This window comes from Ochotona curzoniae, unplaced genomic scaffold, assembly GCF_017591425.1.
Source record: "Ochotona curzoniae isolate NIBS_2020 unplaced genomic scaffold, NIBS_Ocur_1.0 contig_605, whole genome shotgun sequence".
Taxonomy (NCBI): domain Eukaryota; kingdom Metazoa; phylum Chordata; class Mammalia; order Lagomorpha; family Ochotonidae; genus Ochotona; species Ochotona curzoniae.
Window position 1 is genome coordinate 4298612 of NW_024466491.1, and position 57450 is coordinate 4356061.

The 57450-nt window shown below is 63.9% G+C and overlaps 5 protein-coding genes across 14 annotated transcripts; 3 read left to right on the forward strand and 2 right to left on the reverse strand.

The window, feature by feature from the left end:
* Nucleotides 1-1181: 1181 nt before the first annotated feature.
* Nucleotides 1182-2463, forward strand: NANOS3 (nanos C2HC-type zinc finger 3). The gene is made up of 2 exons (XM_040990234.1): nt 1182-1725; nt 2426-2463. The coding sequence occupies exons 1-2, from the start codon at nt 1182-1184 to the stop codon at nt 2461-2463; spliced, it is 582 nt and encodes a 193-aa protein (XP_040846168.1).
* A 13743-nt stretch (nt 2464-16206) lies between these two features.
* On the forward strand, nt 16207-27636 carry CC2D1A (coiled-coil and C2 domain containing 1A). Of its 2 annotated transcripts, none has more exons than XM_040990717.1 (29): nt 16207-16484; nt 17761-17896; nt 18693-18808; nt 18916-18981; nt 19189-19323; nt 19451-19667; nt 20477-20601; nt 20922-20994; nt 21141-21215; nt 21323-21453; nt 21542-21614; nt 21702-21847; nt 22164-22263; nt 22364-22536; nt 23209-23331; nt 23453-23511; nt 23683-23799; nt 24755-24828; nt 24952-25010; nt 25127-25178; nt 25324-25423; nt 25514-25604; nt 25731-25865; nt 25952-26013; nt 26204-26267; nt 26405-26531; nt 26630-26706; nt 26868-26915; nt 27178-27636. In XM_040990717.1, the coding sequence occupies exons 1-29, from the start codon at nt 16434-16436 to the stop codon at nt 27196-27198; spliced, it is 2826 nt and encodes a 941-aa protein (XP_040846651.1). In that variant the 5' UTR covers nt 16207-16433; the 3' UTR covers nt 27199-27636. The 2 variants fall into 2 exon arrangements, with proteins under 2 accessions (XP_040846651.1, XP_040846652.1); XM_040990718.1 differs by having other exon boundaries at nt 25731-25856; nt 25958-26013.
* Nucleotides 27637-28169: 533 nt separating this feature from the next.
* On the reverse strand, nt 28170-32164 carry PODNL1 (podocan like 1). Of its 2 annotated transcripts, XM_040990797.1 has the most exons (10): nt 32042-32164; nt 31642-31872; nt 31081-31174; nt 30713-30777; nt 30491-30600; nt 30071-30227; nt 29822-29937; nt 28837-29494; nt 28546-28694; nt 28170-28449 (listed from the first exon to the last, which is right to left on the reverse strand). In XM_040990797.1, the coding sequence occupies exons 1-10, from the start codon at nt 32042-32044 to the stop codon at nt 28299-28301; spliced, it is 1734 nt and encodes a 577-aa protein (XP_040846731.1). In that variant the 5' UTR covers nt 32045-32164; the 3' UTR covers nt 28170-28298. The 2 variants fall into 2 exon arrangements, with proteins under 2 accessions (XP_040846731.1, XP_040846732.1); XM_040990798.1 differs by lacking the exon at nt 31642-31872 and having other exon boundaries at nt 32042-32161.
* A 3802-nt stretch (nt 32165-35966) lies between these two features.
* On the forward strand, nt 35967-41139 carry DCAF15 (DDB1 and CUL4 associated factor 15). Of its 8 annotated transcripts, none has more exons than XM_040990784.1 (13): nt 35967-36101; nt 37311-37408; nt 37496-37628; nt 37930-38036; nt 38122-38261; nt 38346-38516; nt 39491-39952; nt 40049-40140; nt 40251-40379; nt 40462-40547; nt 40648-40752; nt 40845-40960; nt 41036-41139. In XM_040990784.1, the coding sequence occupies exons 1-13, from the start codon at nt 35967-35969 to the stop codon at nt 41089-41091; spliced, it is 1830 nt and encodes a 609-aa protein (XP_040846718.1). In that variant the 3' UTR covers nt 41092-41139. The 8 variants fall into 8 exon arrangements, with proteins under 8 accessions (XP_040846718.1, XP_040846719.1, XP_040846720.1 ...); XM_040990785.1 differs by having other exon boundaries at nt 40851-40960; XM_040990786.1 differs by having other exon boundaries at nt 40257-40379.
* A 924-nt stretch (nt 41140-42063) lies between these two features.
* On the reverse strand, nt 42064-57047 carry RFX1 (regulatory factor X1). Its single transcript, XM_040990707.1, has 20 exons — nt 56683-57047; nt 52285-52394; nt 52035-52106; nt 51574-51681; nt 50886-51002; nt 50268-50366; nt 49188-49282; nt 47530-47929; nt 46031-46212; nt 45374-45493; nt 45156-45271; nt 44780-44898; nt 44588-44697; nt 44170-44321; nt 43985-44082; nt 43444-43593; nt 43105-43313; nt 42833-42986; nt 42696-42741; nt 42064-42557 (listed from the first exon to the last, which is right to left on the reverse strand). The coding sequence occupies exons 1-20, from the start codon at nt 56996-56998 to the stop codon at nt 42388-42390; spliced, it is 2943 nt and encodes a 980-aa protein (XP_040846641.1). The 5' UTR covers nt 56999-57047; the 3' UTR covers nt 42064-42387.
* Nucleotides 57048-57450: the final 403 nt, after the last annotated feature.

Below are 57450 nucleotides of genomic sequence, written 5' to 3' on the forward strand. Positions count from 1 at the left end.
GGCCTGAGATGGGGGGCAAGGCTGGGACGGCCCGGGTCCTGCTGGCATGCCATGTGGGTTTAAGGCCTGGCTGCTTCACTTCCGACCCAGCTCGCTGGGAAAGCAGATGTGCCACGTGCTTGGGGCCCTGCCCCAAGTGGGAGACCAGATTGGTCCAGTTTTTTTGTTTTTTAAGATTTATTCTATTTTTATTGGAAAGTAATATACACAGAGAGGAGGAGAGACAGAGAGGAAGATCTTCCACCCATTGATTCACTTTCCAGGTGGCTGCAATGGCTGGAACTGCACTGATGCAAAGCCAGGAGGAGCACAAAGCCTCTTCCGGTCTCCCCCGCGGGTGCAGGGTCCCAAGGCTTTGGGCCGTCCTCCACTGCTTTCCCGGGCCACAGGCAGGGAGCTGGATGGGAAGCGAGGCTGCTGGGATTAGAACCAGCGTCCATATGGGATCCCGGTGTGTTCAAGGCGAGGACTTTAGCCGCTAGGCCACCACACCAGGCCCTAAAAATAAATAAATCTTAAAATATCTATCTATCTGAGGAGTGTTATGCTGCCACCCGGGTCACGTTGCCCTGGAGGTGTCTCCCTCAGCTTCCCCCTCCAGCCAGGGCTGCTCTGCCCTCCCAGCCTCTACCTTTCGGGTCCTGGTCTAGACTTCAGACTTCTCAATTGGCAGCTGGAGTGTGCCTGTGAAAACTCCCCCCATGCAGGGAGGGCCTTGTCCTTACTCTTCCTGCCCCCAGCAGACTCCCCCCCTCCCCAGGAGAGAGCCCGGGGCCACCTTCCTGTCAGAGACAATGAATGTACCCCAGGGGCAGGCACCTGCTCCTTCCGCAGCCCAAGGGGGAGAAGGAAGGGTTACTAAGTTTCAGGGGTCACTCTAAAGGCAGAGTTTCCAAGCCACCTGCTGGTAGATGCCAGAGGGGGTAGGAAGGCCAGGCCCTCCCTAGAGGCTGGGGAGGGCCCCCCACCACAGCCACCCCCCTCAGTCAGGACCCCCCACTTGCCCACCTACCAGGAACCTCCTGTCTGCTCTGCCCTCAGCCCCCTCCCCACACACTCACCCCTTGGAGGTTATAAAGCTCAGGATTGAATGCAAACTGCCCAACTCCAGGGAGAGGCCAAGAGCAAAGAGAGAAAGACACAGGCGGGAGAGAGGCAGGCCTGGGCCTGGCCCAGCCACCATGGGGACCTTCAACTTGTGGACCGATTACCTAGGGCTGGCGCGCCTGGTAGGGGCGCTGCGCGATGAGGAGGGGGACCCCGGGGCCACCCTGGAACCCCAGCCGCAGGCGTCCACGCCCACGCCCAGGCCCGCAGCCCAGGAGGTGGAGGAGGAGGACGCTGAGCAGGCCGCCGCTGCCCTCATGGACACCCCGGAACCCCCCGAGCCCCTGCCAGGGGCCCCCGAACGCCTCTGCTCCTTCTGTAAGCACAACGGCGAGTCGCGGGCCATCTACCAGTCGCACATGCTCAAGGACGAGGAGGGCCGCGTGCTGTGCCCCATCCTGCGTGACTACGTGTGCCCGCAGTGCGGTGCCACGCGGGAGCGCGCCCACACCCGCCGCTTCTGCCCACTCACCGGCCAGGGCTACACCTCCGTGTACAGCTACACCACGCGCAACTCGGCCGGCAGGAAGCTCTTCCGGCCCGACAAGGCCAAGACGCAGGATGGCGGCGGCCATCACCATCACCGCCACCGCCGGGGCGGCGGGGGAGCGGCTGCAGGTGCCTGGCGCGACCCAGGGGGCGTGGGGGGAGTTTGGCCCGCAGGAGGGATGGCTTCCATCGGCCTTTGGTTGGGGCAGGACTTCGCTGTGTGGCCTTGGGTCAGTCACTGACCCGCTCTCCTTGGAGTGGCAGGGAGATGCCAGTTGGACACCCGTGTTGGGGTAGTTTCCGGAACAAGGTGTTGAGGGCGGGTGGGAAGCAAGGCCCAGGCATTGGGATGGTTTTAGGGGGTGCAGGGTGGCGGGAGCAGGGGGAGGTATCCAGGTTTGGGGATCCCCAGTTGGCTGCAGATGGCTGGGGACTGGGCCAGGCTGAAGCCAGGAGCCTGGCATGCCACCCGTGTGGGTGCAGGGACCCCATGCACCCGGGTCACCCCCCACTGCCTTCCCGGGGTGTGCGAGAGGCTGGGACTGGGAGCAGGGTTTGAACTTGGGACCATGCAGGATGTGGGTGTGCGGAGGCCTAAGGGACAGAGTTAGGGTCACAGGAGCATTGCCCCCGCCCCCCGGTAGGGTTTCCCAGGCCTTTGGGTCAAGGAGGAGCCCTCACTGCCAGCCCGAGGTGCCCCCAGGACGATGCTGGGGTGTTTGTGGGGTGGCTCTCTGGCCGGGGTGGCCACTAGGTGCCGCCCGAGCCCTGGCAGCCCCGCGGACTGCAGTCCAAGCTGCCCCCGCTGAGGGTTCCCTTCCACACGCAGGCTCCAGGGGTGCCAGCAAGCAGGGACCTTCGGCCTAGCCCAGACACGGAGGACAGCGCCGCGCCCGCACCGGCTTCGCCGACCTGGCTGCGCTCCTGGGAGACGATGGGCTGCAAGGCTTCAGCCCCACGCCCGCTCTGCCCTGCCCAACCCTCCCCTGCGGGCACCCGGACTGCAGCTGGTGCCCTGTGGTGGGGGAGAGCGGGGAGCTGCTTGGGGCTGCCCAGGGCCAGAGCTGGGCCACAGCATCCTGCACCCCCACACCCCTCTTCCCCACAGGGACCTGCCCAGGAGCTGGGCAAACCCTCGGGGTGCAATAAATGCTTATGAATGGCTCAGCCAGTCGAGGCCCTGCCGCGGGAAGCCTCGCTGGGGTGACCCCTGGCCACCCCGAGGTGCCTCTCTGAACACGCTCTGAGTCCGGGTCACCACACTGACGTGGCTTGCTTCCTGCCAGGGAGGCGGGGGAGACAGTGATGGCCCCTCTGGGTGCCCAGTCACCCCGGGGTGGGGGTGGCAGAGAACAAGGCGGGTCCTGGGCAGGGCTGGGGCACCAGTGGGAGCAGCCTGGAGCCAGCCTGTGGGTCAGCGCCCCCGCCTCCATCCGGGAGGGTGTGTGCTTGCTGTACCCTCCCATGTGGGTGCACACACACGCGTACTTACACACGTGGTGCACGCTCTGAATACGCCCCTCACGCCCCTCACACACATACGCCCCTCACACACATACACACCCTGCCGTGGGGACCCCCTGTGAGTGGGGACCCCCTGTGAGTGGGGACCCCCTGTGAGTGGGGACCCCCTGTGAGTGGGGACCCCCTGTGAGTGGGGACCCCCTGTGAGTGGCCTCAGCCAGGCAGGAAGCCCAGAAGGGCTGGAGGAGGGGACAGGGGGTGCACACAGAAATCACTGGGCCTCTCCACAGTCCTTTATCAAATGGAAGTTTCCAGAACCTTGGGATTCAATCGGCAAACCTGAACAAATGCTGGGGGTGCAGGGCGGTGGAGGTGATCCCAGTGAGCTGGGGGGTGACAGTAGGGGTCCCTCCCACCACCCCCGCCAGCCCTGGATCCAGGGGTGGCATGTGGGGCGTGGGAAAGGGCCCCCTGCAGGCCACAAGGCCACACCCCCTGCTGCTGCTTTGGGAAGGGGCGGGCCTACAGGTCTTTGCGGGGCTGCTGCGGGGGCGCCCCGGCCCTCTGGCGGGCGGAGGGCGCAGGGCCTCGCCCAGCTTCCCCTGTCGCCGGGGCTTTTGGCTTCCGGTGCTGCCCGCGCCTGAAGGCATCCAGGTCACGGTGGGCGCTCATGATCAGGCGGCTGTGTGGGGACACCCGGGGTCAGGTGGGGGGACACGTGGGGCCAGGCGTGGGTGTGCATGCGGGGACACACACAGGGACATGCTTGGTCAGGTACGGGTGCACACAGGGACGTGCGGGGCCAGGCACGGTGCGCACAGGCAACAAGCACGCACACAAAGCCCCCGCCCGCAGGACCCTCACTCACTTGAGATTGGAGAGCTCCAGCACCAGGCCCTGGACCGTGTGGCTGGCGTCCTGCAGCGGGGAGGCCTCGGGGGGCCTGTGGGGCCTGGGGGAGAGGTCCGGGTAGCCCTGCAGCTGGGTCGGGCAGCACCGCGGGCACAGGGTGCCTCCCTAACCCACACAGGATTCTAGAAAGTTCTTTGCCCAATGTCTTCTGCTCCAAGGTGGTGGGGGTGCATCCCTGACCACCAGGGAGACATTTTAACCCCACTCAGCCACCCGGCACACACCCACCCGGCCCCGCAGCTCAGGGCAGCCCCAGGACGGGGCAGGCTCAGCCCGCAGCCCCTCTGCTGTGACGGACACCCAGGCCCCACGCCCCCGTGGGGTGCGGAGGGGGTGGCACAGGCTTTGTCCCAGATGGGATGCCCCCATCACTGTGGGACCGGGACAGGGAGTCAGGCCAGAACTGGAACCAGGGAACTGCTGCCTGGGGACCCCAGGAGGAGGCAAGAGTCACACACACCCGCACCCACACGTACCATCACACACTCTCGTGAGTGCATTGCCATATACGCACACCGTTCTCATGTTGGCTGTCACACCTCCACTCACACGTCACACTCCCACACAGCAGCCCCCATGCGCTCACACGGCTGCCACACTCAGCTCCCCCACTCAGCTCCCCCACTCAGCCACACACAGTCTCACAGACCACACTCCCACAGCCCCCACACTCCCAGGCCGTTTCTCTCTCTCTCTCTCTCACTCACACACACACATACACACACACACACACTTGCACACTGAAGGAGCTGGCAGGCACCTACCTGGGGTGCGGTCAGCTGGGGAGGGCAGGTCAAATCCACTGGCACCCCGGGGGAGCCCAGGGCCAGGGCTGGGAGTGGGCACGGTTCCGCAGTCCCGAGCCCTGCGGGGTCCCTGCCCCGGCACCCCCACAGGTGTGGGGCTCCTTGCAGAGCCAGGGCTTGGCTCCGTTACGAGCCGGGGGACGGCGGCGACCAGAGAGCGGGTGCTGAGGCGCGCCCTGGCCCTCCTGGTTAAGATGGGAACCTGAAGCCTGTGGGCAGAGAGGGGGTCCTGGGTTGCCTCTGCCCACCGCATACCCACCTCTGCGGTGGCTTGGCCGCTGTGACAGCGTCTCCAGGGGCACAGGAGCTGGGGTTAGGCCAGCACGGACTTGGCCTGTTCACTGCAGGGCACCCCTAAGGAGAGAGAGAGGGAGAGAGAGGTCAGTGGATGGATGGCCCGGCCCTGACAGGAAGAAGTCACACGGGGGACCCCGAGTGAGCGGGCCAGGGTCAGCGGGAAAGGAAGTCCAAGACGGGCAGACCTAAGGCCACCAGCCCAGGCGTCTCCCCGTCCTCATGCCGCAAAGGCAATGAAAGGCGCTTGGGGCCCTGCTCCCGCGTGGGAGACCTGGAGGCGGCTCCTGGCTTCGGATGGACCCAGCTCTGTCTGGTTGTGCTGGCCGTTTGGGAAGTGAACCAGCACATGGAAGCTCTTTGTGTCTCTGTTTTTAAGTTAGCCCTCCTAATCAAAATAAATAAAATCTTTACTCTAAATAAATAAAAATGAAAGTTGAGAAGTTAGCTGCAGCTCCGTGTCACACTGCCTGCCGGCCTGTCCTGACCTGCGGGGACCCTGGGGGCTACACAGGCTGGTGGTCAGCGGCCAGTCCCGTGGGGACCCCGAGGTGCACCCCTTGGCGGATCAGGGGAAGGGGTGAAGTCCACAGGGAGGAGCCCCGATCCTGCCATGGTGAGCTGGCCTTTGCCCCGTTCCCCGGTGCCCCTCGCCTTCCCGGCCTCCAGGCCTCAGGGACCTTCCCACGGGAACCCGGCTGCTGGCGGGGTTGCCCTGACTTGTTGGGGAATGTCCGGGCAGGCACTGCCAGCCTTGCCAGGCTGCCAGGCAGGTCTGACGACCCTGGTTGTTTGCACCCAAGAGCCTAGACCAACCTCTGTTGCTTTTCCCAGGAGCAGCAGGAGGGAGCTAGATGGTAAGTGGAGGAGACGGGACTCGAACTGGTGCTCCTGTGAATGCCAGTGTCACAGGAGGCAGCTCCACAGTGTTGGGTTTTTCATCTCTGCACGTAAGGGGAGCTTCACAACGCTCGTGGAGGTAGGAGCGGGCATCTGTCCCCTGCCCCGATTCCAGCAGCCGGGAAGCGAGCCGCGGCTTGGCTCATTGGGCTCTTGCGGGCCACGAAGGGGGCAGAGGTGGAGTTCCAGGTTTCTGGCTCCGCTGGCTCCAGCCCTGTTCTAGGCATGTGGCCACTTGCGGGTGAGCCAGCTGACGTGCGTGCTCTGCCTCTCTAACAAATACCTAAGGACCTGGAGTGGTAGCCTAGTGGCTAAAGTCCTTGCCTTGCATGTGCTGGGATCCCATATGGGCACTGGTTCTAATCCCAGCTGCTCCACTTCCCATCCTGCCCTGGAGCTGCCATCTGCGTCCCCGCACAGTCCCAGGGCTCCTTGTCTTCCCGTCCCTGCGGGCTGCTGGGCCCCTGCCCCTGAAGGCCAGCCTGTGACCTCTCTCACCTGTTCAGGCGGGGCTTGCAAGTCAGGGCTGTCCAAGGCATCCTGGATCAGGCTGTCGGGCAGGAAGTCGAGTTCACCTGCTGAAGATGCCTCCCACGCGGCAGCCGCCTGGACCGCAGCAGCATCAGCAGCATGGGGTAGGCGCTTGGGCCCAGCAGCTGGGGCCAGGGCCGGGGCTGGAGCCAGGGCCGGGGCTGGAGCCAGGGCCGGGGCTGGAGCCAGAACTGGGGCTAGGGCTGGGGCCAGGGCTGGAGCCAGAGCCGGGGCAGGGGATGAAGCTGGGGCAGGGGCTGGAGTTGGAGCCTGGGCCGGGGCAGGGGCTGGAGCAGGGGCCGGGGCAGGGGCTGGAGCAGGGGCCGGAGCTGGGGCCGGAGCCGAAGCTGGTGCTAGAGCCAGGGCCAGGGCTGGAGTTGGAGCCTGGGCCAGGGCAGGGGCAAGGGCTGGGGCTGGGGCTGGCCCCAGAGTTAGAGCAGGGTCTAGGGTTGGAGCTAGGGCTACAGTGGCCGGGGTCAAGGCTGGGACTGGGCTGTCTGGGCAGGACTGGCTCCTTTCCTGGGGGCCATCGGCTACTACAACGCTGCCCCCAGATACAGTGGAGGTGCCAAGGACTAAGCTGAGCCCCTCGGGGTCTTGCTGGCCGCCCTGGCCACTGAACTCTGCCCCTAGGAGGTAGGAGCCTAGCCCTTGTGTCAGAGTCACACCTGAGGCCACATGGCCAGAATCTGCCTGACCTATCAGGGGGTCAACACTGTGGGGCCCCACAAGGATTCCGTCATGGTTATCTTCCTGCCCTGCCTCCCCTGCACCTCCTAGCGTGTCCCTCAGCAGGGCCTGGCTGAGGCCTGCGGCAGGGGCCTCGCTGCTGGGGGAGGCGGGTGACCTGGTGGCAGCTCCAGCCACCCACAGAGCCCTGTGCTCTGGCACGGGGGGCGTCACATTGGGAGCATCTGCAGTGACAGCAGCAGCCTGCGAAGAGCACCCGGGGCTGCCAAGGCCCCTCTCGGCCTCCCCACCTGCCCCACTGGGCGTCTCCTGCGGACTGGTGGGGCCTGAGACAGAAGCTGATGTTAGGGTGCTAGGGACACCGTCTTCTTCCTCTTGAGGCCTCTGGGGCAGCGCAGCCCCTGCCGCAGGCCCTTGGGTGCCTCCCTCAGGAGCGGCTCCTCCCTCAGCCTCACTGCTCGGCGGGGACCCTGGCTGGTTGTGACTGTCTCCCAGGAGCTGGTTGTGACTGTCTCCCAGGAGCTGAGCCCCCTCAGGGTCAGGCCTGCTCCTCTCCAGGCCTTCCCTGCTACCTGGCATGCTGGGCATGGGGTCCTGGGCAGGCCCCGGGGAGAACACAGCCTGGGCATCCTCGCTGCTAGGCACAGGGTCCTGGGCAGGCCCCAGGGAAATCACAGGCTGGGCATCCTCGCTGCTGGGCATGGGGTCCTGGCCAGGCCCCTGGGAGATCAAGGGCCATGGCTCCTCTTGTGGGTTGACCGCGGGCTGGGCATCCTCGCTGCTGGGCATGGGGTCCTGGGCAGGCCCCTGGGAGATCAAGGGCCATGGCTCCTCTTGTGGGTTGACCGTGGGCTGGGCCTCCTCGCTGCTGGGCATGGGGTCCTGGCCAGGCCCCAGGGAAATCACGGGCTGGGCATCCTCGCTGCTGGGCACGGGGTCCTGGCCAGGCCCCAGGGAAATCACGGGCTGGGCATCCTCGCTGCTGGGCACGGGGTCCTGGTCACTCTGTTCAGGGCTGGTGCCATCTGGCTGCGTCTCCTCTCCCTGCGATTCCTGTCCAGACACGGCCAGTTGCTGGCTCCCCGCCTGCTGTGCGCTGGGCTCTGCTGGCTTCTCCTGTGGAGAAAGGACTGGGCATCGGTGCCAGGCATCGCCAGCCTCCCAGGCAGACAGATAGGCACTGGCGCTGGACCTTCCCCATCATCCGGCATGCTGGTCAGAGGGCCACATCTCTGGATGCGTACCGGGGAACATGGCAGTAGCTCCTCTCCCAGCTCCTTCTCCTGGCCAGCACCAGGCACAAGGGCCGGGCAGGGCAGAGCTCTAGGCACTACACGTGGCTGCTGGCCAGCACTGGGAACGCGGGCCAGGCAGGGGCAGAGAACTCCTGGGATGTCAGTCTCACTCCAAACCTCCCGCCATCCCCCTGCACGCGTGTACCCTGGGAGCAGCGGGTGGTGCTACATAAACCCCTGCCACCCACGTGGGAGACCCAGACGGAGCACTTGTCTTGCCCAAAACAGGCATTTTGGGACTGAATCGATGGACGCTAGCCTCTCAGGTAAATACACATTTAAAATATATATATATATATATATATTAATTTTTTTATTACAGGCCCGGTGCAGTAGCCTAGTGGCTGAAGTTCTCACCCAGGTTCCCACAGGGGCACTGGTTCTAATCCCGGCTGCTCCACCTCCCATCCAGCTCCCTGCCTGTGGCATGGGAAAGCAGTGGAGGACGGCCCAAAGCCTTGGGACCCTGCACCCGCGTGGGAGACCCGGAAGAAGCTTCAGACTCCCGGCTTCAGACCAGCTCAACTATGTGGGCCACTTGGGGAGTGAGCTAGAAGATGCAAGATCTCTTTTTTTTTTTTCTCTCTGACTTTGCAATAAAACTAAATAAATCTCTTTTAAAAATACATAAATATGAATTTGAAAAATAAAGCAATACTGCAAGGGGCGGGCCCCAAGGGCCAGCAGGTGGAGGTGTGGCTGGGACCCCCGAAGCCCACACAGCAGTGCTGGCTGGAGGCCCGGCGACTCCACGCTTCCAATCCAGTTCCCTGCCACTTCACCGGGCAAGCTCGGGGTAAAAGCACTGGCGGGAGACCCGGGTGGAGCTCCCGCTCTCGGCTCAGCCAGGCCCAGCCCTGGCTGTGTGGCCATCTGGGGAGCGAACCACCCCTCCCAGCCTATTTAAATCTAGAAATATCTCTGCTTTCTACCCAGGTCCCGCCTGGAGTGTGACTGAAGCCCAGCGTGGCCAGCAGCACGCACGCACACACACACGCACATGCTGACTCCGCCAGCGGACAGGCAGGAACTTAAGCCAAACGTGCTGGGGTGTGGGCGGCTCTCTGACCCACAGACGACCTGCGGACCCCCGAATGCCGATGACGTCACAGGAAGCCCCCCCCCCAGCAGCTTCTCCCCACCCCTTCGGTGCCTGCCCACCCTGTCTCCCATCCCTGCTCTGTAATAACGTGGACACGCGTGGCCCTTGACCCTGGAGTCCCAAAGAGCTGACCCCCGCCAGGCAGACCTGCGCCCCAGGGAGGGTGAGCGGCCGGCACGCACCAGGCTGGCTGGGATGGTGCCAGGCACCAGGCCCTAGGTTCCGTATCCAGTGAAGCAGCGAGTGTGGTTCCCCTTCCTGGCAGAGTCTGTCGTCCGGCTCCACCCACCCCCTCCAGCCACATTGGGGTGGCCACAGACATAGTGACCACCCGAGAACTCAACCGTGGTAAGATAAGAACAAGAGGGATGCAAGAGACTCCCACCCCACCCTGACGCACATGGGGCCCCCGAGGGACAGAGGGGCTGGGGGTCCCCGAGGGACAGAGGGGCTGCCCTTGTGGCGCTGGCCTCCACTATCAGGGCGCAAGCGCAGGTCCCACCGAGCCGCCCCCATTCCCCCCCGAGATAGAAGGCTGGCTCCAGGAGGCCGCCCTGTGTGTGCCTTACAGGGCTGAGTGTCGAGCTGTCCCCCGGGGCCTCCAACTCGCCCTCCGGCCTTCTCGGCGCCATGGCCGCTGCTGTCCCAGTCTTCCTGGACTTGGCAAACTGGGGGACGAACCTCCCAGCTCCCTTCTGGTCTCGGACGGCGACAGCCTGCAATCAGAGTTCCATTCCTTGTAGCCTCCCCCAAGCCTAGACCTTGAGCTGGGGGGTGCTGGCAGAGGCTGGGGTCCCCCCACCCTCCACAGGCTCACCTGAGATAGGGGACAAGATGCTGGTGCGTGCTCCTGGTCCGCTGGCCCCTGGTGGCCCCTGGAGGTAGCTGCTCTGTCCCCAACCAGGAAGCTGAGGGGACAAAATCAAAGATGACATCCGCTGGAGCCTTCTGCACGGGGATTGAGACAAACTGGGGGAGATGACACCCCCAGTGCAGGAGGGTCTCTGATAGGTGGTCGCAGGTGTGCTGTTCCCAGAGCTGGGCCCAGCGGGCTCCAAGGACCGAGCCGGAAAGGGCCGTCGCTGCAAGGAGCTGGTTTGCGGCCCAGAAGGAGAGCAAGGCCCTCTCTGGCCAGGGACCCCCACTGCCCGGCCATCTTCCACGTCAGAGGGTGGGAAATGAGTGTGTGGGAGGGGGGCTCTCGTTGACATGCGTGGCATCGAGCATCGTTGATGCAGGCAGACCTGAGGAACACCCACGACCCACATGGCTGTGGGTTCAAGTCCCGGCCGCTCCACTTGCCCTCCAGGGAAGGCAGTGAAGGCTGGCCCAGGGGCTTGGGGCCCGGCAGCCAGGGGGAAGGCCCACATGAAGCTCCTGGCTCCTGATTTCCATCTGGCCCAGCGGCGGGAGCTGCAGCCACTTGCAGAGGGAAGTCTGTCTAGATCCCCAAGTCGGTTTTCTTGTTTGGCTTATGTCTTATTTCCCAGAGAAGCAACTTCTTTGGTCCGTTTTCTTCTTTTTCTTTTTTTTTTTTAAGAGTTATTTATTTATTATTTTTGGAAAGGTAGATTTATGAAGAGAAGAGACAGAGAGAAAGATCTTTCTAACTCACTCTGGCTACAGTGGCTGGAGCTGAGCCAATCTGAAGGCAGGAGCCAGGAGCCTGTTCCGGGTCTCCCACGCGGGTGCAGGGTCCCCAGGCTCTGGGCCGTCCTCCACTGCTTTCCCAGGCCACAGGCAGGGAGCTGGATGGGAAGTGGAGCAGCCAGGACACGAACCAGTGTCCATATGGGATGTTGGCGCTTGCAAGGTGAGGATTCAGCCTACTGAGCCACTGCACTGGTCTTTTGGTCCAGGTCGCAAGAAATTCGAGTTTGAGCAGCACTGAGTCACACTGAGTGACCCTCGCTGTCCGTGGATGTGACAGGGAGAGTTCTCACGCACAACGAAGCAGTCAGGGCCCTGGGCGAAGGTGTGGGAGGCAGAGCAGGGGGCCAGCCTCGGGCCCCTCTCGCAGTGCCACGTCCCCTGGCTGCTGAGGCCCCGCCAGCAGGATGCCCCTGGAGCCATCACCTACCTGCCTGGTCCTGGCTGCTCCTGGCTCTGCGCTGCGGCTGGAGCGGGTCTGCACTCCGCCTCTTCCAGGTGATGCAAACCAGGCGGCGTGGGGCTCCGAGAGCCCCCAGCGGAGTCCCCCAGCCTCGGGGTCTTGGGGGCTTTAGGAGGACAGACGCCTTCACCTGGTTAGAGACAGAGATGGTGGCGGCACACCCCGCCTTGGCCCATTAGCAGAGCATGCCGGCTCATGGACTCCTGCCCTGGTGAGTGAGAGGTGGGCACGGGCCCCATCAAAATGTGGGTGCCCACACGCTCCCACACCACGGGAGTCCAGAGCTTTCAAAAATAAATAACCAAAGAGAAGCCTGTGTGGTGGTGTGACAGGCAGCAGCTGCCGTCCATATGGGCACCGGGGTGTGTGTCCCGGCTCTTCCTTTTCCCATCCAACTCCCAGCTAATTCTCCTTGGGAGAGCAGTCCAGGATGGCCAGGTGCTGAGGTGCAGCCGCAGGGAGACCTGAAGAAGCCCGTGGCTCCTGGCTTCAGCCAGGCCCGGCTGGCAGCTGTGGGTGACTGGGAAGTGAACCAGCAGCTAAGAGACACATTTCTGTGTCTACTTCTCTCGCTGTACCCCTTTCAATACACACTTAAAAATATACATATTATTTCCACCTTTTAGAAAGGCAGTCAGAGAGACAAGAAGAGAGGGAATTAGAGAAAGGCCTTCCATTTGCTGGCTCACTCCCCAAACGGCCGCAAAGGTCAAAGTCAGGGGCCAGGAGCTTCCTGGGGCTCCCTTGTGGCAGCAGGGGCCCGAGCACCATCGGCTGCCTTCCCAGGTGCATCCACAGGAAGCCCGATGGGAAGTGGGGCAGCCGGGACTCGGACGGGCACTCCACCGTGGGATGCCAGTGTCCTGGACAGCACCTTGCCCGGCTGTGCCACCACATGGGGGGGGGGGTGCCCAGGAGAGGTGAGGTTCTTATCCGCCTCTGCTGTTGCCGGGAGCCAGCACCCTCACAAAGCAAGCAGCAGCTGTGAGCTGGCCCCAAGCCTCATCAAGTACCCCATGGGGAAAGAGTCAAGACTACCCCACGTCGGGGTGCTGCCCCCCAGCCCCAGCCCCGTAGATGCCCCCTCCGGAGAGCCCCCTGCTGGGTGTCCCTCAACAAACCCACCCCCACCCTTGGGCTCCTCACGGCGGCTTGGTGCATCCGGTTTCTCGCAATCCCCAAATCCCAGGCCGCCAGGCTGACTCAATGGGCTCTTTGTAAAGTTTAAAACAACAAATGCTCGGGTACAAAGAGCCTCCCGTTTGCTTCCTGTGCTCTGTCCCCACCCCACTCCCACGGGGGACTTCACCAAAGACAACACCAGGGGGCAGAAACCGCCATGTGTGGTGCCAGAACCTGCCAGAACTTTCCTCCTCAGCCCTCCTTCTCCCTGTGTGTGGCCGGGCAGACAGATGGAGCTGGTGGAGTGGGGCAGGGGGATCAGCAGCCAGGAGACGTCCCCAAATGAGCTGCCACAGCCAGTGAGAGCAATCCCGCTAACGCCGCCTGGCATGTGTTCACCAGTTCGGTTCTGCCAAGAAGTCACTTCTGAGGGTTCGGTTTGGACTAAGTGGGGTGGGAGTCCCCAGCTTTGCTTCGGAGGAAGCCAGCTCCCTGCAGACACGGGGGTCAACAGGAGACTGGGGTCCCGCTGCCACCCACCGCACTCTCCCAGATAGAGTCACTGGCTCCCAGCTTCGGGACCTGGCCTGGGAGTAGGGCTGGCATTCGCAGAATGAACCAACGGATGGAAGATCTTCGTCTCTCCTTCTCTCTCTGTATATCTGGTTTTCCAATTCAAGATTTATTAATTTTGTTATCAAAAAAGCAGATGTATGTCAGCCAACCGACATTGGGAAGGTTGCCTCACCCTTGGATGGGCAAAATCGACAGCATTTCAGAACTCTCCAAACCACGTGGTCATCGGGACCCTGGGCTGCCATCAGGTGGCAGTGCCCCATCCCTGGGTACTGGGACACTTGGGAGGCTGGGTGTGGCTTTCCCTTTATCTCTCCCCTTCCCCCAGAGACTAGAATAGAGAATTTAGCAGCAATGACTCCATCCACTTTTCCCTAAACCTCAATCCTTCCCTCTCTGGTCAATCATGAAATCATCATCAAAAATAAAAATGAAAAAAAAAAAAAGAAAAAAGAAAAAAAGCAGATGTAAAGAGAGAGAAGAGAAAAAGATCTTTTGTTCACAGATTCACTCTTCCAAGGCCCTAACAGCAGGAGCTGCGCCAATCTGAGACCAGGAGCCAGGAGCCTCTTCCGGATCCCCCACGCAGGTGCAGGGTCCCAAGACTTTAGGCCATCAAATCGGCTCAGCTCTGGCTGTTGGGGCATTTGGGGAGTGAACCTGAGGATGGAAAATCTTTCTTTCCATTCCTCCTTGTCTCTGTAAATTTGCCTTTCAAATAAAAGTAAGTAAATGTTTTTTAACAGAAAAATTTAAAAATAATAATAAAGTTCAAACAATGTGTGGGATGGCATAGTGGCACGGTAGGTTAAGCTGCCACGTGCCATCTGTGCACTGTTCTGACCCAGCGTCATTAGGCCTTGGGGCGCTCGCTGGGTTCCTGCCAGCCACGTGAGAGGCCTGGCCACGCTCCCGGCTCCTGGCACCAGGCTGGCCCAGCTGCAGTCACAGCAACCACATGGGGCACTGAACCAGGAATGGAAAAAATCATTCCCTGTGATTCTTCCTTCTGAAATAAAACAAATAAACCTCAAAAAAAATTGATTTGCTGCAAAACATTTTGCAACTTTGCCCACAGTTGTGTCAAACACTCATTGTCCATGAGGGCTGGGACGCGCCCTGCTGTCCGACGCTGGATTCCTTCCAAGGAGACTAAGATGTGTCACGTGTCAGCAACTCTGCGGTAAGTCCACCCCACTCCTCCCAGCAGCGCCGAAGCAGGCGAGCCAGCTGGCAGAGCCGGTTAAGCCGCTGCTGCCCACGCCCACAGGGCCCGCCAGAGTCCCAGCGTGAGTCCCCACCCCCACCGCTCTGCTTCTGGTCCAACCCGGCAAAGCATCCTGGGAAAGTGGCGATGATGACCCAAATGCTTGGGAGAGACCCAGATGGGGCGCCTCCTGCCTTGGACTCGGCCAGCGCTGGCAGTGGCCGGCATTCGGGGTATGAGCCAGCAAAAGGAAGATTCCTCTCTGTCTTTCTGCCTATTTTCTGCTATTTAAAAAATAATAATAATTTGGGGCCTAGCACAGTAGCCTAGCGGTTAAACCCTTGCCTTGCATGCCTCTAGATCCCTTATGGGCACTGCTTCATGTCCCAGCTGCTCCACTTCCCACCCAGCTCCCTGCCTGCGGCCTGGGAAAGCAGTGGAGGACGGCCCACAGCCTTGGGACCCTGCACCCGCGGGGGAGACCCGGAAGAGGCTCCTGGCTCCTGGCTTGGGATGGGCTCAGCTCCGGCTGTTGTGGCCATTTGGGGAGTGAACCAGCACACAGAAAACATTTCTCTCCGTTCCTTCTTGTCTCTGTAAATCTTTCTAATAATAATAAGTCTTTCAAAAAAGAGTAATAAACGGTTCAACTGAACAGATGAGATACCTGAAGTTGGTGATTGCTTCCTCTTCGTCATTTTATGTCTCCCCTGGGAAATTTGAGAACAACTCATTTTTAGCAGGTGCGGGGTCCACCCCAAGGGGACAGCGCCCCGCCAGCCCGGGCCCCCGCAGGCCATGGAGTGGACCCTGCGCTCACAGGGGGCTCCCCTTGTCTGCCCAGGGCCGCCTGGTGGGGACGGGGGTCTCACTCGCAGGGGTCCCCATCCAGGTCGGGGGCTCGGGGCACTTCCGGGGGGCGGGCAGCTGACGACTCCCGCAGGGACACGCAGCCCTCCCAGGGACACGCAGCCCTCCCAGGGACACAGGATGCTTTCTGAGCGGCCACTTCCAGTCACTGGGGCGACTGCTGGGGTTCTCCCAGGCCCAGGGAGCGGGGGACCAGCCGCAACCGACCTGGGCCACGGAAGCCAACGAGGTCCCGGCAGGAACGAGGCCTGCCCGGCTCCGGGGCCCGACAAATCAGAGTTATCTGCGTTTTCTCGTCTCCTGAGAAAGCAAACAGGCCAAGCGGCCCCTCAGCCACGGCCGGCCGCTGCCTGCCCCGCCTCACGGCGACCACCTCCCCGACACGCACGAACGCCAAGCAGGTTCCGCGAAAGCCAGGCCGCCCCAGTCCCAGACCCCAGGAGAGGCTGGAGCCCGGGACAGGACACCACAGACGCCTCGAACCCGCACGGCCCTCGCCGTGTCCCTCACACTTTCTCGAACGCCGCCTTTTTCCCGCGTACGGCCGGGCCCCGCCTCCGCGCATGCGCGACACGAGACCCGCCGCGCTTGCTCCGCCCCTTCTCCGCGCGTAGCGTCCTCCGGCGCTCCCGCTCTCCTGCCTCCAGGCGCATGCGCCTCTGCGCACTGCCTGCCGGGAGTTGTAGTTTCCGTGAAGCTGGCCCGGTTTAATCCAGTGGCCACGCTCCGGTGCCGCGGCGCCCAAGGGCCGAGGCGGAAGTAGGGCAGCTACCTGGCGGTGGGCAGAGTTGGGGGAGACGAGGACGCGGGGTTGGCGATCGCGAGGCGGGGGCGGGCCACCGACGAGAACTGCGATACTCGCCAAGGGGGCGTGCACGGCGACAGGCCCCTGGGGAGGAGGCCGGGCAAGGCCGGGCGCAGGGAGACTCGGTGGTCCGGGCACCCAGTCTGGACGATGCACAAGAGGAAGGGACCCCCGGGCCGAGGCGCTGCAGCTGCTCGCCAGGTGAGTCTGGGGGATCTCGCCGGGGGATCCCTCCTCAGCCCTGCCCTGTCGCTCGCCTCGTTGAGCGCCCTGCCTTCCCTCTGCGGAAGCCTGCTGCCCTTAGGTGAGTCGCTGCTCCCCGCCCTCCAGGTGAGGCTCCACGCTCCCTCACCCTCATCCTGCCCGTATCCCCGAAATGCGGCCTGTTGGCATTAGCTCCCCAGCTCCTGGCGCCCCGCCCTGGACTCGGAAGGCGCCACCTGTTGCTGCATTAGCTCCAGCTGGGGAAGGGCAGACCCCGGGCCTGGCACCCTCCGACCCTTAGGACCACCCCCTGGGCTCTGTAGATTCCCGTGGCAGAGAGATGTACCCCTACTGAGGCCCAGACAGGTGAAGGCAGCCAGCCAAGGTCACAGGGATGACTGGAGTACACACCCACACTTACTGCCATCCATGGGTGCACCTGTGCCAGCGTCTCTCCTCCTCCACCACACACCGCTGCCGCGGGTGCTCGGGGGGCGGGAGCCGGCTGGAGCCCAGTTGTCAGGTGCTAGCATCAGACCGACTCTCCACGCCTCTGCCGATCGGCCCAGGACTTCATGGCTGGAAGACCCTCAGTTTTCTCGTTCCTGAAATGGACACACACACGCACACCCCAAGAGTCCCTCTGATCACAGATGTCGAGATTGTACGGAGGATGGTTTATGGCATTTGCGAACCTCAGTGACAGGGGGCAAAATGTGTGAGTGGCTTCTTGTTTTCAAAGAGTGACAGATCTTTCGCTCTCCAATTGGCGGCAGTGGTCAGGACCGGAGCCAGGCCGAAGCCAGGAGCTTAACCTGAGTCTCCCACATGGGTGAAGGGGCCCAAGGCCTTGGGCCTTTCTCTCCTGTGCTCCTAGGTGCATGAGCAGAGGACTGGATCGCAAGGGGAACAGCTGGGACTCGAACCAGCAAAAGTCTGGGATGCCGGTGCAACAGGCCTCAGCTGAACCTGCTGTGCCACAGTGCCAGGCCCCGCTGGCAGAGCTCCCAGTGGATGCCTCCACTTTCCTGCCTGAGCGGCTTTGCCAAGGACAGGATGCCTTCACCCTCGAGCCTTGGACCTGGCTAGCTGCCCATCCCGGGCCAGGAGCTGGCTGCCCTTTGCCCCCAGAGAGCCAGGCCCATCTGGTTCCACCTGTTGTTGCCTTGTTTCGCCAGGAGGCCTTGGTCTCTTCCTCAGAGTCCATCCCGGCTCCCTCTGGCCACCCCCATGTGCACCCCGAAGTCTGACCAGGCTGTTGCTCTCCCTGCAGATGGGCCTGCTGGTCGATCTCTCCCCGGACGGCCTGGTGATCCCCCAGGACGGAGTGAATGACGAGGAGCTGGAGGCCGAGTTCTTGGCCTTGGTGGGAGGTCAGCCCCCGGCCCTGGAAAAGCTGAAAGGCCAAGGTGAGATGCTGAGTATGCTGAGTACAGGCTGGGAGCCAGAAGGGAGGGTCAGCACCCTGCTAATGGTCGCCACTGGGCAATAATCCCCTAGCTGCCTTCTTTACTCCTCTTCTTCATAAAGTCCCTGATTGAAAGGGACAGGGAGAGAATCTTCCATCCACTGGTTCACTCTCTTAATGGCCACAATGGCCAGAGCTTAGCCAATCCCAAGCCAGGAGCCAGGAGCATCTTCTGGTCTCCCTCGTGGGTGCAGGGTCCCAAGGCCTTGGGCTGTCCTCCACTGCTTTCCCAGGCCACAGGCAGGGAGCTGGATGGGAAGCGGGGCCGCCGGGATTAGAACCGGTGCCCATATGGAATCCCAATGCATATAAGGAAAGGACTTCAGTCACTAGGCTACCGTGCCAGGTCTGTGTATGTCCGTGTCTGTGTCTCCGTGTGTGCATGTATGTCTCTGTGTACATGTGTCAGTATGTGTTCTGTGTGCCATGTTCACTGTCAGCCCCCTCAGCCAGCCTACCTCTGGCCCATGGGACACTTGCAGATACCGCCACCCAGAACGATGAGGAGGCTGGCCCAGGTGCCCACAGGCACACAGCCATGGGGCTGGAGCGCCAGGGACCTTGACCGGGCCTCAGGCTACAGAACAGCCAAGGCGCTGGGCTCCTGGGGAGGGCCTGAGGGCCTGGGCGGCCGGCTGTCCACCGCCCTGTTCCTTGGGGCTGTGAATACGTGAGTCAGGAAGCTCGGGGCTCTTGGCAGATTCCTGTCCTTAGCTGGAGCCTCTCTTTGCTGCCAGGTCCCTTACCCATGGAAACCATCGAGAAGATGGCCAGACTGTGCATGAGGGACCCGGATGAGGACGAAGAGGAGGGGACGGATGAGAAGGACGTAGAGGAGGACGATGAGCTGCTGGTGAGAGCCCAAAGGCCAGGGGAGATGGGGCAGGGCAGCCGGCTCTCCTGCCGGTGCCCGCCCCCGGCTGCCCTCACGCCCCGCCCATGGCTGTGCACCTACTGCAGGCGGAACTGAATGAGGTCCTGGGAGAGGACCAGAAGGCTTCGCAGCCCCCGCCGTCTGCAGCCCAGGTACAGGCAATCACGCCCCACCGACGGCCTTGGTGGTCAAGGGCTGCCCTGGCCCTCTCAGCCCAGGGACCGTGGCGGCCAAGGGTGTGGCAGGCGTTAGTGCCGGGGGAGGGGCAGGCCCAGGCTGACATGGGGGTGACTGTATTGTCAACTCAGATCTGTGTCCTTCGCCCCCCACCTCACCCCACCCGGGGACACTTCCCACAGCCCAAGCCCGCAGCCCTCAGCCCAGGTGTGGGCACCACCTTGCACGAGAGACTACGACTCTACCAGGCAGCCCTGGAAAGCGCCAGACAGGCGGGGGACAGTGCCAAGATGCGACGCTACGACCGAGGCCTTAAGGTGAGCCAGTAAGGCAGAGGTCAGGACATGGGGACTCCACCGACCTCAAACACCTGCATCCCCAGCCTCCCAGTTCCCCCCAAAACCTTCTCTCTCTCTCTCTCTCTCTCTCTCGTCTGCACTGCAGACCCTGGAAAACTTGCTGGCCTCCTTCCGGAAAGGCGAGGCCATCGACGAAGGGGACATCCCGCCGCCGGTGGCCATTGGCAGAGGCCCAGCAGTGGCCCCTAGCCACACCCCTGTGCCCACCCAGGCAGAGCCCAGGCTCACCCTAGAGGTACTACCCCCGACTGCTCCAGCCACCTCCTCCAGCGGCAGCTCAGCCAAGCCTCAACTCCCCCCAGGTAGGCTGACGCGGTCCGAGCAGCTTGCTCAGTAGATAAAAAGTGTGTGTGTGTGTGCGCACACATGAGCCAGGGACTAGGGAGTGCATGTCCAAACACCTTGAAAGTTAAAACAGCACTTTAAAAAAAAAAACCAACATTGATGTGTTTATTGGGAAGCCACAGTGAGGGAGAAAAAGGAGATCTAGCAGCCGCTGGTTCACTCCCCAAATTGTTGTAACAGCCAGAGCTGGGCTGGTCCTGAGCCAGGAACCAGGACCCTCTGCTGGTCTCCCACGCGGATACAGGGACCCAAGCACTTGGGCCGTCCTCCACTGCTTTCCCAGGCCACAGGCAGGGAGCTGGATGGGAAGTGGGGCAGCAGGGACACGAAGCAGCACCCATACAAAATGCTGGTGCTACAGACTTCGGAATGAATCTGACATGCCACCATGCTGGCCCCTGCCCCATTTGTGATCCAGATCCCTGCCAATCTCCTGGGAGACCCGGATGGCGTTCTAGGCTCCTGGCATCACCCTGATCCAGCCCGGCCACCATGGCCATTTGTAAAAACGAACAAGGCAAGAATTCGCCAGAGTCTCCCACGTTCTGCAGGGCCCCTGGGGCCTGCGTGCACATCATCACCGGCTTCAGGCCCCTCTGCCATGCTGTGGAACCAGCGTTCTTCTCTCCCACCTGCCTCCCCGTCCCCCTCTGGGCCTCAGTCTTTCCATCCATGCAATGGACCTGAAGAAACAGCCCAGTTGTAGCAGAGGTGATGTGCAGGAGGCTTTCCCAGGCATTGTTCGCACCCCCCCTTTGCATTCCAGGTCCCTGCAGCCCCAGCCCCCTGGGCCAGTTACAGAGCCGCCAGCGTGAGTATAAGGTGGCCGCCCTTCACGCCAAGCAGCAAGGCGACCTGGCCGCCGCCACCAGATACTTCCGCGTGGCCAAGGTGCGTGTCAATTGGACCCTCAGCCAGAGGGGGTGCCAGGGTGGCACGGGCAAGGGACCTCCCACCTGCCCCGAGCCTACCCAGCAGTCTCAAACCTGAATCCCATGGGCCATGGTCGCCAGGCAACCTGCTAGCTCTGTCATTCACCCTCACCTCTTGGCAGCTCGGCGGAGCCCCTCTGTGTAAGGGGCACAAAGAGAAATTGAACAAGGGACAGAGCCAGGGAGCCTGTGGGTCATCAGGGTGCGGGGGAATTCTCCCGCCCACAGGAGGTCAGCCCCCACCTGCAGCCCGTCCCCCAATCTTCTTCCTTCTCCTAGAGCTTTGACGCCGTCCTGGAAGCCCTGAGCCAGGGGGAGCCGGTGGACCTGTCCCGCCTGCCCCCTCCACCTGGTAAGGGTCCCTCCACTTCCTTTTGATCAGATTCAGGACCCCCCAACCCCTGGCCCCATTCAGGCAACAGTAGCCTGGACTGGACTGTTGGTCGGGGGTGCAGCGGGGCACTTGGCCTCACTGTACTGTCCCCCCTCTGTCCCCAGACCAGCTGCCTGCAGAGCCACCATCGCCGCCACCTCAGGCCCAACCCCCTGCGCCGGCAGCCCCTACCTCCCCAGGTAGGCTGGGCAGGCAGTGGCAACACGGTCTAACCCTGGCCCCCTGCCAGCTGCCCTGGACTCCTAACCCTGCCTGTGCTTTTCCCCTGCGCCCCCATACTGGCCAGAATTGCCCCCGCCCCCTCGGACCCTGCTGGAGGCTCTAGAGCAGCGGATGGAACGGTATCAAGTGGCTGCGGCCCAGGCCAAGGCCAAGGGCGATCAGCGGAAGGCTCGCATGCATGAGCGGATCGTCAAGGTAAGCAGCTGCCGGAAGCTGGAGAGAGTGCTGGGCGGCCTGTCCTCCTAAACCCGGGGCTCACCCCAGTGCATATGTCTCCCCGTAGCAATACCAGGAGGCCATCCGAGCCCACAAGGCCGGCCGAGCCGTGGATGTGGCTGAGCTGCCTGTACCCCCAGGTAGGCCCTGGACTGGTTGGGGTGAAGGGGTGAGAGTTGGGTCCCCTCCTGACCAGACCTCTCTCTTCCCCCAACCGGCCACCACAGGGTTCCCCCCTATCCAGGGCCTGGAGGCCACCGAACCTGCCACACAGAGCCTGGTGGGGGTACTGGAGACCGCCATGAAGCTGGCCAGCCAGGAAGAGGGCCCAGAGGAGGAGGACGATGAGAAGGAGGAGGTGGTGCCCAGGAAGGTGTGGGGGCGGGACGGGGGTGGGCAGGGCCTGAGGCCAGACTTCAGGGTCAAGTGCAGTAAGGAGCTGCCTCTTGGAGCTGCAACCCGCCCAGCCCCATCCTGGCTTAGTGTCCACCCTGCTTCCCTGGTCCCTGTCTGTCTAGTGGGCCGTGGGAGCAGTCCTGGGCCTGTAGTGGTAAAGGGGTCACTCAAACCAGCAAACCAGACCCACAGCGTCTTCCAGGGGGAGCTGCGGTGGCCGGCGTCCCCAGCCTGGTGGCCCTGACCCTCGGAGCAGCTCACTTCTGTCCTCCCTCCTGCCTCTCTCTTCACAGCAAAACAGCTCCGCGGCCCCCACCGCCCCCCAGCCCCGAGCCCCACAGCCAGGATCGGCCCCAGCCCCCAAAGCAGCCACGAAAGGCACATCCGCCAGAGGTAGGCAGCCCCTTCTCTCTCCTCCCCGCCTCTGCCTGGCTGGGGGTGGGTGGTCCCAGGCCCAGCACCCCCCAGCTGAGGCCTCTCCGTGCCCCCTCAGCCCAGCAGCAGCTGGCCTTCCTGGAGGGTCGCAAGAAGCAGCTCCTGCAGGCCGCGCTGCGAGCCAAGCAGAAGAACGACGTGGAAGGTGCCAAGATGCACCTGCGCCAGGCCAAGGGGCTGGAGCCCATGCTGGAGGCCTCGCGCAACGGGCTGCCCGTGGACATTGCCAAGGTGAAGCGCCCGTCGATCGGCTCCAGAGCACCTCTGCGTGCACACACACACACACACACACACACACACACAGCAGCTCCAGCGAGAAACACACTGCAACACCAGACAGGCTGCATGGGACCCTGGGGCGAGGGGAGGGCATCCTTACCCATGGGATGCAGGTGCATCAGTGGTCCCTGTTTGCAGCTGGGCACTGGAAGAGGGGACATCACCCCTTCTGGCCGCCTATTGGCCAGCATGAGTCATGCGGCCACCTCCTTGCTGCAAAGGCCCCTGGGACTTGTCTTTCCACGGACCACTGTATTTCTCAGCTAGAAGGAAGAGGGATTCCCCCTGGGGAAGACAGTGACTGGAGTGTGCCCCACGGGACCTGGAAAGCCACGTCTCTCGATCTGCATTTCTCTGCTCCAGACACTGATAGTGTCTCAAGCCATGGTTTGACCCACAGCGCCACAGTTGCAGGGCAGGAACTTTGGGTCATGTATTCACTGCAGCATCCCCAGCTCCAGGGACAGACACCTGACTTACACTAGGAGCTCCAGGAACCGGTGTGTGTGTGAAGGGGGCTGGAGGGGTGTCTCAGATGACACAGGGCACCAGGGACCAAGAGGAAAGGCCAGGGGCAGGTGCCAGGGCCCCCAGCAGCCTCCCCTTCCTCCTCACCCCCCCCAGGTGCCACCTGCCCCCCTCAACAAGGACGACTTTGCCCTGGTCCAGCGGCCTGGCCCGGGCCTGTCACAGGAGGCCGCCCGGCGCTACGGCGAGCTCACCAAGCTGATACGGCAGCAGCACGAGGTGAGGGGTCCACCCCTCCCCGACAGCTCCCCAGGACCCAGGCCAGCACCCCCGACGGTCACAACCTCGCTAACTTGTGTCTGCTCCGCGCCATCCCCCCTTGTCTGTCCCCCTCCCCCAGATGTGCCTGAACCATTCCAACCAATTCACCCAGCTGGGCAACATCGTGGAAACCACCAAGTAAGTGGCCTCAGGTCCCAGGGCAATGCCCACAGGCGTTTGAACGCGTCCCCCCCCCCAACCCTGCACTGCACAGCGTCCTGGGCGGGGGGGTGGCTGTGGCCCCTGCATGTGCGGAGCGGTCCCGCCAACCCCCGGCCCGGCGTCCTGAGTCGGGCCCTGTGGCCGCAGGTTCGAGAAGCTGGCGGAAGACTGTAAACGGAGCATGGAGACGCTCAAGCAGGCCTTCGCCCGCGGCCTGCCCACACCCGGAGCCCGCTTTGAGCAGAGGACCTTTAGTGTCATCAAGTGAGGTCCCCCACTCCCCCCAAGAAGCTAGCACAGGACTGACCTTCTCGGAGGAACCTTTGGCCCGGGGATGGGAGCGCAGCAGGGGGCGGACAAGTGTGTGCAAAGGTCCTGGGGCAGTCGTGACCGGCGGCGTGCGCACTGCATTTGAAAGCAAGTCTCACACCCGGGGCTGGCGCGTACCCTAGGTCTTCGTGTGGCAGCTCCTCCCACACCCACAGTGTCCCCTCCCCGATAGGTCCTCCCAGATCAGCACACTGCCCCACCCCCAGAAAAGCCTCTGCTCTACAAGTCCCTGGGCCTGGCCCACAAGCCCCCCCACCCTGCCAGGACACTCTGTTTGTTTTGACCTCCATCCCCAGCAGCCAGGGCACTTGCTGGCACACAGTAGGACCCCCAAAGCAGTAGCGAAAAGGAGAAACCCATGGGGCCTGGGGAGGTCACCGCTGACAGGCACTGCAGATGCTAAACAAATGCCGCTACATGAGAACGCCCCCCCAACCCTTGGCAGCGGCCGGTCCTCTGCAGGACTTGGGGCTTGAGCCAAAGGAAGCTTCCGGGGCCCCTAAGGGCATCGGCTGGCACGAGGAGCAGCAGCCAGGGTCAGCTGAAGGATGCATGAATGAAAGTCAAGGGCCTGCGACAAACAAGGGGCCACCTAGGGCGGTCATAGCAGGGACCCCAGAAACACAGGACTGTGCGAGCAGAGGGGGGCCCCAGCCCACCCCACCAGCAGCTAGGTTACGGGCTGGCAGGTAGCAGCTGCTCACTTAAGCTAGAGGAAAACCAAGTCCCCTTGCCCATCGACCCCCACTCCCAGCCAGGCAGAAATGCCCCCCATGAGAAAGGGAGGCCCCGGCTGGCCCCTGGTACGTCCCCCGCGGACAGGGACAGGCTGCAGGCAGGGGGACACACGGCCTGACCGCCCTGGCTTCCCCTCCCACCCCCACACCAGGATCTTCCCAGAACTCAGCGGGAACGACATGCTGCTGTTCATTGTGAAGGCCAGCAGCCTGCCCACGCCCCCAGGTGAGCCCCCCGGGGCCTGGCAGAGGTCAAGGCCATGGTCTGGGGGGAGGGCGGAGGGGTGGCCGGGAGCAGGCTCCAGCCCTGAGGAGCCTCATTCGGCATGCCATTCCCCCGCGCCCGCAGGGCTGTCCCCCGGCGACCTGGACGTCTTCGTCCGCTTCGATTTCCCTTACCCCAATGTGGTAGGTGGGGAGCAGGGCAGTGGGCAGGGGGGACCTTGCAATGGGGTGGTGAGGGGGGATATCCCCAGGTCCCCTGACCGGCCCCGCCTCCCGTCCCCTCTCCTGTCCCATCCCAGGAGGAGGCCCAGAAAGACAAGACCTCCGTGGCCAGGAACACCGACTCCCCTGGTAAGGCCGAGTCCAAGCCGCCTGCGCCCCTGCCCAGTGTCTCCCCCCAATACCCCCAAAATGCCCCCAGCCCCAGCAGAAGGAAGGAAGGAGAGCCAGACCCTGCCCCCTTCCTCCCCCTCGGCCTTGCCCTCCCCCCCGGCAGAGTTCAAGGAGCAGTTCAAACTGTGCATCAACCGCAGCCACCGCGGCTTCCGGAGGGCCGTCCAGACCAAGGGCATCAAGTTCGAAGTGGTCCACAAGGGGTGAGCAGGGTGGGGGGCATCGCCAGGGCAGGGAGGGATGGGGGCGATGGGGGCGGGGCCTCGACCCAAGCCGCACCCACTCCCACCCAGGGGACTCTTCAAGACTGACCGGGTGCTGGGGACGGCGCAGCTCAAGCTGGACGCCCTGGAGACAGCGTGCGAGGTCCGGGACGTGCTGGAGGTGAGCTAGAGCTGCGTCCGCCCCTGCCCCCTGCCCCTCGTCCCCGTCCCCTGCCCCTCATCCCCTGCCCCCTGCCTCCTGTCCCCTGCTTGCTCTCTGTCACTGACCCCGGGGCTTCCCATCCAGGTGCTGGACGGGCGGCGACCCACAGGGGGACGGCTGGAGGTGATGGTCCGCATCCGGGAACCGCTGACCTCCCAGCAGTTGGAGACCACGACAGAGAGGTGGCTGGTCATCGACCCCGTGCCCACGGTGAGCAGGGTGGGGTGTGTCCAGGGGAAGGGGTGGGGACATAGCCCCGGAGGGCCGGGACTCACAGGCCGACCCCGTCCTCTGTCGCCCTGCAGCACCAGGTGACTGCAACCAAAGGCAAGGCCCCTCCGGGACCGACGCGGGAGCCAGCCAACAGGTGGGTCCTCTCCTCTCTCCCCCTGCACACGCACCCCTCCTCAGGAGTGGCCACCTGCTGCTTGCGGGTCCACAGCCACCACCTGCCAGTGCCCACCTGCAGCGTCTGATCCCCCTCACCCATCATCTCCGCTCGCCGTGTGTCCCTCCCGTCCCTGCTCAACTCCCTCCGCCCTGTCCCCTTGCAGCAGGTCAGCCCGGCCCATGCACAGTCTCAGCGTGCTGGCCTTCGACCAGGAGCGCCTGGAGAGGAAGGTGAGCGGCCAGCACCCCGCTCCTCCCCGCACCCTGTCCCACCCTCGGGGGTCCCCAGGGCCTGGGGGTGCGGGCAGGAGGCGGTGTGGGCGATGGCCGTGTCTGTAAGGCCCTCCTGGCTCCTCCCCGCTCCCCAGATGTTGGCCCTCAGGCAGGCACGGCGCCCCGTGCCGCCCGACGTGGCCCAGCAGTACCAGGACATCGTGCAGCGCAGCCAGTGGCAGAGGGCGCAGCTGGAGCAGGGCGGCACCAGCCTCCGGCGGGGTGAGGGGCTCCTCGGGGCTCGGGGCTCGGGGCTCGGGGCTGGGGAGACCGGGAGGCAGGGGAGGGCAGGCCGAGGCCTGATGCCCGTCCGCCCGCAGAGTACGCGGCCCAGCTGGAGCGCCAGCTGCAGTTCTACACCGAAGCCGCCCGGCGCCTGGGCAACGAGGGCAACAGGGTGAGTGCGCGTGCGCGGCGGCGGGGGGGCACGCAGGGAGTGGGCGGGGCCTCGCAGGGAGTGGGCGGGCTTGGTTGGTTATGGGGCGGGGCCGTGCTGGCCGCGGGGCGGGGTGTGGCCGTGTCTCTGTGGGCGTGTCCCTGATGCTCCGCCCCCTGCAGGAGGCGGCCAAGGAGGCGCTGTACCGGCGGAACCTGGTGGAGAACGAGGTGAGTGGGGTGCAGGCCGTGCTGGGTGCAGGGCCGTGCTGGGTGCAGGCCGCGCTGGGTGCAGGCAGTGCTGAGTGTAGGGCTGTGCTGGGTGCAGGGCCGTGCTGGGGCCAGGGCTGCGCTGGGTGCAGGGCCGTGCTGGGTGCAGGCCGCGCTGGGTGCAGGCCGTGCTGGGTGCAGGGCTGTGCTGGGTGCAGGCCGCGCTGGGTCTCCAGGCCTGCCCTCCCCTGACTCCCCCACCTCTTGTCCTTACCCCGCACAGCTGCAGCGGCTCCGGAGGTGAGGGCCCCGCAGTGCCCAGACAGCAGACAATCATCTGACAATCGCTTCTGGACTCCTCCCGCCCCAACCCTACCACCACCACCACCACCACCACCACGCAGGCCCCCAGCACCCAGCTGGGTCCCTTGGGCTGCTGCCCGCAGCAGAGACCCAGGAGGCGTTGGACCCAAGCCCGGCTGGCTGTACTCCTGGAGCGAGTACCTCCCGCCCCATCCAACACTCCCCCTCCGACCCCTCAGTTTGCACAGCCCCAGGTGGTGGCCGGGGCTCTGGCCTGTCCCCGAAGCCAGGAGGGCACCTGGCACCAAAGCCCCAAAGGCCCCAGCAAGCACTTTATTCCCTATCCCTGCCCGGGCGCCTCTCCCAGCCCTCCCGGATACCCAAAGAAGCTGCTGGAGGATGGCTGGGTCCCCCCCAACACACACACACACACACACACACACACACACACACACACACACACACAGAGGCTGCGGGGCTTGGGAGTTGCCGGGTTGCCCTGATCCAGGCAACCCTACACAGAATAAACAGGCCTGGGCCCACCCACCGAACTCAGCTCTCCAGTCTCTTTCTTGCTGTGGCTCTCGGCAGCCAGGCTGGGGCCTCATTAGAGTGAGATGGGGGCGCAGGGCACGTGGCAAGGTACCTACCAGGGCAGCAAGCTAGGGAGGGGTGGGCAGCGAGCCGGGCAAGAGTGCCCTTGACTCACGCTTGCTGCTTGGGAACCCTCGCGTGCCCTTGGCGGTTGTAGGCTGTGGGTGTGACCCGGCGGGGAAGGCGGTAGGTGTCATGAGAGGGGACCTGTGTGTGTCAGGACTTTGGGGAGAATACCCAACCCTTTACCGACCAAGGGACCCTGAGCCTCGGCTCCCCCAGCTGGACTTAGGGACCCTGGGAGCGCCCAGAAGGCAGGCTGGTGCTTGGTCAGACTTTATTGTTCCGCCTTGGAGGAGGCCTGCTCCCTGGTCCCTCCCTCCCCTGCACGTCCCTGCGTGGACACTCCCCTGTGCCCCACAACCACCCCGACCCAGCCACAGCCAGCACAGCAACCCGACACCTCGCCCCAGGCCAGAGGAGGGGGTTGGTCTTGGCCTGCCCATCTCAGGAGCCCCCAGCCCTCGGGGCGCGTGTAGTCTTGGGCGGCAGTCGGACCAGCACCTGCTCGGGATTGCCCGCCGTGTCCACCACGCGCAGGTGTGGGAGGCCCAGGAAGGCCTCGGCCGAGATGCTGGTCAGATGCAACCTGTTGGCCCTGCACGTAGGGGGAAAGGGCGCGCGTGCGTGAGGGCAGCTGGCAGAGAGCGCCCACCCCGCCACCATACACCATGCCCCGACCCGCGGCGCACACCTGAGGAAGAGGGCGCGCAGGCGGGGCGTGCTGAGGAAGGCCTCGGAACCTATGTGGCCAATGCGGTTGCCCTGCAGGTGCAGTTCCTCCAAGGTCTCGGGCAGGTCAGGGGGCACGAAGGACAGCTGGTTGTGGCTGAGGTCCAACACCTGAGCAGATGCAGCACAGCGCAGGTGGCAGACCCGCCCCCTCTCCGTGCGCAGGCTCCGTTCTCAGGCTCTCCAGAGGGAACAGGGGCGCGGGGGTGTGGGAAGGGGACAGTGGACCGAGGCTAAAACAGCTCTCCCTGACCTGGAGCGCCTGCAGCTCATGCCACGTGCCGGGCCCGATGTCGCCTACGCGGAGTCCGTTGTGCGCCACGCTGAACTCCCGCAGCTGGACCAGGCCGGCCAGCGGCTCAGGCTCCAGGGCCCGCAGCCGGTTCCGCTGCAGCCGCAGACTGTGCAGAGTGACAGGCAGACCACTGGGCAGCTGGGTCAGCTGGTTGCCGGCTAGATCCAGGCTGCGCAGGGCCCGCAGGCGCCGGAAGGCGCGGCGATGCACGCGGGCGCTGGTTAAGAGATTGTAGGCCAGATTGAGCTCCAGGAGGCGCGGCGTGGCAGCCAGGTCTCGGGCGCCCAGCGCGGCCACGCGGTTGTGAGGCAGTACCAGTGCCCGCAGACGGCGGGGCAGCGCCTGCGGCACGCGGTCCAGCCCGTTGCCGTACAGGTGCAGCGTGTGCAGGCCCCGCAGCGGCCGCAGCGCCCCTGCCGGCAGCCCCGAAGGCCCCAGCTCATTGTGCTGCAACAGCAGGTAGCGCAGGCCCCGGGCGCCCCGCAGCCGCGCCCCCTCCACCTGACGGATGCGGTTCCTCCCCAGGTGTAGGACAGCCAGGTTCCCAGGCAAGCCCGCGGGCACCGAGCCCAGCTGATTGTGCGACAGATCCAGGTACTCCAAGCTGTGCAGTTTGCTGGAGAGAGACAGTGAATGGGCGCTCAGAGCCCGGGATGGATTTAAAGTTACACATTGCATGCACCTTGGGGAGGTCTGGGTGGGAGGGCCTAGCACAGATGTTAGTCACAGATGAGTGGCCAGACCCAAGTTCACAGATAAAGCACCCGTGCCTCCCCCAACAGCAGATCAACAAGCCCCCTGTCCTGGTAGGTGTTCTGTGGAGACTGGCATGCAACAGGCGCTTAATAAGTGAGGAGTCAGAAGGGATGGACTGAAAAGCTAGGAAGCCCGAGGCGCCTTGACTGCCCCCACCCCGCAAGGCCCGGCTGCCACAGGCCAGCACCTAAAGGTGCTGTTGTCCACGCCGCTGTCTGTCAGCTTGTTGTGCTGCAGGTAGAGCTCGCGGAGGTGTCTGTGACGGCCCAGGGCCCCCCGCGGCACCTTGGAGATGAAGTTGTTCTGGAAGAAGAAAATGAGAGACTGGGCAGGGAGGGAGCCAGGAAAGGCTCTGGCGGGAGGGGGTTTGGAATGGGGTTCAGCAGCGAGATTGGGAGGTTTGGTGGAAGGAGGGGTGGGACAGGACGGCGCGCACCTGCAGGTGCAGGCGCTCCAGCGAGGGCGGCAGGCTAGGCGGCAGATAGCGCAGGCGGTTGCTGGAGAGGCTGAGCGTGGCCACAGCCTCGGAGCCGCGGAAGGCGTCCAGGGGCAGGCCGGTGTTGGCCAGCTGGTTGTTGTGGAGGTACACAGACCTGAGGGGGAGCCAGGCTCCGGCCACCAGCGCGCCGCCCCCAGCGCCCACCCATGCCAGGAACCCTGGACCAGCGGGGCGCATGTATGCAGGGGGCGCGTGCGTGCCACCACCGGTCGGACCCAGAATCCTGGGCATGGTTATCTCCTGTCCCTTTCTCACACACACACATACACCAGCGTGCGCGCAGTCCCCCTCAGCTCCCCCAATCCGAGGCCTGGGAAGGAGGGGTCCATGGCCGGACGGGGGTGAGGGTGGGGCTACCTGAGTGCCGGCTTCTCCCCAAAAGTAAGTGGGAAGATCTCCATCACTTGATTGGCTGCCAGGTCCACGACGCGGATGGAGCGGGGCAGGAACTGCGGCGCCACCGACAGCTGTGGGAGGTGTGTGGTGTGTGTGTGCGTGTAAGGGGACGGACAGGCACCCTGACCCTCTAAGGGGGCAAGGGCTGGGCCAGAGGAGCGAGGGTTCGAGAAGGGGCCTTACCTTGTTATTGGCCACATAAAAATGTTCCAGTTCAGTGAGGGACTCGAAGGCTTCATCCGGGAGGCCTGGGTAGGGAGGGGATCCCAGGCCTGGCTTGGCGGTGCACCTCTGTTCCCCGTTACACTGCCCCCACCCCCCAAAAAAACACACAACCCTGTCCTTGGGGCCTCCCACCCCATGCCCTACCACTAGTCCCTCCTCAAAAGCCACAAACGCCCCCCCACACACACACATTACCTTTCCTCCCCCCCAACCCCCTGAATTTCCACCAGGCTCAGCAAACATTTCCAGGAACAACCACAGGCGCTGCCCACAGCCGCCCCACAGGGCAGGAAGGGGGCGGAGGGCACACACCAGGGGAGACTCACCCTCCGAGGACAGCACATTGTGGTGGAGGTTCAGGGTCCGCAGGCCCCGGAGACGAGACAGCTCATTGTAGGGGAGTTCCTGGAGCTGGTTGTTCTGGGGGGCAGAGGGGGGTGCCAGGGGGCATGCAGAGTGAGGGTGACCCTAAGGCCTGACTCTCAATATCCCAGGATACATCACCATTGCCACAGTGACCCCGAGGGGCATCCTTCCAACCCCATAAACCCACAGTGCAGCCGGAGCTCTCTCCATGCTGACCCCCAAACCAAGGCATCCCCACATGAGCAGCCATTGCCGGGACCTTATACCTCCATGGCCCCCCAAAGCTCCACCCCTTTGACCTCCAGCAACCCCTAAATCTCAGAGACCCCCATGGCCCATTACCCCATAATCACCCCCATCATCGTGCCCCCCAGATAACCCTGGATCTCAGCCCTGCACAGTGCAGTGTCCACCCGGACACTGTTACCGTGGCTCCTGTCCCTGCCAGCTCCTCTGTCCTACATCTGCCCACTCCACACCCCTGAGAGACCCTGGGCCTCCCCTCCCTCCTCCCCATGCACCTGCAGGGAGAGGTGCTGAGTGGCCCTGGTGATATTGTCTGGGAACACCCGTAGGTCCAGGCCAGCGCAGTCCACTGTGTCCGCACGGGGACAGGAACAGCGCGAGGGACAGGCCCGGGGCGGGGGCTGTGAGCTCTCCCCCAGGTGGGGAAAAGTGGGGTCCTCCTCCATGGCGGGGATGGGCCGGAGCCCCGACAGCAGCAGCAGCAGCAGCAGCAGGCGGCTCCCAGGCTGGGAGGGGAGACAGAGTCATCAATGAGAACCAAAACAGCCCCTCATTAGGGAGGGCCTAGATGGGGGTGGGCGGCAGGCATGGACCCAGCAGCCAGTGACCAGAGCCCATGTGTGTGTGAGAGAGAGGGGGCGGCCACATCCTCAGCCCTCCCCTGCCCCACCTCACCATAGTCAGTCTCTCGCCAGCACTGCCAGCCGTTCAGGGGCTCCCTAATAAAATCCAGGCGGCCACCTCCTGGTGAGACTGCTGGGGCCACCCTCCCATCCCCATCTCAAAGAACAAAACACAGCCGCAACCCCCCCTCGCCCCCCCAACACACACACACCAGTTTCCTCCCAGGGGCTGTGGGGTGGGAGGGGAAGCTGGCCCATCCCCTTCTCCGCCCTTGGGGAAGGTCTGTCTGGAGGAGGAGGCGGGATGAGCTGGTAAGAGAACTGTTCCCCCTTCTCTGTCCACCCCCCCAATTCACTCCCCACCTCTGTCTCAACCACTGGGACTGTTATAACCTCAGCCAGCCTGGGCTGGGCCAAAGGAACCAGGAATGCTTGGGGGAAAAAAAAAGCTGAGATTTGCCTGGTCTGGTATTTGGGCCAACCACAGCAAGTAGGGGTGGGGCCGCGGAACAGGAAGAAGCTTGGGGGGGGGGGGAGGCGGCACGGCATAAGACAGTGCCCAGCAGTGGCAGCCAGGGGTTCCCCGGAGACCCAAGGGCCACACTGGGAACCCTGATTTCTGCTCTGTATCATGGTCCCTCTGCCCTCGGCCTTCTCAACAGCCAGCCAGCCAGCCAGCCTGCCAGCTGACATCCCTCCCCACATGGGCACAGGTGTCCTGGACAGAAATGATATGATGACATGTGTCCCCAGAGCCCTGGTCCTATAGAGTAAGCATGAGATGGGTGCCCCCCCAAACAAACCTAGGGCCCCAACTAATCTAGTAGGTGGGATCAAAGTTTTAAGATGACAGACAAAAATGTCCACGCTACTGCAGCTGGCACGGCAGACCCTCCCTCCACAGGGAAGCTGGCCTGAGTTTCTTTGCATGGGTTCAAGGTCAGGTTCCCCTCAGCCTCGGCCACAGAGAACCCTCTCGAAGCCCAACCTTCTCCTTTTGCTGATTCAGCCCCCAGATGGCCACAGCAACCAGGGCTGGGCCAGGTTGAAGCCAGGGGTGCAGGGGCCCAAACACCTGGCCGTGTCCTGCTGCTTTCCCACGTGCTTTAGCAGGGAGCTGGAGTGGAAGCAGAGCAGCTGCGTCTCCTGCTGGCAGCCACCCATAGGGGACGCGCATACCCCAGAGAGGGGCTTAGCTGGCTAGGCCACCATGCTGGCCCAGACAGGACAATTTCCAATGAGAGATCCAAGGGCCTTAACCGCCCCAGTTCATGCAAACAAAGTCAGGGATTAGAAAATGGGAGGGGAAAAAGACGGGGAGGATGGAGCCTTCAGGCATCGCTGGATCCAGGGGCACATTCTGTCCACCAGCTGGCAGCCTGTCTAAGAGGTGGAGTTATCTCTGGATTAATTAGGCCGGGGATTTGATTCGTGGAGATTGGGGGGGCCATTGACACTAAAATAAAGGTTGCACAGGCCATGAGGCCTGCAAGCTCACAGTCTCTTAGCTAAACAAGTAAAGCAGAAGTATTGCAGCCAGCCATGAGCCGTATTTACTGTTTTGGTTTCAACTCAACACTCCCCTGCACGGCAGCAAGGCAGAGGAGAAGCAGGGAGCTACAGAAGTGAGACAAGCCAGGAGCAGGTATGCAAGCGAGTTTTAAACTGCCCTTGACATGAAAGCTGGAAGGGGGGTTGTTTTGCCTTTATTTGGTGGGTGACACCGGGTCATGTCCATCACTGGTGCTTACAGTGAGGCACCGGGCTCAATGCAAACTCCACTCTCCTCCGGCAACTTTGGCAACCATCAGGGAGTCCCCATTTTTCCACATAAACAGAATCTCCTCTTTTTCTCTGATTTATGTTGTTTTATTTGTAAAACAGAGAGAGCTCCTTCATCCGTTGGCTCATCCCCCTCCCCACAATTGACTACAACTACAGGGAGCTGGATGGGAAGTGGAGCTGCCAGGATTAGAACCGGCATCCATATGGGATCCCGACGCGTTCAAGGCAAGGATTTTAGCTTCTAGGCCACGCCGACGGGCCCAGCATCCTCAATTCTTGTCTCGCAGGAAAGAAGAATTTTCATGCGGACACAGTTTAGTTTTAAAACAAGATTTACTAGTAAAGTTGAGAAGAGAGGCTCCCGTCCTAGCAATGGGAGGGGCCTCTGAGATAGGAAGGACCCTTACCCCCAGCCATAGTGGCAGAAGGAAAAGTGAAAAAGAAGACCCTAGTCTGGACGCGGCGGCGTGGCCATCCAGCTCCCTGCCTGTGGCCTGGGAAAGCAGTGGAGGACGGCCTAAAACCTTGGGACCTGCACCCGCATGGGAGACCTGGAAGAAGCCACATGGCTTTTGACTTTGAATCAACTTTGCTCTGGCCAATGTGGCCATTTGGGGGGTGAACCAGCGAATACAAGATCTTTCTGTCTCTCCTCTGTATAAATCTGCCTTTCTAATAAAAATAAATAAATCTAAGAAAGAAAGAATGAATGAACCAACAAACCAGCCCTATGGGACCTACATATCCCCCTAGACTCTTTCTGGCGAAGGTAGTTGCAGTGTAGCCGAGCCTCTAAGACGGATTTCTTTGCAAGGCAGTGTCACAAGCATAGAGATAAAGATCGCTTCTATCTTCCCCATACAGGAAAAAGAAAAAAAATCAACGTGAAAACAATGGTCTTACCCACTTTCCTGTAACCCTTGACCTTTTTGCCCTAACCAGCTATGTAAAGGTTACCAAAACAAAATATATTAAAAAAAAAAAAAAGATCTCTTCTATCTCGAGTTCACTCACCATGCGGTCGCAATAGCCGAAGTCGGGACAGGTCCCACGTGGGTAGCAGGGACCTAGGGACTCAGAAGGACTCAGGTCACACAAATAGCATCTTAAATGTTAAGTTCAATCCTGTCCCTGGGCCACCCCTTTAACACAGAGCCTCGGGGATCACCTTGCGGAATATTCCAGATCATCAGAGGAAGAAGACAACGCTTGAGGCAGAAATTCCCCCTCTGCATAATGGGCACAACATTGACCCAATTACTTGGGGGTAACTGTGAGGTCACAATTCTGTGTGAACCCCTATTTGTCACCAACATCACCCAATCAAACTAGTGCTTCTTTATTATCCTTTTCTTCTAAAAAAAAAAAAGTTTGTTTCTATTCGAATGGCAGATTTCTGGAGGAGAAGGGTAGAAAAAAAAAGATCTTCCAGCCGTTGGGTCACTCCCCAAATGACCATAGCAGTGGGAGCTTAGCTGATCCTAAGCCAGGAGCCAGGAGCTTCTTCCGGGTCTCCCACGTGGGTGCAGGGTCCCAAGGCTTGGGGCCGTCCTCCACTGCTTTCCCAGGCCACAAGCAGGGAGTTGGGTGGGAAGTGGGGCCGCCCATATAGGATGCCAGCGTTTGCAGGTGGAGGATTGACCTGTTGAACCAAGGCGCCAGATCCGTCACAGATCTTTTAATTTTTGTTTGTTTTGCAAATCCTTGCCCTTGACCCAGGCCGGCGGCGCAGGGATGGATGCGCGCCAGTCGCTGCTCACGCGGGTTGGACGCAAACAGCCTTGGGTTCTGGGATTCAGACGCTTCTGGACCACAGAGGCTGTCATCACCCAGCCTGGAGGTCTATGGTCTCCATGGAAACCCACCGGCCACAGCAGGGCGTGACGCCGCCCAGACGGACAAGTGCCTTCTCCTATCCGGATCAGGCCTTCTGGGCGGGGCGAGCAGACGGAGCTTGTGACTGGGGCATCCTACCGGGAGGGCGGGACTAGGGAACGGCGCCGCGGGGGCTGTTACCATCGCTTCCAATCGGGAGCCGAAACAGCTTTGACGGACAGGCGTAGCGGGAAGAGGCCCTGAGTGTGGCCTTTCACCCAATCGTCGGGCCGCCGTCCGGAGCGCAGGCCAATCCGGAGGCGGCAGGGGTGGGGCGAAGGGACCGGTTGCTCCGGAAGTGGAGGGAGGGGGTGAAAATGGCGCCCAGCTCGAAATCGGAGCGGAACAGCGGGGCCGGGAGCGGCGGCGGCGGCGGCCCTGGGGCAGCCGGGGGCAAGCGGGCGGCGGGGCGACGGCGGGAGCACGTCCTCAAGCAGCTGGAGCGGGTCAAGGTGAGGCCCGCAGCCCCGGGAGGCGGACGCCAAGGGGCCGACGAGGGCGGCGGAGGGGAGGGAGGGCGCTCGCGGGGCTGAGGGCTGGGGGCGGGGCCCCGAGGAGGGGGCGCGCGGGGATGGGGTGCCGAGGGCGGCAGGGGACTTGGGGTGCGGCCGGGGTGGGGCTCCGGGCCTGCGAGGGCGTGCTGTGAGCATGCGCGTGGGGGCGGCCGGGGACCCCGGCCCCGACGTGGGGGGGCTGAAGGAGGAAGCCGGGCCGGGGTCTCCCGGGGGAAGGGGCCGGCCGCGGCCGCGGCGGGCGAGCGGATGGAGGCTGGGGCCGGGGCTCGGGGCGTCAGGAGGCAGCCCCCTGAGGCGATGGCTCCGGAAGCAATCCTTCCGGGACCCGAGTGGCAGCCGGCGCACCTTGGCCTTGACCTTTCTGAAGAGGCTGCGGGGCGGGGGGCGTTTCCTCGCCGCTCCCCGGGGAGGGCAGAGCTGGGAGTGTCCTGGCCACGGGGCCTGCGGCTGGGGTCAGCCTCTTAGCAAGCTCTGGACACCCCGGCCGGGATGACGCCCCGACCCCACACCCCACCCTGAGCTGCTGCTCTCCAACCCCACTCCGTAGGACTCTGAGACTCCCGGGGTGCTTGGGGGGGTGTTCCCTACCACCACACCCCACCCTGAGCTGCTGCTCCCCCACCCCGTCCCACTTGACACTGCGCTTCCTGGGGTGCATGGGGGATGGTCCCTACCCCCACCCCACTCTGGCCTGCTGGGACCTCACCTTTGGCTTGTAAGTGCCCTGGTCCTCGGCCTCTCCCGTCAGGCTGCGGTCTCCTTGAGGGCAGAGCTGGCCGTCCCAGCCGTCCGCCTTGACATGAGTGCCAGCAGCTTGGGATCTCCCGGTGGCAGGCCATGGGACTGGGCAGCAGGACACCCTGGCCAGCTGAGCCCAGGCCCCCACAGCTCTGCTCTCCCCATGCCCTTCCTTGGTGACGTTTTGGGGATGAGGGGTTCTGCCTTCTGTGTGCCAGGGCTGTCCCCAGGGGCATGGAAAAAGGGGGCCCCGGGCAGGCAGTGAAGCAGCCAGGTTGGCATGGCCAGGGGACCAGACGTTGGCACCTGCCAGAGCCTGGCACCTACCCTGGGCTGGCCTTTCCGGGAGTGGGTGGTCTGGAGGGGCGGGGCCAAGCCGGTGCCTGAGGAGCCCCTGCCGCCCCCTAGATCAGCGGGCAGCTCTCCCCTCGCCTCTTCCGGAAGCTGCCGCCCAGGGTGTGCGTGTCCCTCAAGAACATCGTGGACGAAGATTTCCTCTATGCCGGGTGAGCTGGCAGTGGGTGGCACGCGTGCGGGGCCGGGGAGCGGGGCTGGCGCTCACCCCTCTACTCCTGCCCTCCCGCCGACCGCAGGCACATCTTCCTGGGCTTCTCCAAGTGCGGCCGCTACGTGCTGTCCTACACCAGCAGCAGCGGCGACGACTTCTCCTTCTATATCTACCACCTGTACTGGTGGGAGTTCAACGTGCACAGCAAACTCAAGCTGGTAGGGCCTGCCCCGCCTGCCATGCCCCCGCCCGGGCCCCGCTGCCATGCCCCCGCCTGCCATGCCCCCGCCTGGGCCCCGCTGCCATGCCCCCACCCGGGCCCCGCTGCCATGCCCCCACCCGGGCCCGGCTGCGTGTTCCTAGTGGACACAGCTGGTGGGCCTTCCCTCCCCGCCTCCCTGGCGCTGGGTGCAGTCCCTTGAGCGTACACAGGCACCTGGGGGGAGCTGGGTGCACCCCCGCTGCAGGGTGCCGGCTGCCCTGAGCCCTGGCCTTGCCTGTCCACCCCCCATCACTCAGGTCCGGCAGGTGCGGCTATTCCAGGATGAAGAGATCTACAGCGACCTGTATCTCACCGTGTGCGAGTGGCCCAGTGATGCCTCCAAGGTCATTGTCTTCGGCTTCAAGTGAGTCTAGGGGGTAGGGGTGGGGTAAGAGGGGCAGTGGGGCCTGGGCAGGGGGCACGCGGCTGAGCTGTGGCCCCGCCCCCAGCACGCGCTCTGCCAACGGGATGCTCATGAACATGATGATGATGAGCGACGAGAATCATCGCGACATCTATATCAGCACGGTGGCCGTGCCGCCGCCTGGCCGCTGCGCCGCCTGCCAGGACGCCAGCCGGGCACACCCAGGTGAGGGCGCCTCCTGTGGGCACCCTGGCGCCCACTCGGCCGCTCCGCTCTGCCTCTCACCACGCCCGGCGTGTGTGTTGGCAGGTGACCCGAGCGCGCAGTGCCTGCGGCACGGCTTCATGCTGCACACCAAGTACCAGGTGGTGTACCCCTTCCCCACCTTCCAGCCGGCCTTCCAGCTCAAGAAGGACGACGTGGTGCTGCTAAACACCAGCTACTCCCTGGTGGCCTGCGCCGTCTCCGTGCACGCGCCGGGTAGGCCCGCCCCGCCCCGCCCCACGTACAGCCGACTGGGCAGGTGCCTGCGTGGGATGATGCTTGTCCGAGGCCACAGAGGCTAGCAGGCCCCGCACTGCCCCCACCACGCACCCGGGACAGGATGGAGCCAGGCCTCCGTCGTAGCTACAGGAATCTCTGGGCCCAGGGAGCGAGCTCTGCATTATAGTTTTTTCTTTTTCTCTAAGTACTGATTTATTTACTTGAAAGGCACTTAGCTGTCCTGGTTCACTCCCCAGCGGCCACAGGGCTGGAGCCAGGCCTAAGGCAGGAGTTTCCGCTGGGTCTCCCATGTGGGTGGCAGGGCCTCAAGCACTTGGGCCATCCTTCGCTGTTTTCCCAGGCACGTCAGTAGGGAGTGGAGCCGCAGGACTTGAGACGGTACCCATGGGGGGGGTGCTGGCACTGCAGGCGAAGGCTTAACCTACTGTGCCACAGTGCTGGACCTGAAAGGAGAGGTGATGGGGCAGCACCTAACAGGACTGGCTCCTGGAGATGCCCGTTGGTGGTGCTGGTGGGAGGCCTGCAGGGTACTTAGCACATTGCCCCATGGTCTCGGTTGGTGGCAAAGGGTGGACGCTTGTGACCATGGAGGCCTTGGATGTGAATGAAGACAGAGTTAGCCAGTGTGACAGGGACCTGCCCTCGGGCTGGAGGCCTCGGGTTGTCTCTGAGCCCTGCAACACCAATGCACTGCCCCTCGCTTCAGCGCCTGACCCACAGTGCCCCTCCGGGTTCACAGGGACAGGGCCTCAGCTCCCGTTCACTGGCATGGGGAGGCAGGGCAGTGCCACGGCCACGCCCCGCCCCGTGGGCACCAGCATCCTCTCCCAGGGTGTGACCCTGGAGGAGTTCCTTCTCTGGGAGGCCCGGGTCATGTCCGCTGGTCCTTTCACTGTCTACCCTGCCCCTGTCTCCTGACCCTGCCTTCCCTCTGGCTCTTCCCGCTCTAGGTGACAGCAACTTCTGCCAAATCCTCTACGACCACACAGCCTGCCCCCCAGCCCCACCCAGCCCCCCGGGACCCCAGAGCCCAGAGGCACCCCCGACCCTCCCCGGCCTCTGCCCCGAGGCGGCCTTGGCATCCCCAGCCCAGTCCCCCGGGCTCCCCGAGTCCTCGCCGGCCATGGCCATGGCCAAGGAGTTCGTGGCCGACATCTTCCGCAGGGCCCGGGAGGCCAAGGGGGCCCCCCCTGAGGAGGCCCGGCCGCCTGCCTGTCCGGAACCCTCTAGCAGCCAAGGCCGAACCCCCTCCGAGCCCCTGACCCCGTGTGGAGGTGGGGAGGTGGCACCCCAGGACAGCCCCGTTGCTGCCACCACTGCCGCTCCCACGGAGGCCCCGGAGCCGGGCTACGTCAACTACACCAAGCTGTACTACGTGCTGGGCTCCAGCGAGGGGTCAGAGCCGGAGGATGGTGAGGCATGGGGGGTCTGGGGCCACATGCCGGTGGGGGGCATTGTGGGGGCGGTGGCCGGGCCCCCCCCCATGCCCCCTCTGCCTTCCTCCCCAGAGTTTGAAGATGACAAGATCTCCCTGCCGTTTGTGGTCACGGACTTGCGAGGCCGCAACCTGCGGCCCATGCGGGAGAGGACAGCGGTCCAGGTGGGCTGCAGGGGGGCTTCTGTGCGGACAGTGGTCCAGGTGGCCGGGGCCTGCGTGGACAGTGGTCCAGGTGGGCTGCACTGTGAGCGGGGCCCCTTCGCTGTGACCAGGGTCAGTACCTGACGGTGGAACAACTCACACTGGACTTCGAGTACGTCATCAATGAGGTCATCCGTCATGACGCCACCTGGGGTCACCAGTTCTGCTCCTTCAGCGACTATGACATAGTTATCCTAGAGGTGAGCCCCCCGGGGCAGATGGGCAGCCACAGCCGCCCCCAGGGGCGCCCTCCGCATCCGGAACCCTGCCCCTGTCCCCCAGGTCTGCCCGGAGACGAGCCAGGTACTCATTAACATCGGCCTGCTGCTCCTGGCCTTCCCCTCGCCCACCGAGGAGGGCCAGCTCCGGTGAGTGTACAGGGCCGGGCCAGCAGGCGCCCCCAAGACCGGAAGCCCCCAGGGCTCGCCTGGACCCCCACCCACCACCCCTCCGTCTGTCACACTGCAGACCAAAGACCTACCACACCAGCCTCAAGGTGGCCTGGGACCTCAACACGGGCATCTTCGAGACCGTGAGCGTGGGCGACCTCACGGAGGTCAAAGGGCAGACCAGGTGAGGCCGGCCGGGCCTGGGGGAGGGCTGGTGGAGGCTGGTCCCCCCAGGGGACCCGCGGTCACTCCCGCCCCGCGTCATCCATCCCGCAGTGGCAGCGTGTGGAGCTCCTACCGCAAGAGCTGCGTGGACATGGTCATGAAGTGGCTGGTGCCGGAAAGCAGCGGCCGCTACGTGAACCGGATGACCAACGAGGCGCTGCACCGAGGTGGGCAGGGCGGGTGCGGGCACAGGGTGCGGGCCGACCGGCGGGCAGGTGCGGTCATCGTCCCCTGCCCCGCAGGCTGCTCCCTCAAGGTGCTGGCGGACAGCGAGCGCTACACGTGGATCGTGCTGTGAGGGCCACCAGCCTGGGACACTGCCGCCAACTACCTCCGCGGCCGGGTCGCCTCCTCCCGGCCGGCCACAGGCCGCCACTGCCCGGCACCAGTGCGAGCCCGCGGGCAGGGCCGGCGGGGCAGACCCCCAGCCCCTGGGGGCCGCGTCTGGACCTTTCTTATTTATGCCTATTTAAGTCGGGGAGGGACACCCCAGCCTGCCTCCCGGAGCTCGGCGCACTGCCCCTCAGCCGCCCCCCGTAATAAATGCGTTCCTTGGAGAAATAGATAATGGAAGGGAAAAAGAAAGGATTGAAAATTTAATTGGGATAGTATGTTGGGTGTGTTTGTTTGTATTATTTTGGTTTTTAAGGAGAGGATATAGTTAGTATTATAGAGGGGAATAGGAAATAAGATGATGGGAGAGATAAGTGGGGTGGATAGAAGTGGGGGGATTAGATATGGGATGATTATAAGTTAAGGGTTAGGAGTTGGGGAAATGTTTGGTGGTTATATTTTTTTATATTTATGTTGTGAAAATAAAAAGAGGTGGAGGATATATATTTGAGATAATGTATAGATTGGGTGGGGTGGGGAGATGGTATGGGAAGGGTGGAGTCAAAAAGAAGGGAGGGGTGTATTGGGGTGGGGAAATGATATGGGGGGAGGGAAGGAAAAGGAAAGATGGGTTGGGTGAGAGTGGGGGGGTAGAAAAAAATAAAAAAATAAACGGTGGGGAGAGGGGAGAGGGTGGGAGGGGGTGATGTAATAAAAAAAGGTTGGGATGGGTTGGGGTTATGATGAGGAAGAAGGGAGGGGGGGGAGGGTAAAGATATGTAAAAGAATGGAACTAAGGAAAATTATTTGGAAGAAAAGGGGTAATGGGGGGGAATAAAGGTAAAATGAATAAGATGTAAAATTAAATATGGAAGGGAAAGGAAATGGGGTAAAGGAGAAAAAATAAGCTTTAATTGCACTTATGCCAGAGGGGGAAGCAGTGGGAAGGGGGTGCGGGGGCGGCTGCTGCTGCTCCTGGCGGGGGTCTCCAAGATGCCCACCTACACTCGCCCCCGCAGGGGCTAGGGCCCGGCCCGGGACAGGGTGTGCAAAGCCAGCGAGCAGAATAAGTTAATGGGGTCCGCAGGGGAGGGGGCCTGCCTGCCCCCCCGGGCTGGCCCCCCATGGGGCGCAGGGCACTGGGCACGGCGGCGGTTCCTTAAGGCACTCTGTGTCAGTTCGCAGCTGCGGCCCCGCCCCAGCCCTGGGGTGGGGGGTGCGCGGCGACGGAGGGGCGGCAGGGTCGGTGCCGGGGTGCGGCTTAGCTGGTGGGCAGCGCGGGCACGAAGAGCCCCCGCGCGTCAGTCCGCGCCAGCTTGGCCGGCGGCTGCAGGCTCTCGGGGCCCAGCGCGGGCGACTGGCCGCCGGCTGCCAGCGCCATGTCCTGCGGCAGGTCGTCCTCGCTGTCCTCCTCCTCCTCCTCCTCCTCGTCTGGGGCACAGGGAGCAACCGCGGCTGAGTGCGGGGAGGGCGCCCCGCACCCCCAGCTCCCCGCACCCCCGGCTCCCCACAGCCCCAGCGCCCCGCACCCCCAGCTCCCCGCACCCCCAGCTCCCCGCACCCGCCCACCTTTGTCGGGGTCCAGCGGGTTCAGCGACGTGGTCAGGTTGGCGAACTGCAAGGGGGTTGGGGAGAGGCCGGGAGATGAGGGGCTCCGCCGCCCCCCGCCCGCCGCGGCCCCGCCGCCCCGGCCCCACCGCGCGCACCTCGCCCATGACGGCGATGGGCGTCTCGCCCTTGGCCTGCGCCACGCGGTGCTCGATCAGGTAGTACATGTATTCGTCGTAGAGCAGCCGGATGAGGTGGAAGGAGCCGAAGCTGGCAGCGCTGCGCAGGGTCAGGTCCCGGATCACCATGGAGCTGGGGGCCGGAGGAGGCGGGGCGGCCGTCAGAGGCGCCAGGGGACGGGGCGCGGAGCCCCCGGCCCGGGGAGGGGCTGTCCTCCGGCTCGGCCCCCCTTCCTGCCGCCGCCGCGCACCTGTAGAAGGACCACTTGAGGAGGAAGAGCTTGGCGGCCTTGGGGAAGCCGGCGCTGCCCTGGTACGGCCTGAGCACCTGCGTGACCACGCCGTCCAGCCAGGCGGCCCACTGCTCCAGGGAGTTCTGCTGCTGCAGCGTCAGCTTGAAGTCCTGCTCCAGCCGCTGCACCACGCGGTCCTCGCAGCGACATACCCACGACGCCTGCTCCTGGGGGCGCAGGGGGCAGGCGTGGCGGTGGGCGGGGGGGCTCCACAGCGCCCTGCGACCCCAGGGACTCCGGCTGCGCTGCCACAAACCCGTCCCGGGGGCTCCCGGACCCCCGCCCTGAGCCGCGCACCTGCACGTTGGCGAAGTCCACGCGGTTGAGGTCGCTGAGCATCTGGTTGATCTGCGCCGTGTTCTGCAGCACAGCGCGCGCCGCCTGCGCCAGGTGGTTGAGGGACGTGTAGCGCCGCAGGGTCTGCGCGAAGGCACCGGCGGCTGCCACCTGGGTGCGGGGGTGTGCGGACACGGCTGGCGGCTTCCACGCAGCCTACGTGCTGCGGGCCCTCCAGTGTCTGTGTCCACACCCCCCGCCCCTGCTCAGGAACTCTGCCTCCTTCTCTGAGAGGTTTTGCTGGCAGCAGGGCAGGAGGGTCCAGCCCACTCCGCAGGGGATACAGCATCCCACATAGGGGTGCCCTGGGAGGTGGCGGGTGATGTTGGCTCAGGGATCAGGGTCCCTACCACCCACGTGGCAGGAATTAAGACTCTGGCTCCTGGACACCCCCTCCCCAGCCAGCACCCCCATCCCGCAGGGGTAAGGCGTTTGGGTAGACAAGCCACCGCTGTGCCAGCCCGGGGTGCGGGGTGGGCGCACTGCTCAGACCAGCCCTCACCTTCACCCGCAGCATCTCCTCGGGGATGTTGACCATGGCGTGGGTGAGCCAGCTCTCCAGGCTCTTGGCGAAGTTGCGGATGGCTTGGGTCAAGGCACCTGCGGGCGGGGACGGGGGGGGGCACACTGAGTGTAGGGGCTGGCCGAGGGGCGAGCAGGGCCGGGCAGCGCGCGGGTGCCACTCACTGGGGATGGGCCGCAGCACGTCGGGGATGAGGATCTCCACCAGGCCCTGGTAGAGCACGTTGTCACAGCGCTTGGTCCACTGCAGCACGGGCTCGAACTTGGACAGCAGCACCAGGCTGGCTTTGGGCAGCCGCTTCTCAGCTTCGTCGTGCCTGCAGGCGCCCCCCCACCCCCGGCCCAGGGGTCACATGGGGCCACAGGCCCGGGGAGCATGTGGGCTGGCACCCCCTACACGCACAGGGTAGTATCCTCCACCCAGGATGCCAGGAGGACACAAGGGGCGCGGACCACCAGCCTCAGGGCCAGCAAGAGGTGGATGCAGAGATGCACAATGGACAGATGCGGGGCAGGCGCCTGGGAGGCCGTGCGTGCGCAGGGGCCTAGCCCCGTCCTCCCTCCAGTCCGACGCGGGACTCACACGGCCAGCGGAGGCGCCTCGCTGGGCTGGCTGAGGTTGTACCTCCAAAAGGTCTTCCACAGGGTCTCGACCAGTGTGAACTGCAGGTTCACCATGACGTCCACGATGGCCTTAGGGGAGGCCAGACACTCAGGGCGTGGCCCCTCCTGCGCGTCCAGCCCCGCACCCACCAGCTGGCCCGAGCCGTCCTACCTCGCAGTGCTCCCGGTACAGGAGCTGGAAGGCCTTCACGTCGCCTGGCCCCACACCCTCGGGGAGCGCTTTGCCCTGCAGCTCCAGCTCTGCGAAGTCAGGGAGGGTCCTCGACGCATCTAGAGGTGCGGGGAGCAGCATGAGGGCCTGCCCCCCGCGCCTTGCCAGGGGATCCTGCTCAGGGAGGGGGGACCCCTCGAGGTGGTGGGACGGCAGCGAGGGGCGGCGTGGTCCTGCCGAGTGGGAGGGGCACGGGAGGCCCAACTCACGGAAGCCTTGGACTTCAAGACAATGAGGCAAGGGTCTGGGTCACCCCTTCCCTCGCCATACACCGCGCCTGCCACACTGCGCATGCCCCTGCCCCAGCGGCGCTCACCCAGGAACTGCTGGTACTGTTGCACCTGCGCACTGATGTCCGCCAGCCCCGGGGCCTGCTGCTGGCCCGCGGCCACGCCATTGGTCATGCCCTCCATCTTCTGGATGGGCTTGAGCCTGCAGGAGGGGCGCGGGGTGGTGGCGGTGAGGATGCGGTGTTGGCTGGGGGCGGGGCTAGGCTGGGGGGGCCCGGGGCTGCGGCCCTCACCCCTCTCTCACCTCTGCTTCTGGGAGAAGGGCTGGCCGCGCATGGCCATGTGCTGTTGGTCTTCCATGAGCCGCAGCAGTGGGGAGCTGGCCTTGATGCGCAGGCCGTAGTAGTGGTACTTGGAGTTGCCCCTGGGAGGGAGATGCAGGGTAAGTGACAAGGGGCAGCCTATTCTACCTAGCTGGAGGTGGGGAGGGAGGCCTGAAGGGTGCCAGGAGAGCCCCCCACACACACATACACGGGGGTCTCCCTCCGTGATAGGAAGGGCAGGGGCAGTCTGCCTCCCTCAACAATCACAAGGGACAGGGAGGATTCCTAACAGCCCTGAGGGAGATGAGGAACTCTGCTGGAGGCGGGGAATGAACCAGGTGGCACCTAAGCTGGCACCTGGAGGATGGGCGGGCTGAGCCTCGAGGAGGCACAGGGCCTGGGGGAGGACAAGGGCAGGGTGCGGGGCCAAGTCCTAGTCACCGAAGCACCTGCTGTGTGTGGGGGGCAGCCCTGCACAGTCAGGGCAGATGGGAGACAAATGAAGCCACAGAAAAACACATACAAAAGTGAAACAACATCCCCAAAGAGGCACGCTGAAGGGCGCTAGCCAGGCCAGGGCAGGGCGGGCACAGCCAGGGCCACAGGCCCGGGGCAGGAGCGGGGCAGGGGTGCCCCACCTAGTGCCCAGCCGCCGGGTCCGCAGGCCCATGAACACGGAGCGGATGAGCTTGCCAAAGGAGGCGGCGTTGACCGGCTCGAGTTTCTGCTCCTGGCAGTGGAGCAGGTAGTGGCAGTAGAGCGTGCTGCGCGGCAGACTCACGCCCTCGGCCGTCTCGTAGTTGTCCAAGAGCCACTGAACCTGGGCCGGGGAGAGGAGAGAGCGAGCCGCTCAGAGCGAATCCCGCTTCCTTGGGCATGCCCCGGCTCTGCCCATCCTCCTCCAGGCAGGACGAGAACCCGTCAGAAGCAGCGTGGCATCTCCATCCCCCCTGACTTTCGAGAACCCAGCACTGCCCCATCCAGGTGCCACTCCCCCTGTGCGGCTATCAACACGACAAGCCAAGTTCATGCATTACTGCCACACCCACTTCTCTTAGGAGAGCTCTGCTTGGCAGTGTCCCGGCTGCTCCACTTCCCACCCAGCGCCCTGCCTGTGGCCTGGGAAAGCAGTGGAGGACGGCCTTAAGCCCTGGATCCACATATGAGACCCGGAGGAGGCTCCTGGCTCCTGGCTTTGACCTGGCCATCCTGGGAGCAAGCCTCTTTCCCTGCCTCTTGGCAGGCAGGTTAACATCCTGGGAATGAAGAGTCCCACGTCTTCCCGCAGCCCACACATGTGACAGTGGGCAAGAGAACACACAGGCTGTGCCGACGCCCCTCTCCTGGGGCCTGGCTACCCCCACGGGGGACCCGGATGGCGTGCCGGTTCTGCAGTGGCCCCGTGGGCAGGGCGGAGTGAATCAGTGGGTGGGCGCTCTGCCCCCTCTCTCCTACTAAAACAACGCAAAGCAGCGCCATCCACCAGAAGGGTCCCCGGACAGCGAGACACCTGCTTCCTCAGCCCCCTCCCAGCAGCCGCACATCTGTTCTCCATCTACGCCATGTCATCATTTCCAGAATGTTCTACACACGGTGCTCATCCACCATGTCACCTTCAGAACCTGGCTTTTTAAACTTTTTTTTTTCCAAGATCTGTTTATCTGAGAGGGAGAGGGAGATACAGAGCTTTCATTGCCGGATTCCTTCCCCTCATCCCCCAGATGGCCGGGCCGAAGCCAGGAAGGGTCTCCCACAGGGGCGCAAGAACACAAACACTTCTGCCACCCTCCTCTTCCTTTCCAACGACTCAGCAGGGAGCCAGACGCGTGGGAAGTGGAGCAGCCGGCACTGGAACCCATGCTCCAATGTGGGAGGAGTGGCTTGACCCACGGCACCAGCTTGCCTGTCCCCAGCCCAGGGGTCTTCCCTGTGGCTTCCTGCAGGCACAGCGATGGTGCCTGCTTTATGGGCAGCCTCCCGACCCCTGCTGCCCGTTGGTGACCCCCACAATGGAGGCCACACCCCCCTGGGCAAGGCCAGCCGGGGCCCCTGCTTGCCCAGCCAGGTAGCCGTATCAGAGGCCACACAGTGGACCCCCTCCTGCGCCCTTTCTGCCCCGCCCCCCACGCACACTCACCGTGGCTGGCGAGGCACGGGTGGTGTGGGAGTAAGACTGGCTGGCGTTGCCCAGCATGTAGCCGCCTTGGATCACGTAGGTGCCCGCTCCGCTGCTGCCGCTGCCCCCGCCGCTGCCACCCCCACCACCTCCTCCTCCCGCGCCGCCGCCACCGCCGCTGCTGCCACTGCTGGCGACGCCGCCACCGCCACTGCCACTGCTGGCAACGCCGCCGCTGCTGGTGGAACTGGCAACCACCTGGCTGCCAGAGACATACATGGGCACGGAACTGCTGGGGGCCACGGCCTGCGAGGTGGCGGGGGTGCTGACCTGGGCGGCCGGGCCGGCCGCCTCGTAGTAGCCGGTGCCCGGCGTCTGCGTGTAGAGCGGCGCCTCGGGGTACGGGTAGGTGCTGGAGCGGCTGGGAAGAGAAACAGAGGGGTCGGGTGGGTACGGGTGCAGAGTGAGAACTGTGGGGTGAGGGGGTGGGGAGCAGGGAGCACTCTGCGAGGGTGCACCTCCTTGGAGCCGGGGCGCACCCTAGGTGCTCGTGGGGGTGGAAGTGAGGTTTGAGGGCATGGGAATTTAGGGACAGGTTGCGTGGCCTCGCTGAAGAAGCTGGCACGCCCCCACGCGTGCTGGCATATCACACGCTGCAGACCCGTGGGGATGCTCCCAGTTCCAGCACCTGCTGGAGGCGCTCCCCACTAAAACTCCTTGGGGGAGTCAGGGCTTGGGAGATAGCCCAAGGACGTGAACCCCTTGATACCCCCGTGGTGACCTGGCCAGCCGGGGGGATGCGCTGAGAGAACCGGCTGGGCGCAGGACGGTTTGTGGACAGAGCGAGGGATGTGGCGTCTCTAACTGCCCGGGTGCCTCCGGGCTGCTGAACCATCAGGCCACGACGGCAGAGAGATCGTCCCTCCACATCTACCACTCCCTGTTGCTTTCTTTCTCTTATAATTTATTTTTTTATTGGAAAGGCAGATTTGCAGAGAGAAAGATCTTCCATCCACTGATTCACTCCCCAAGTGGCCGCAATGGCTGGAGTTGAGCCAATCTGAAGCCAGGAACCAGGAGCCTCCTCCAGGTCTCCCACATGGGTGCAGGGCCCCAAGGCTTTGGGCCGTCCTCCACTGCTTTCCCTCCACTGCTCGCCTTGCACGCCCGGGATCCCATATGGGCGCCGGTTCTAATTCCGGCAGCTCCACTTCCCATCCAGCTCCCTGCCTGTGGCCTGGGAAAGCAGTGGAGGACGGCCCAAAGCCTTGGGACCCTGCACCCGCGTGGGAGACCTGGAAGAGGCTCCTGGCTTCGGATCAGCATAGTATCGGCCCGTTGCGCTCACTTGGGGAGTGAATCATCGGACGGAAGATCTTCCTCTCTGTCTCTCCTCTCTGTATATCCGCCTTTCCAATGAAAAAATAATAAAAATAAATCTTTAAAAAAAACATGTAGCAGGCCCACAGTCCTAACCACTGCTGGGACATCCTTCCTGTACCAGGCCCACAGTCCTAAGTGATGCCAGAGTGCCCTTCCTGAGTTTTGTTCCTTTCCCGGGGATGGCCAGCTGACCCTGGGGGAGCGTCCTACCTGCTTAGCTTGCTCTCCAGGGGACCAAGGAGGTCCCATACGGGCCCTCGCCACAGCCCTCTCCCCCTCCCAGCAGGCCCACTCACATGGCACTGGCCGTGTAGCTGGCATCGCCGCCCTCCACATATTGCACCTGGCTGGGGTACACGTGCGGTACAGGGACCTGCTGCAGTGGCTGCACCTGGGGCAGGAGAGGGCGGGTGACAGCGTCAGCAGCTGGCCGGCTCCTCCACCTGCTTGGCAAGGCTGGCAGCTGTTCAAGTCCTCCCCATCTGGTGGCTGCCAGCGCCCGCCCGGCTCTGAGTCACATGCCCTGCCCTGGGCTGGGTGTATGCGGGGTCAGCAGGCACTCTGCAAAGGAGCCTGGGAACGCAGCGGGTCCCCAGAGTCCCACAGTGGGCGTGAAGGTTGCACAAGGTGACAGGGGTGGAGTCTGGGTTGGCAAGGGTGGGGCCTCAAATGAATGCTAGGGCCCTAAGGACAGGGCCTGGGAATGGGGTGGGGGGCATATAGGGGCACAGCCTCAAGCCACTGACAGGACCTCTGGGGCGGGAAGGGGGGCCCTATTCCCACCACTCAATCCCCCGTCTGCAGGGTGAAAACGGCCTGGCACAGGGGTTGGTAGTCAGAGCCAGGACCCCCAGACCCATGGGCCAGGCAGAGGGAGGGGCGGTTCCATGGGTCTGGGGGGCCTGGTGCCCCACCCCTTCTCCCACCCTCCCCCTCTCGTCCGCCATCCTATTTTGAAGCCCGTGGTGGCACCTGAGGGTCTCTCGGGTATGCTGACCCTTTGGTTGGGGCTGAGCTGGGCCGGGAGGCCAGACGGTGGCTCCAAGACCACCGGCTTTGGGAGCAGGAGAGGGGCAGCACGCCCACCAGCTCTACCCACTGCTCAGTGCCCGGTGCCCAGCTTGGAGTGGGGCCGGGCCTCTCACTGCTCTAAGTTCCTAGCAGGAAACTGCCTGAACGCTGGGCGACAGAGACACCTGGCAGCCGGCCCCGCCCCGCCCTGCAGGTGGCTCCTCGGGGAAGGGCAGGGGGAACTGCTTCTCCCCCAGGGTAAGGTGAGAACGGGGAGGGGGCCCTGGAGATTCAACTCCCAAGCTCTCCGGTTCCTCTCCCTCCCGCTGCCCCCAGCCCCCCGCTGGGGACCCCGCTGCACACACCTCCTGCGCCACGTGGACCGGCTGCAGCCCCTGCACCGTCAGCTGCTGTACGGGGGCCGCTTTGGGCGCCTGCGGAGTAGCCTGGACGACGGCGGATCTCTGCCGAGGGAAAAGCGAGTGGTGATGGGGGTAGCGGTGCCCACGCGCGGGTCATGCCCTTGGCGCACAGACGCCTCTGTGGGCAGTGGGCATCTCTCAGCATGGCCCAGGACTACACCGGGCACCTTCCAACTGCATGACTGTGTTACTTGTCCCTCTGCCACCAGAACCTAGACGAGGCCTCGCCTCCATGCTCCCACAGGCGTGCCAAGGCGCAGCAGACCATGCCAAGGGCTATGTTTCGGCTGTCACACCCTGGATCCCCTGGACTTCCGGGGGGCTCCACTGCTGAGGTGAGGGACTCCTGCGCTGGGCAAGCACCCCCAACCCCGAGCTGGAGCTCCTATTCTCCGAGGACAGATCAGGGCCGCATCTGCTTCCTCCGCCATGTGCAGTTATCCTCAGACAGTCCTCGCCTCCCAACACCCTGCACCGGGCTCAGACCCTGCACAGCCCCACCGCCCCGGCACCTCGCCCGGGACCCTCCCCCCCCAGCTGCTGTGTGCCCCAGCCAGGCACCTCGGGGGCGACGGGGACGCTCTGCTGGACGCCGTGCACCTGCAGCTGTTGGGGCACCGTGCCCGCGGGGGGCCCCGCTGCCTTGCCAGAGGAGCTGTTGGCCTGAACTGCTGTCCTCTGTGGGGAGAGGGGGGCACGGGAGCGCTTGCTGGTGGATGGGGGGCAGGCACGGGCCAGCAAGGACCCATCCCGCTCCCCAAGCATATGCAGTTCCCATGTGCAAATCCGGACTCCCCTGGACAAGGCGGGGGCTCAGCCTGCAGCCTGGGAGTGCTGTAGAGGGGTGGTCGTGCCTCATCCTCCCCCATACCTCCTCGGCATCTCTGCAGCTGTCCTGGGGCTGGAGCCCCACGGGATGGCTGCCCAGGTGCTGAGCCCACGGCCAGTGCCCTGCCCCAGGACCAGCTGCACCTGCCAGCCAGCCTTCCACTGCTAGGATCCCCAGAGTCCCCCTGTGGTATGAGGTGCCCAGGCTCTGTCCACCCTGGGGGGAATTAGTGGGGTGCTGGCTGGGGTAGAGATCCTTGCTGGGGGGAGGGGCATGTCTGGTCAGCGGAAGCCTGGCGGGAGGGAAGGGGAGTTCCTGGGGGGGAATTAGTGGGAAGGGAAGGGAGGGCTCTGGGGCAGGTACTGGGACAGGAGCCCCGGGGGGACGATGGAAGGAAAGGGCAACCGGGGCCGCCCCTACCTCCGGAGGCGAGTGCACCTGCTGCGTGCCGTGGGCCGCCAAGGAGACCTGGCCAGCTTTACTGGCCGACGCTGCACTCTGCACCACCAGCCGCTGCGTGGGCAGGGCCTAGGGCCGGGGGTGGAGGGACACACAGGACAGCTCCTTCACGCAGGGGCAGCAGGCCGTGCACCTGGGCAGTGCCAGGGCCCCCGCCCAAGCTGATCAGCCTGTAGAAGCTCCCCGCCCCCCCCGAGGCTCAGGATGGAGGCAGTGCTTGCCACCTGGGGTCTGGGCAGCCGGTTAGATGTACGGGATGTGGGCATGAGCCTGGATCTCATCTGTGGCCTTCTGGGGCACGGGAGACACGCCCTCCGCCCGTCCTGGCTGGGGGATCCCGCCACGGTCACTTCTCCCTGCCCCACGGGTCCCTCCGAGCCCACAGCAGGTTCATGTCCTAGATCCCGGCTCGGGGCCCTTACCTGCTGGGGCACCTGGATGCTGGTCAGCTGCAGAGGCGACACGTGGCCTGGCTTGGTCTGCACCAGCAGCCGCTGCAGGGGGAGAGGGAGGGGGACCTGAGCCAGACTGGCTTCCCCAGGGGAGGGGGAGGCCCGGGCCCTGGCCCCTGTGGGCTCAGATGGAGCATCTTGATAAATAAGCAGATGGCCCTCGCAGGAAGGCCCACACAGCGCCCCCGTGTGGGCCCTTGCAGCCACCACCCTGGCTTACCTGCTGGGCGCCCTGCCCCTGCTGCACCACCTGGGTGGGGACGCCTGTCTGGCTGGCCGTGGAGCCTGGGCTGGCCTCCGACACCGTCTCGCTGGCCCGCATGGCACCTTCTGTGGGGGGGGGGGAGGAGACGCCGAGTCAGCTCTGCCTGCGCCCCTCCATCCTGAGCCAGCCTGGGATGGTGGAACCCTGCCAGCACAGGAGACAGGGGGCAGGGCTGGAGCAGCGGGGAAGGGGGCAGCCCTGACGACACGACCAGGAGGCCCACATGGTAGAGGGAGCGGGCCAGCCTGGCAGACAGAGGTCAGACCCTTCCTTTGCCTACTGGCGCCGGGGCTACTGTTGCTGGGTCAGGAAAGCAACTGGTGGTGAACACAGGGGTGGGATGGCGCGGGGCGGCCTTGGAGGGGTTGCCAAGGGTACCCCCCTCCACCCACCAGCACCAGTCAGCGCGGTGGGGGTGGGGCGACAGCCAGAGGGCTGACATTGGGAGGCGGGGGTACTCACGCCGATGGGCCACAGAACATGGCACCCGGCGGCCACTGCCCCCCCAATCTCTGTAGGAACAGGGCATGGGTGCCTTTATACCCACAGCCTTTGGGAGCTAAGCCTCCTCCCGGCAGCCCTGCCAGTGGCAGCAGCCTGGGGCAGCGGCAGGTGGGAGATGCTATCAAATCCCGGCAGGTCAGATTTCATGCACATCTTTCCTGTGCGATGAGCAGGGGTGGGGCCGCCCAGGGCCCCGGTGGTGCTGGCTGGGGCCAGGGGCCGGGTCCTGGGAACCCTGTGCCAGCCCTGACGCTTCCACTCCACAGCTTCCATCACCCCCTTTTCTGATACAGCAATGGGAATAGGTACCTGTCCCAAGTCATGTGACCGGGGCCCTGGCAGCCAGGACCCAGCACACACACAGCACAGCAGGGCCAGGGCTGGGGCTGATGGTCCACAGGGGATGGGGCCAAGGAGGGGCAGTGAGGCCCACAGGAAGATGGGGTTCCTCATGCAGGTTCCCGGGGCTGTCAAATGTTGTGGAGCAGGGTTTGGGTGAGTAGGGGACAGAGCGGGAGGGCTGCCCTGGGTGGACATGACTACCCCCAGGCCCACAGGGCTGAGCCCACAGGTGTGTGTGTGTGCTGGGGAGGCTGCTGTGCCGGGGGGCCCTGGACCTGCCTGGCCAGCTGCCCACACACAGGTGGCGCCGACCCCTCAGTTTTGCTGGAAGCTTTCTCCCTCACATCTGCTTCAGGCTGCTCTGGGGCTGGGAGGAAGGGGCCCTCTCCTCTCCAGGGAGATAGCCCCCACACACAGTGACCCTGAATCGCCAGAGGGGCGCTGCTCACTTGAGCGTCTGAGCAGGAGGAAGCGGCTGGGCTGGCCTCAGCTACCTGCCGCCTTCCCGTCTCCCTCACCCCTGCACCTGCCAGGCTGGGCAGACACACAGCACGGGTCACGTGCCAGGAGGAGAAGGAAAGTCTCTGGGAGCCCCCGTCTGCTGCTGGCAGGTGCGCGCGGCCCGCGCAGGGAGGAGAGGCCCCGCTGCAGGTCAGCGAGTCTGTCCTTCTGGCTGCCTGCCTGCCTGTGCTCTCCATTCCCGGCCCGTGCGTGGGGGTGAGCCAGCGGCGCCGCTCCAGGAGGTGCGTTTCCACGGGGGCAGGCCTGGCTGGGCCGCTGGGCCGCTGCCCCTGCTGCCGGGGGCCCGCTCCCTCTCTAGGCTGATGCTGTGCAGGGCCGGGGTCCGCCCTCCTCGGGGCGCAGGTGCCAGCTCCAGTCTGTGCACCTCGGGCTGCCCACAGCGCCCTCTACTGCTCAGTCCTGGAGGACTTGCTTGCAGGGAGAGGCCCAATCCAGAACTCACCCCAAGGGGCAGGGAAGCAGGAGGTGGGGGGGGGGGGGACATGCAGCGTTCCCCAGGGAGGGAGGGATGGGGGTGCCAGGGTACCCCCTTTCCACTGTGGGATGGGGATTGCACCTGCTTCCCAGGGTCTTGCGGTGGTTGTAATCAGGGCGGAGCCCGCCAGAAGGCAGGAGGCTGTAAGGGACCTGCTCCAGGTCTGGCCCCAGGGCCCCTCCCCTGCCTGGCCTCCCTGGGCCTCAGCCGGTGTCAGTTAGCCTGCCCTTCCCCCTCTCCCCAGCACAGGCTCACCCACGTGGCCCGGGCCAGCCCTGACATCAGGGCGCTACCCACGGTGGCAGGCGGGCGGGGAGCAGGGGCAGGGCAGGGCCTGGCCAGCAGGACACCAGCCAACCTCATTGTCCCCTTCCGGACAGATCGGGCAGGCCCTGGGCAGTGGCCCTTTGGGGGACGGACATGCTCCTGGCACAGGCCAGGAGTGGCAGGAAAAATATGATTCTAGGACCACTGGGACGGCTATGCTGCTGGCAGGCAGAGAGGAAGCTGGGAGAGCTCTGTGATGGCTGGCGCACGGCAGCCCCTAGTGGGGGCAGAGGCCTCCTCGCAGGGCCCCATGGCTAGGCAGTGTCTGGCTTGAGTTCAAGTGACCCAAGCACCAGACCAGGTGGTCTTCCTAGTGGGATGAGAGCTGGGGGTCTGCTCCAGACCTTCCCTCTGAGGATCCTGGGGCGTGAACCAGCAACCCCCAGGGTGGCGCTGCTGGCATGGGATGGCTGTGAGCTGTTGCCCTCGAGGCTGTCACTCCACAGACTCAGAGCCCTCCTGGGAAACTGGAGGTGTGTGTGTGTGTGTGACATCATCATGAGACACAGTGTGTGGCATTATCATGCGTGACATCATTCTACATATTACATGTGTGACATCAGTGACACGGTATGACATTACGTGTCACGCATGTGACATGGCATCACTGTATATACATGTATGATGTCAGGTGTTACGTTTTGTGGTGTGACATCATGTGTATGTGACCTCATCGTGTGTGACATCACCACGCGTATGTGTGATATCATCGTGTATGACACTTCATGTTGTGACATTATCAGCCCAGGTGCTTCAGTTAGCACGTGTTGTGTTAAGACTGTACAATGAGGACCCAGCGTGGTAGCCTAGCAGCTGAAGTCCTCGCCTGGCACGTGCCTGGGATCCCATATGGGCACCGGTTCTAATCCCAGCAGTCCCGCTTCCCATCCAGCTTCCTGCCTGTGGCCTGGGAAAGCAGTGGAGGACGGCCCACAGCCTTGGGACCCTGCACCCATGGGGGAGACCCGGAAGAGGCCCCTGGCCCCTGGCTTTGAGAGGACTGGGGGGCAGCGGGTGGAGAAAGTGAGGCTGGACCAGCACAGCAGGTCGTAGCAGGCAGAAGAGGTGGTGGGTCCTGGCTGGCCTCGGGGGGCAGAGCCGGGGGGATGAGGAGGATGAGGGAGGATGCGAGATGGACAGACGACCGTGAAGCCAGGGGCGCCAGATGCAGAAAGCAACAGGGTGCAGGCGGTGAGGATGAGGGGGACCCCGGAACACAGCGGATGGCGAGGCGGGGCGCAGGGCGCAGAGGGGAGCATACCCATGCAGGATGAGGGAGCCAGGATGAGCGAAGCCAGAGAATCCAGCAGGTGCCGCTGCGGGAGGCGGGAGCTGGGGGATCCTGGGGAGGGGTGGGGCCGGATAGACAAGGACCCCATGAGCAAAGCAGCAGAGTGCAAGCGGGGGGGGGGGGGGGGGCACAGAGCGCACCAGTTCTGGAGGGGCACCGAGAAGGCAGAACTGTGGGTGCAGATGGACCCCGGGGGCGGGATGGCAGTGAGACTGAGGGAGGGCGGAGAGGGGCAGAGGATGGCTCGGTGGTGCTGATGACCAGGCCACGCGCACAGCCCCGGCCTCAGCCAGGACAGTGGGACGCGCGGGCTGCAGCCACAGGTGGCCATCCGCCCGCTCCCCCTGCAGGCACTGTCCCAAGCTTTTGAAGCACTGTTCAGGGTCCTGCCCCCGCCGCCACCATGCCAACCTGGACCCACCCCCTTTCCCAGCCTCCCCACTCCAGGGCACCTGAACACCTACTGCCTGCTTACACACAGAGGAGTGGCTCCCGTGCACACACTTGCGAGAGGCACCAGCGCCCCATGCCTTCAGGACCCCGGGGAGCCGTGGCCTGCCGTAACCCTCTGCTCACCCACCTTATGGACACCTGGTCACTTCCTCCATGGCCAGAAAGGGTGGCTAGGATGCGAGGCGACACACAGACTCGCCCACAAACCCAAACCCCCACATCCACAGTGCCCCCAAGTGGTTCCTGGACCGGAAGCAGAGGAGGGTCCCCTCCTGGCCTGCCCCATGCAGGATACAGTGACCCCCTTTACAGGTGAGTAAACTGAGGCAGGCAGGCCCTCCTAGAGCAGTCGGCCGATTTGGCTGCTCCACACCACCTGGGACTGCTGGGCTGGAAACCCCTCCTGGAGCCCGCCCCCGCCCCGCCCAGGTGCACTTACCGGACACAGTGACCACGATGTACTGCTGGGATGCAGTCGCCGGGGCGGGTGCACCTGCAGCCTGCGAGGACGCCGGGGCAGCTGGGAGCTCAGTCATGTACTGCTTCTGGCTGCCTGGTGGCTGTGCCTGCGGCTGGGGGGTCTGCAGCTCCGAGACATACTGGGGCTGAGGGGTGGCGGCGGCGGGGGGCTGTGGGGGCTGGGGTGCTGCGGCTGAAGGAGGTGGTGGCTGAGGCGGGGCCTGAGGCGGGGCCTGCGCCGGCTGGGATGCCTGTGGGACGGCCTGCAGCTCAGTACTGTATGCCTGGGTTGCCATGCCAACAGTGGGGAAAATGGGAATAGATAAGGCTTTTTTTTTTCTTTTTCTCTTCTTTGGGATGAAAGAAGGGTGGGGGAGAGAGAAAAAAAGAAAAACAAAAGAAAGAAAACCAAGAATTAATGAACAAGCAGAGGAAAGCCAGGTTCATGGTTAAGTTCAGCTTGAGGTTCTCCACTCCGGCTGACTCCTCCCTTCACTTGCCCTGGAGATGCGGGCAGGTCTGGGGGGCTGGAGCTAACCCCCTGGGCAGGAGCTGAGCCAGGCATCAGGCAAAAGTGCCTAGGAGTTGTCCCTGGCTCTGGGCACTGCCCTGGGGGACCTCCACCAAGGCTCTGGGAGAGACCAAGGCACTTCCTGACTACTGCCTCTGGAGTTGGAGGGACAGAGAGGGGGTGTCTGCCTGCTACTGCTGGATGGCCTGGACAGAGCTGTCTGTGCCAGGCCTCAGG

What these genes read in the sequence shown, in the direction of transcription:
- PODNL1 (XM_040990797.1), bottom strand. An exon ending in TTTATGTGGCCAATAACAAG is followed by an intron (nt 30,601 to 30,712) that starts GTAAGGCCCCTT and finishes CACCTCCCACAG; the next exon opens with CTGTCGGTGGCGCCGCAGTT. An exon ending in TGGAGCGCCTGCACCTGCAG is followed by an intron (nt 29,938 to 30,070) that starts GTGCGCGCCGTC and finishes TTCTTCTTCCAG; the next exon opens with AACAACTTCATCTCCAAGGT.
- NANOS3 (XM_040990234.1), top strand. Translation starts at nt 1,182, where the DNA reads ATGGGGACCTTCAACTTGTGGACCGATTACCTAGGGCTGGCGCGCCTG. An exon ending in CGGCGGGGGAGCGGCTGCAG is followed by an intron (nt 1,726 to 2,425) that starts GTGCCTGGCGCG and finishes TTCCACACGCAG; the next exon opens with GCTCCAGGGGTGCCAGCAAG.
- RFX1 (XM_040990707.1), bottom strand. Translation starts at nt 56,998, where the DNA reads ATGGCAACCCAGGCATACAGTACTGAGCTGCAGGCCGTCCCACAGGCA. An exon ending in GCATCCAGGTGCCCCAGCAG is followed by an intron (nt 51,682 to 52,034) that starts GTAAGGGCCCCG and finishes CCCCGGCCCTAG; the next exon opens with GCCCTGCCCACGCAGCGGCT. An exon ending in AGGTGCACTCGCCTCCGGAG is followed by an intron (nt 51,003 to 51,573) that starts GTAGGGGCGGCC and finishes CTCTCCCCACAG; the next exon opens with AGGACAGCAGTTCAGGCCAA.
- DCAF15 (XM_040990784.1), top strand. Translation starts at nt 35,967, where the DNA reads ATGGCGCCCAGCTCGAAATCGGAGCGGAACAGCGGGGCCGGGAGCGGC. An exon ending in GAAGATTTCCTCTATGCCGG is followed by an intron (nt 37,409 to 37,495) that starts GTGAGCTGGCAG and finishes CGCCGACCGCAG; the next exon opens with GCACATCTTCCTGGGCTTCT. An exon ending in CGCCAGCCGGGCACACCCAG is followed by an intron (nt 38,262 to 38,345) that starts GTGAGGGCGCCT and finishes GTGTGTTGGCAG; the next exon opens with GTGACCCGAGCGCGCAGTGC.
- CC2D1A (XM_040990717.1), top strand. Translation starts at nt 16,434, where the DNA reads ATGCACAAGAGGAAGGGACCCCCGGGCCGAGGCGCTGCAGCTGCTCGC. An exon ending in CAGCCTGCCCACGCCCCCAG is followed by an intron (nt 24,829 to 24,951) that starts GTGAGCCCCCCG and finishes CCGCGCCCGCAG; the next exon opens with GGCTGTCCCCCGGCGACCTG. An exon ending in ATTTCCCTTACCCCAATGTG is followed by an intron (nt 25,011 to 25,126) that starts GTAGGTGGGGAG and finishes GTCCCATCCCAG; the next exon opens with GAGGAGGCCCAGAAAGACAA.